The following is a 51,734-nucleotide window of genomic DNA, read 5'->3' on the forward strand; positions in this document are numbered from 1 at the left end:
GCCAAAAAAGTTTGGGACCTTGGCTACACCATCCATTTAATTGCTTGCTACGGATTTTTGTGTAAAAAAAACAAACAAAAAAGTTAAACTGTAGTTTTTAACCAATAATAAATTCAGCTAAACATTAACATATGACTAACCATGGGCAATCAGTTAACATTAGCAACAGCAGGCCATCAATGATACAGATTGTTGCCATGGTAACATGGCACTTCATCCATCGCCGTGACAGACGGGAGCAAACTTTTAACCCATCAAAAGTTGTAACACGTTGAGGTGATTATGTGGTGAGATTCATTTGTTCGTTTTGAGCTCAGAAAGTTTCAAAAATATTGCAACGAAACAAACAAACAAACAAACAAACAAACAAACAAACAAGCAAAAAACAGTTGGGAATGGTTTAACAAAAATCCTCTCGTGCGGCGGAATACCTATCTGGTCGGATCCAGTTTGTCAGCGATGCGCGTTGTGCGGCGCGATAATTGGTGCATGATGCGGGTTAATGACGCGGAAATGCTGGTGGAACAAACCCAGACGCGCTCCTCTCCTCGATCCCGACTCAGAATAAAGCACTGGGCGGGAGCGAGAGGAGCAAGACCTCGGCGAGTATGGAGTCCGTGCAGAACTCGCAGGTATCGGACATGGCGGGGGAGCACAACGCCGGGAGCTGCGCCATGGACCGGGCCGACGTGCCCAGCCCGTGCCCCGCGGTGGCCAAGCAGCGTTCCTTGCGTGTGGTTTACGTCCTGAACGACGGGATGAAGTCGGCGATGGCCATCAGTCCCGAGTCCGGGGCGCTGCAGTGTCTCCAGCGGGCGTGCGACGCGGAGAGCGCCCTCCTGACCACCGTGGCGTTCGGGAGACTGGACTTCGGAGAGACGTCAGTGCTGGACAGTTTCTACGATGCAGGTTTGTGAGTGTGGAAACGTGACAGATATTAGTAGGCTTTTGGGAAAGAGCTCGTTTACATTATGTTTAAAGGAAAACTAAACTAAAAAGTTGTTCTATGGATCAGGATGTAAAAGAAATTCAAGAATGTATTCACACACTTTGCCATATGACTTTTGTAGTCTGTTAGATATGGCTGGGGACCTTTGCTAAACTTAAAGCTGCATTATGCAACTTTTTTATGTGGGAGAAAAGTTGATGTTTGTGCATGTTTGACCCAGCGGCTGCATAAATGATCAGCACAGTGCCATAACTTTCTATCACAGTGGTCTCGAGGATGCTCCAGGATCCATTGTTTGGAAGGTTTTCACTGCTGACGGACACTCTCACCAGAAAATCTACAAAACAATTGATCCTGGAGTGTTGTAGAGACCACCGTGATGGAAAGTAAAGGCGCCCTGCTGACCACTCATACAGTCGCGGGGTCACTGCAGGGTCAAAAACGCACTAATATCAACTTTTTTTTTTCGCTTAAAAAGTTGCATGATGCAGCTTTAAGGGTCAAACGCAGAAGACTTATCTGTGGGGACTTCAGAGGAGCCCTCACAAATCAGAACCTTTCTTCCTTCATGTTGCCAGGTGACTTTTCTCCTTAGGCTACTGATTCTCCTTCCCTTTAACTTTTTATCATCGTAGTGGTACAACATTCTCCCGCAAGCCCTGTTACTTTAAAGCAAAGGCGCCGCAATGATATTTTACACATGTTTGTGTTTTGAGTTTGGTATCCAGTCAGTGCACATTTCCTCAGTCACATCTGCATTCCAATCTAATGACTGATCCTTTACAGTTATGCAATAGAAACAATGCTAAAAAATAAGTTAAAGGTCATGTGCATTACGGTAAAAGTGTATAGAAAACCCTTAAACGTTGGGCATCAAAGTGCAAAGAGGGAAATCTGGTTAATGCAGTATTAGCACGCAGTAATGCCTGTTTCTGTATGTTTCTTTGTACTGACTCAAAGTTTAAGCCCTGAGGATAGTGTTGTGGCCTGGGAAATCATACTATGTCTTTCTTACTACCTTTATACTGAATGCACATGCAAGTACAAGTATCCTACGCGGAATCCTCATGAAAGCGTCCCGTTGCAGTGACTTGTTTTCTAGGAACACGAAGCCCCCTCATTATCAGCATGACCCCACATGCTCCTGAGCCATTATGTCTGTGCTGTGATTAACCCATCTCTCCTCATGGTGTAAACCCAACACCGTCTGTGACTCAGCTTTAATGGCAATCACGAAACAAGAGAGCGCATTAAAAGCGTTTAATTGCTTTCTAACTTCAGTTGCCAAAAATAATGTCAACACCTTTAATCAATGATAATCACCTACTCCCCACTATAAGGATTTAGCATTTAGCAAAGTGCAGCAAGGGCATGTCTACAAAAGTCCAAAACCTGCTGATATTCGTGGAAGGGTCCTTGGGCGCTGCATTTAGCTCATTCTCTGCTCTGGACAGGTCAATCTATCAACTAGCCATCAGAGGCTCCAATCCTGGCACCTGAACACCTCTAAATGTCTCTGTTTCTTTCTTCCCAGACATAGCTGTTGTGGACATGAGTGACGTGTTTCGACAGCCCTCTCTGTTCTACCACCTGGGCGTGAGAGAGAGCTTCGACATGGCCAACAACGTCATCCTATACCACGACACTGACCCCGACACGGCGCAGTCGCTAAAGGTACGCACACTTCTCCCTCCTGGCATTTGGAGATCATGGGGTTCCAAACATTCCATTCCTCAGCGCTTCCTTTGAGCCAAAGTATCTGACAAGGTTATTTAGACCGGCGGTTCCTCAACATTTTTTCCTTGAAGACCCCCCCCCCCCGCTCATGCCGGAGAAAGCACGGGTTTGGTCCAACACCTACGCATATAAGGAAATTTCCCATAGATATTCTAGAGCTTTTATTATTATTTGGCATAGAGCTTTTACAGTATGGTTCATGAACAGACCAGATTTTCTTTTTAAGATTGTATCTAAATAAACAGTCAATCAATCAATGAATCAAAAAAAAAATCAAAGCTTTCCCTCTCATATCCTTCCATTTAACGCACTAAATGGTTCCTTTTTGCTCTTTCAAACACCAAACCTGGTGCTGTTTCTGCCACACAGAAGATTAACCACCCTGATAACTGACCAAAGTCTAGATTGCACTTCCGATTAAATTTGGCTACATTGCACAGCCTTATCTGATCATTGTTAACCAGAGATTGGATCCACAATTCCAGTATATTGGACTTGTGTGGTTCAGTTCCAATTGGGGATGCACCGATCCGATACTGGCATCAGATATCAGAGCCGGTACTGGAAAAAATCAGGTATCAGCTACAAACATCCGATACTGAACCAATACCTGTTTTGGCTCTCACTGCTTTGATAAACACAACTTTCATCAACTAAATCTAAGTGAATATGGACAGGAATCAGTTTGAAGCGAAGAACCTGGAGAATTCAATCACAGAGTTAGTTTTAACCTCTAAACCTTTAAAAGTAGGATGCTAAAGCTAACAAGGAGAATCAAGGCTGGGTCAAAAAGCTACACAGAAATATCTAAAGAAGGCTAAAGCGCTCTGGGCACCTTCTGGTTGTTGTTGGGCGCTATACAAATAAAATTTGATTGATTGATTGATTGCTAATGAAATAAAGTGTTTGTATTTTTAAAATGCTGTAGAATAGCAAAAGAATATCTGATGTAACATGTTTTTAATGCTCATTTTAAAGTCAAAGTGAGTTGTTTATATTAAAGCAGCTTAAAAACCTGTCATGTAGACGAGGATATAAAAAAAAGTCCAGTCTTCGATGTTAAATGCGTTTCCATTAGTTTATGAATATATATAATTGATAGTTGATCATGTGACATCATGACAAGTAAAGAGAATACTTTATTGATCTTAAAATGGAGAAAAGAGGAACATTCACTATTTCACTCATATCGGCAGATACTCAAACTCCCAGTATCAGTATTAGTATCGGAAGGGAACAAGCTGGATCGGTGCATCTCTAATTCCAATGACAATATCACTCACAAAAGTCAAGCTTGCCTTATGAAGTAAGTAGTTCACAAACTTTGTAATTGTCTAAAACAACATCCCTCAGTTCTCCTCAAACGCCACCACTGATTTTCCCCTGCCCTCTCTTCTTTATGGGCCCTTTACAACGCTATGATGACAAAGTCCAATATCCCTTTCAACCACACTATCGTAAAGTCATCATGATACCAACAGTAGCTTTGTTTGCCCACTTTCTCAATTAACAGGTCTGTACATCTTGCAGACAAAATAGTAAAATAGCTGCATCTGTGTCTATTGTCTTGTTTTGCAGGACATGGTGGCGCAGAAAAACACAGTAAGTTTCCATACGTAGACCACGTGTGATTTATTGCTTTGCACTATTTGCAGCCGTGATCACTCGGCCAGTTGTCCTCTGCACGCAGCGCACAGACACGCACGCGCTCTTTCGCTTTTCAAGCAACAAAACAGACACGTGCTATCCGCTATGCTCTGCTATTATTAGCCTTACCGTATCACCAGCCTTCTCTTTTACTCTGATCTTTCAACGCTGTGTTTGTTTGTGTGTGGGGGGTAGGCCTCTTGTTCTGCCGCTCTAGGTTTCCCCCGGGTTCAGTTGCCTCCAGAATATAGAGGCTCTGGATTGAGAAACAAAGTAGGTACCGCCGCAATGGCACCCCTGTAGCATGTGTAGACTAATTAAAATGATACAGTGAACAGTAGAGGAGTGGCTAATACATTTACTAATGGAAAATAATGTGTGCATAACAAGTCCCGGGAGGATTCACTGCTTACGAAGACAAACATGGATGTAATGAGTCTTGGAATAAGGGATTGGAGCATTTCCTCAGTATAGGAGGCAGGCTATAGTGGCTTCACACAGCTTTGATTCAGAAATAGGTCTTTGTTTTTTAATAACCTGTGTCTGGAGTAGCATTAAAGAAGACACACAAAATGACCTTTTTCATTTTAGCTTTTATTAATGATTCTGTTACGTTGTTCTCTTGCAAAATTATTCCTGGAGAAAGTACTTTTTCACTTCATTCACATAGTTTTGAGTGATGTTTATAGCCATCTCTTCTATTGATCACTCTGATCGGTATGTCCTGGATTTCACTGGACTCTTCATTCATAAAGCTAACAATCCATCCCCAGACCCAGTCTGAGGAGTTCTGCACTCAGATTAAATATAAATCATTGATTTGAAGTATAATCAGATCAGAGGAGCACTGAAGGCAGCCAGCCGGGTTTCCTCCAGGTGTTATGGTTTCCCCGACCTCCAAAAACATGCTGATCAGGTTGGCCCACAATGGTGCCATGGCTCAGGACTAATACTGGAACACAAATAAACCACTTTCTTACTTACTTAATCCAACCACACAGTAGTGTTTGCAAAAATGTGGTAGAATATAGTACAATAATAGTATTCAGTAAAGCTATGCATGATTAGAGGCACCAAATCACTATATTTTCTTTACATGTAACATTATTTCTGTGTTCACAATTATTATGTTGTTAAAGGTTAAGATACACTTTATTGACCCACGTATGGAAGTTTTTCCTCTGCTTTTTCCGGTCTGACCCATCCTTCGATGGCAGAGCCGCCGCAGGGCGCTCAGGGACTCCAGATGTAGAGCCAGGCTAACGTGGTGCATGTTTTTAGTTGTAGCGGAAACCAGACCATCTGGAGATAACCTATGTAGACACAGAGAGAACATGCTAGCTCTACACAGATATATAGAGATCAAACCCCGACCTTCTTGCAGTGAGGCATGAGGGCTAACTACTATGCCACGTTTAGTCAGTGCTAAACTCACTAGGTTAAACTGACCCATTTCTTGAGATACATGACTTGTTTGGCTGCTGTGTGTTAGAACGTGTGCACTGATGTCATGTTATCCTTATGTTTTACACACTTAATAAAAGCAAATAAGTTCTGATGCTTATGATCTGTGCTCTCTCGTGTGTTCTGTCATAAATGTTCACCTGATTTCACACAAATTCGTCTAGATTTCTCTCTGACTCCTGCATCTGCTCCTAGGCCTCCAGTGGAAACTACTACTTCATCCCGTACATAGTGACTCCGAACCATGAGTACATGTGCTGCGAGAGCGACGCCCAGCGCAGGGCCAGTGAGTACATGCAGCCCAACTGGGACAACCTGCTGGGACCCCTCTGTGTGCCCCTCATGGACCGCTTCACCAGCCTGCTCAAGGACATCCACGTGACTTCATGGTGGGAATCGGACTCAGAGACACATTTACTTCACACTTATTTTGATTAGAAAGTACAGCACTGAGTCAATTGTTGGAATATGTACTGAAATCTAGATGGTAAATGACACTGCACTGTAACATGCTGTAGTGTTGGTGCTCCATAAAGGAACAGAAATAAGCTGCCATTTCATTTGACACAAACTTAACTTTGCAAGACTTTAGACCTGTTTCTTAATAACAAAAATATTGCAAAGGACATAGACGTTTTTAACCAGTGCCCACTCATTTGCCATGTGTTATTTTTGCTCGTCACAGTGCTTCATTCAAAGATACTCTGCTGAACGACATCCGAAAGGCGAGAGAGAAGTATCAGGGCGAGGAACTGGCCAAAGAGCTGTCCCGAATCAAACTGCGCATCGACAACACGGAGGTCCTCACACAAGACATCGTCATGAACCTGCTCTTCTCCTACAGAGACATACAGGTGCTTGCACACATTACCAGTTTATTCATGAAGGAAACTTTTTCATGAATATAAATCTATCTGTGCAGGACTATGATGCCATGGTGAAGCTTGTCCAGACTTTGGAGATGCTGCCCACTTGTGATCTGGCAACACAGCCGATGATCCAGTTCCACTATGCCTTTGCGCTGAACAGGTGAGGACTTTTGACATCGATTTAAAAGGATGGTGAATAAGAGAGATGTAGATGTGAAACCTGCACAAAAGACTACAACTTCACTCATCTAGTTTGTTTTGTTACTGGTCCAAAGGTAGCCATCAAATCTACAGCCAGTGTGATATGTTACCTCTGAACTCCCACCTGAACCAAGCACATTTTCTCCAGTTAGGCTTTACCCAATTCTAAAAGCTTAAAAAAAATAAGCATCAAAATAGCAACAAAAACGAGGATGAAAAAGCAAGAAAAAGTAATGAAAATGTGATGAAAACTCAACGAAAAAAGTGACAATAACTTGATGAAAACTTGAAAAAAAGCATCAAAAACAGGACAAAAATGCAACAAAAAAGTGACTATAAAGTGACAAAAAAATGTGACAATAAAGCAACAAAAAGTGACAAAAACATGGCAAAAACACAGCAAAATTCAAAGATTAAAGGAAAGGAAAAAGCAACAAAAAAGAGACAAATACACATAAAAAATGTGACAAACGTGACGACAAAGTTCCGAGTCTTAGCTTAGCTTTCAAGTCTTAGCTTTCAAATTACACTTGGTTCAGGTGGGAAAAAATGATGATATAAAAAATATATGGGGGATATTGACAACATTTTTCCTACAATTTCCGCTGAAGGAGGAACACCCCGGGGGACAGGGAGCAGGCTCTCGAAGTGATGCTGCAGGTGCTAGAGTCGTGTGAACACCCGGCTCCGGACATGTTCTGTCTGTGCGGACGAATCTACAAGGACATCTTCCTGGACTCAGACTGCAAAGACACCAAGAACAGGGACAACGCCATACAATGGTGGGCAGTGCCTTTAGACATTAATCATGCTCTTCTTCAGTGCAGCCTGTCTATATTTGCTTCGTTCATGTGTGTTTTCTGTCTGCATACAGGTATAGGAAAGGTTTTGAGCTGCAGCCCACTCTGTACTCCGGCATCAACCTGACTGTGCTGCTTATTGTTGCTGGACATCAATTTGAAAACTCTATGGAGCTCAGGAAAATTGGTGAGTTCTGCTTTTTTATTACAAGTGACTCACTATTATACATTTTCCTTTTATCGCTTCATAATCATCTAATCTGTCTTTCATAGGCGTGAGGCTAAACAGTCTGCTTGGGCGTAAAGGCTCCTTGGAGAAAATGAACAATTACTGGGATGTGGGTCAGTTCTTCACCGTTAGCATGTTAGCTCACGATGTCCCCAAAGCCACACAGGCTGCGGAGAAGCTCTTCAAACTCAAGCCTCCCATTTGGTAAACCTTTCAGACTTTGCTTCAATCGATCTGAAATAGTTCATCGAGATATGTTCATAACCTAATGTGATTTCTCCTGATATGCTTCTTCTCCAGGTATCTCAAGTCAGTTGTGCAGAACTTGCAGCTGATCCAAAGATTCAAGAAACAGACAATTGAACATTCCCCGCTGAGAGAGAGGCTCAACTTCTGGATGGATATTATTGTAGAGGCCACACAGGGGACCACCATCCGCCTCCGATTCCCTGTACTAATACACTTTGATAAATACATTTACTTAGAAATCTACTATAATAAGAGGCATATCATGCAAAATCAATGTTTTGGGGCTTTTAACCACATTATAATGTAGGCAAGGCAAGTTTATTGATAACGGACACAAGGCAACTCGATGCGCCTGTAATAATCCAGGTCATTTTGTACTCTTTAATCTCTTAACCGAGCGCTTTTCTCCATGTCGGCTTTACCCAAATCTAAAAGATTCTCGACTGGAGCTTATAGCCTACAGACCAGAGTAATGCCTCATTTGAAAGCTAAGACCTACAAAACTTTATTGCATCATTGTGGCTTTTCCATCACATTTTTGTCGCTCTTGCTGTTCTTGCGTTTTCCATCCTCATTTTGGTTGCTATTTTGCCGCTTTTTTTAGAGGCTTTTCAATTTGGGCAAAGCTGAACTGGAGAAAATGCACTTGGTTACACTGGGGGCTAAGAGTTTTTTATTTTTATTTTTGTTTTGCATAAAAGTCCAAAAGCATTTTTAAAGCCTGTCAAACCACCACTGGACACATTATGAGCTGATCTGCTCTCAAACTGCATTCATCATGGCACCATCAATTTGCTACCATGCTGTTAGCTAGAAATGGTGTCTTGAATCTGGTTCTTATCTCATGCAATTGACCCTACTGCCAGCCGAGGGCGCTCCAAACAACATATGAGAACCCAGATGAGTCAGTCCTCATTACTCATCAAGTGTTTCTCCCACACATTCATTTCAATTATAAGACATGAAAGAGCAATGCCCATGTGCCCAAAATAACATTCATGAGCCACAATTATGCATGATATGTCCTCTTTGGTATAATATATGCGTAATATGAATCTAACCAATATTGTTTTTCTCAGGTGTTGATTCTGGAGCCCACTAAGGTCTACCAGCCGTCCTACGTGTCCATCAATAACGAAGATGAGGAGAAGAACGTGTCCATTTGGCACGTTTCTCCGGCTGAAACGGTCAGCAGTGCAGTGACAAATGAAGCTCACATTAGCCTTGTCTGTTAATTTGACACGCTAAACATTGCATTATTTCAGAAGGGGATACATGAGTGGAACTTCACTGCGCAGTCCATCAAGGGAATCAGGTGAGAATCGGATAGCTTTTTAGTAGGTTATAGTTGCTTTCTTACTTCTTTCTTGTAATATAATGGTTTGAAGTTGATTTTAACCTCCCAATACTTTCTCCCTCGCAGTATCAGTAAGTTCGACGAGCGCTGCTGCTTCCTGTACGTCCACGATAACTCGGACGACTTCCAGATTTACTTCTCGACGGAGGAGCAGTGCGGTCGGTGAGGACTCACTCCTCTAGATGTGTCTGTGTAGGTGTCTGTGATGGTGTTCTACGGAAATGGATGAGGTCTGTCTATGATAAAAAAAACAATATGTCTGCTGCTAGATTCTGCACGATGGTCAAAGAGATGATTTCTGACGGCACTGGGAATTCTGTTGAGCTGGAGGGGGAACTGGACGGAGACACCCTTGAGGTAAGCTGCTCTTCAAGCTACTGAATGTAATCTAAGTCTAAGGCTGAGAGGGCACTGTGAGGTATTCTGAATCGCACATGACACATTTTTTACTTTTAAATGTAAGTTAGGCACCAGACTGCAGGGATTCAAAGAATTTTGTTAAGTCTGTTTAGTTTTTGTTAACCCCAGTTGAGCTTTACCCAAATCGAAAAGCTTCTCGACTTGAGATCTTACAGCCTATAGGCCAGTGTGACGCCATAATGCTTTTTTTTTCACATTTTTCAATGCTTTTCCGTCGTTTTTATGTGGATTTTTTGTCACTTTTTCATCGCTTCTTTGTCACTTTTTTGTGCCTTATTTGTCACATTTTCGTCACATTTTTCAACGCTTTTTCATAAATTTTATATGGCTTTTTAATCACTTTTTTGCTGTGAATTCATCATATTTTTGTCACTTTTATGTGGCTTTTCTGTCACATTTTTGTCACTTTTTCATTGTTTTTTGTGGTTTCTTTGTCACTTTTTTGTGGCTTTTTCCTCACATTTTTGTCACATTTTTCAACACTTTCTCTTTGTTTTTTGTGGTTTCTTTGTCACGTTTTCATGACATTTTTGACGTGTTTTCATCCTCGTTTTTTTTGCTCTTTTGACGCTTTTTCAAGAAGCTTTTAGATTTGGGTAAAGCCAAACGGGAGAAAACCTGCTCTGTTGATGTGGGGGTTAAGAGCTTAAATTTTCTTATTCTATTCTACATTGTGGTGCAAATTAAAAAAAAACTGACATAATAAAATATGTTCTCTCTAGTGGTTGCACACGAGAGAGTTATAATCTTCTTTAAGTAGCACCCCATGCATAAAAGCTCAGGGGCCTCATGAAAAATCTGACTTGCATTGAGAAAAGTTTCAATTAGCCAATCCCAAAGGTGTCAATTAGTTAGGTACATAATATCCTCTCCAGAGAACTCAGATCTCATGGGTTCTTATCATGGATAAAACCAGCCTGTTTTTTAGATCTCCGCAAGCATATTCTGAAACGAGCTCTTTGAAATATTCATGCTTTTTGGATAAACGCCTACTTACACTGAATCATGATTTCAAGAAAATGAATAGCAAAAGCAGCAATCCCCCAAAAATGATTGATGCTTGTGTGTGTTTCGCAGTACGAGTACGACACTAATGAGAACGGGGACCGGGTGGTTTTGGGGAGAGGCACGTACGGAGTGGTTTACGCCGGGAGAGACCTCAGCAACCAGGTCCGAATCGCAATTAAGGAAATCCCAGAGAGAGACAGCAGGTAAGTCCTCAGTGAAAGCAGGAGGAAATACAAAATACTATTCGAAAAGATATATAATACATGCTTGCAAATGAACGTTCTCCGTCTGACCCAGGTACTCTCAGCCTCTTCACGAGGAGATCGCTCTTCACAAGTATCTGAAGCACAGGAACATTGTCCAGTATTTGGGCTCTGTGTCTGAAGACGGCTACATTAAGATCTTCATGGAGCAAGTCCCTGGAGGTGTGTGACAAAGAAAATGAACCTTTTTAACCCGGTTTATAAAGACTACATCATTAGTAAATACTTCACGTGATGATGCTTTGTTTTTGCGGAGACCAAAGCTTGTGACCACTCGGTTGCCAGCGTCGTCGGTAACGGCCTGGTCGTGTCCCCGTTTCATAACAGGTTTTGGACGGTCCTTGTCTCCTCTCTGCAGGAAGCCTGTCCGCTTTACTGACGTCCAAATGGGGTCCACTGAAGGAGGCCACCATTATATTTTACACAAGGCAGATCCTGGAGGGGCTGCGGTATCTACATGACAACCAAATTGTACACAGAGATATCAAGGTGACATAAAAGAGTTCACTATACGCCCATTTTCGTGAGTCTCATTCGCCTGTTTTATTTTTACTTTTTTTTCCTAGGGTGACAATGTCTTGGTGAACACGTACAGCGGCGTCTTGAAGATTTCAGACTTTGGCACCTCTAAACGTCTGGCTGGAGTCAATCCCTGCACTGAAACCTTCACTGGTAACGTCCATTTAAACTTGATTAACCTCTGAACCCTCACTTTAGGCAAGCGTATTTTCTCCAGTTGAGCTCTACCCAAATCTAAAAGCTTCTAGACTGGAGATTACTATAATCCAGGGTAAAGCCTCACATGGGCAGCACGGTGGCACAGCGGTTAGTGCTCGTGCTTCACGGCTAGAAGGTCCCGGGTTTGTTTTCCACCTGGACGGGGCCTTTCTGTGTAGAGTTTGCATGTTCTTCCTGTGTCTGCGTAGGTTTCCTCTGGGTACTCCAGTGTCCCCTACCACACAAAACATGTACAATAGGTTCCCCTCTGTGGCCAGGACATATTGGAAAAGAGATTCTTAAAGTCAGTGGCACTTTCCTGGTTAAATAAAGGTCAAATAAAAAATATATATGAAAGCTACGACCTTAGTGGTTTTGTAGGCCTTTTTTGTTGCTTTTTTGTCTGTCTTTTGTCGCTTTTTTGTTGTTGCTTTTCCAGCATATTTATGATGCTCTTTTGTTGCTTCTCGATGGCTTTTTAGTTGCTTTTTAGTCATGTTTTAGTCATTTTTGGTTGCGTTTTTATCCTCGTTTTTGTTGCTATTTTGTCTGTCTTTTGTCGCTTTTTTGTTGTTGCTTTTCCAGCATATTTATGATGCTCTTTTGTTGCTTCTCGATGGCTTTTTAGTTGCTTTTTAGTCATGTTTTTGTCATTTTTGGTTGCGTTTTTATCCTCGTTTTTGTTGCTATTTTGACGGGAGTTTTTTTTTTCCAAAAGCTTTTAGATTTGGGTAAAGCCAAACTGGAGAAAACACTCTTGGTTAAGGAGGGGAGGTTAAGAAGTTAACCCCCCCTCCTTAACCGAGTTTAATCTCAATGCTTCATGACTGGAGAGCAACAGTGTAATGTGTCATTTGAAAGCTAAGGCCTACAAAACCTGTAACTTTTTTGTCGTGTTGTTGTCACATTTTCTTCTCTTTTTATGTCGCTTTTTTGACATGTTTTTTTCTTTTGTCAGGGTTTTTTGTGGCCATTTTGTCACTTTTTTGTCGCTCTTTAGTAGCTTTTTTTCCCTTTGTCATTACTTTTTTTTCCGTTTATTTTTTATTTTGTTTTTGTCCTTTTTTTGTCACTCTTTTACTGCATTTTTGTCACATTTTTGTTGCTTTTTCATCCTTGTTTTCGACACTTTTTGCAAGAAGCTTTTAGATTTGGGTAAAGCCGAACTGGAGAAAATGTGCTCGGTTAAGGCGAGGGGGTAAGAGGTTAAGAATGTCCAACAACACTGGCAACAAACAAACTTAAATACTTTTGTTTTATGATAAGAGGCTGGAATGTCATACAATGCAATACATGATAACTAACAATATAGCATTAATTTTAAAGAAATATGCAATTTTAAACAGCTTTACTGCCACTACGCCCATACCAAAACCAAATACTGGATTTTGGCATTCTAAAATCTTTCTATCAAAACCATTAAACTGCACTGTGATCACATTTCTGAAGTACTTATGTGATTATCTGGAGCAAGAGAAAAATGACACCACTCCATGCCCTGGTGCACAGTCGAAAGCATTTCCTCTGCCATTCATCAAATCAAATTATATGAACCGTGGCGCACTCCAGCTGTGTTTAAAAGTGGCCCTTACACAAACAGGCGGGTTGTTCAGTCCGCGCTGTGCAAATGGAGTGACAGAAATGCAGACCTCTCCGAGCGCGAGTGTAAATATCCAGTGGCCCTCAAAATGTCAAGAGGGACTATCATTGTCTATGGAAACGGCGAGCGCTCGGGGCACAGGCAGTCGCGAGCCATCTGGACCCTGTATTTACCGCCGGGCTGTGTAATTAGATTAGCTAATCAAGCACACGCAGGAGAGTGTTTACTTTTCATTAGCAGGTGTCCTCTCATGCTCCTCTGCCCAGCTCTCCGATGTGTCACACTCGGTAAAAATGAATGATAAATGCCAGATGTTATCAGGACAAGAGGAGGAGAGGCAAGTCACATTTTGTATGTTATTTAACGGCCTTTAGAACAACAAGGATTTACCCACTGAGATATGTTCTTACCTGAGCTTAGACGAGTTGATACGTACCTGTCTGGTCTGTGTGCGTGCCTGTGGAAGAGCGTGGTAGCTTCCAACTTCACCCCTGTTTGGAGCCATAGGAATATGCTGGGAGAGGCCAAATGCTAACAACATCTTTGGTCATTGTGCGTGACTGAGGGCACGCGCAAAGACCAGACAGGTACGCATCAACTCGTCTAAGCTCAGGTAAGAACATATCTCAGTATTTAAAAACGGTGGCCTGTTCCTTTAACTAAAACTCCAAAGGCACATTTTCTCCAGTTTGGCTTTACCCAAATCTATATGTTTCTTGAATAAAGCGTCAAAATAGCAATAGCAAAAAACGAAATGTATATGAAGATGAAAACGCAAGCAAAACGTGACGAAAAAGCGACAAAAAAGCATGCAAGAACATGTCAAAAAGCGGCAACAAAGTTACAAAAAAGTGATGAAAAAGCAACAAAAACGTGTCAAAAAAGCGGCAAATAAAGTGCCAACAAAGTTACAAAAACACAGACATAAAGTAATGAAAAAGAAACAAAAAAGTCACAAAAAGAGCAACAAAAACATGACCAAAAGAAGATAGTGCTTTGAAACACAACAAGGAAAAATCTTCAAATGAGGCGTTACACTGGCCTGTATGCTGTAAGAAGCGTTTTGATTTGGGTAAAGCCGAACTGGAGGAAATGTGGGGTTAAGAATCAAAGCCTGAAGAAATATGGGAGAGTGTGGTCATACAGAATAGTTTTCCTCGGATATTATACAAATGACTTAAATGTAGGTCCTGTTTGATACAATGACATTACACAAACAAAATTTGTGAATGATTACAGTGCATAATCTATTAGGACTACAACCCCCTTCATAAGCTCAAAACTAAACATTTTATATTAAATGTTTTTTTCATTTACTGAACTCGCCAAATATGCCAAACTACAGAACAGGGACTATTTTATGTGGGACTTAAGCCAGTCTCAGAGTGAGCCATTTTCTCACGGAAGCCAGGATCATGTGAATGTTGCAAGAAAGTTAAGAATGTAAACTGAACTAAAGCTTACCTACAATTGTGGATCAATGTAGTATAAGTGTTCCATGTATTTGATTACTGCCCGTCTGTGTTTCAGGCACCCTGCAGTACATGGCCCCTGAGATCATCGATAAGGGCCCTCGGGGTTATGGGGCTCCGGCAGACATCTGGAGCTTGGGCTGTACGGTCATAGAGATGGCCACAGGCAAACCGCCTTTTCATGAACTGGGGGAACCACAGGCTGCTATGTTCAAGGTAAAGCTGGCGTGATGGAACAAAAGCCACCCTCTGTCTGTAATTATGTCATTTAACTCATGAATATTTCCTCTTTGCAGGTTGGTATGTTCAAAATCCACCCAGAGATCCCTGAGTCTTTGTCCCTTGAGGCGAAGTGCTTCATCCTGCGCTGCTTTGAGCCCGACCCAAACAAGAGGGCCCTGGCCGTGGACCTGCTCCGAGACACGTTTCTGCGAATGACCACTAAAGGGAAGAAGAGCAAGATCGCCTACAAACCTTTAGGTGACCAGATGACAGGGGCTGACATGAACATGAGTAAATCAAACTGCAGAACATTTAGAAAGTTAAACAAAGGATCATATGAGAACTACCTCCCTCTTAAATGGGACAAATGTTGTCTTTACTTTATCATTGAAACCTGTTATGTTTCAATATTATTTTTTTGTAGATGCTGAATTAGACCAGCAGAGGTCAGCAAGTTTGTTTTTTTGAGAGGCCTTTTTTTTCTTTCCCCAAAGTCAAAATATTGATGGTTGACCTCTGCACAAGCTCCACTTAGTCAGAATACTAGACTTTTACTTGATAATTCTCCTGAATGAGGACCCCAAACCTGATATCATGTACAAGATATGAGGTTGTGTCTATACATTCTAATCATATTTTGGGGCTAGAACAACCTAGAGGCCCAAATGTTGTCCTACTTTCACACTGTGAGACATGATGTGTGGTTTGCTGGAGCTCTGTCTGCTGTCTCTCATAGACTGTGTTGTATTTTGCACAGACTACATCCACAGTGTGTCGTTGCCGGTGCAGCTGCAGGGTGAGGCGGCCGGCAGCAGCAGCTCTGAACACGGGTCTGTGAGTCCCGACTGTGACTCCAAACATGACGGGTTTTTTCACAAGAAGAAAGACTCTGGCTCCGAAAACCTGCTCAAGCCCACCAGCTCCAACTACCTGAGGTCAGTAGTTCACATGTTGCAAATATTGATCCTTTAAAGCAGTTCTAAGTAACTTGTTTACCTTAATAAATCCTTTCTGTAGTCCATCTGGGGGTAATACAAGTGTTAATGGGATGCTTGGGGGGTCTCTCATCTCCCCCTGGTGTCTCTGGCCAGAAAACCCTCGCAGCTTTCCCTACCTCCGGGTCGGAGGCGCAACACTACACACTAATAGAATCACGAAGAAGAAGCTAACAGGCTAACTGTGGGCTAGCGCCACTTAAACAGTATTTACACTCAAGTTTGAGTGAAAAAAATTATCTCCATTGTGTTATTGGATGTACAATATCCCTCTCTCCCTTTGTCTTCTCTGTCAGCTTAGTATTTACTCTCACGGACAACTAATGGGTAAAATAACGCAACATAGGGGCATGAGCTACTTAGTTCTGCTTTAAATTGATAAATGATGTCACCAGCTCCAGATAAGGGAGTCTTATTTTTATAGCACTTTAGTGTCACCCAAAGTGCTTCACTCAAAGAAAGAGCATTTTCATTCACTCTATAGCCATAGCTTTAATAATAGCTTAGCTCAGCCCTATTATTTAGATACAGGTACTTGTAACCAGTGTATATTGACGACTCAACTACAACTGTATTCTAAATTAACTTTATCTCAGGTTTATACAGATTTTTGTTAAATGTATTACTCCTTGCATTATCTTTTAACAGATATTACTATATTGCTGCTTTTCAAGTTCTTGCAATTATCCCCTTTTGACGGAGCATAATAGCAAATAATCTTCTCGCAGCTCAGCTATAAAAATGTGAAATCATGAGTGTTATAAAGCGGCTCATATGGTGCTGTCCCACATCATTGCTCTTTACGATGCTAATATGAAGAATCCTGATGTATTTATGATCCAGGCTGGTAGCTAAGCGCGCATCTGCCAAATGTTGATGGGTACACAGACAACACTCGTCCCGCTGACTCACTGCACCCCCCTCTGTCCCCTTGGCACACACTGGAGCCAGGAGAGTCGTGTATCTGTAAATAGACCTGCCCACTTGTCGCAGAGTTGTAAATCACTGTTGGCTTGTTTGATATTACTTGCAGAGGTCATTCGGTTGGACTGAAAGTTGAAATATTAATCTGAATTTAAGTCTACAATTACTTTAGAATGTTATTTCCTCTGCCAAGAACAAAATGTATGAAACCCAATGTTCTAGTTTTAGACCTTTTAGATCATGTTCTAAAATAATTCTTTTATGAAGTGCCAGTTTTCTCTCGCATGTCAAAGCTTCTGGACTCACTTTTAAAATCATGTCCACTGAAAGTTGATTTAAAGAGCTTCTACTTGCAGTGTCCCGGACGAGGGCTCGTCATCCGAAGACCGCAACATCCCCCCGTCCCCCGAGGACAGAGACGGCGGCCTGTTCCTGCTCAAAAAGGACAGTGAGAGACGCGCCATTCTCTTCAAGGTCCTCAATGACGACCAGGACAAGGTGATCTCCAACCTCAAGGAGAACCACATCCAGGTTTGTTTGGGAGAACTGGGACTTTGGGAGACAGTGGCCACGAGAGAAGAAATGAAATAGATCCTGGTAAAATAAGCCCTACTTAATAGCAATTGTTTTATGTGTACAATCATTACATTTACTAGCAGGAAACATGTTTTTGGTTTTGGCTTTCTTTGCCAATTTTCATTCATAGTGAGTAATATATCAAACCGTGCTCGTCCTGTCACTGAACTGCCCCCTCGAGTGTGCCTGAGTGTAACATGAGCACGGGACAAATTCTGCAGAAGTGTCCCCTGGACGGGTTTGTCCTCTTCACAGCCAAGTCCGCCCTGAGCCAGTTCCTGTCTTGAGTACAGCTGTAATTCTATACGTCCAGCTATTAGTCCTGTGTGTCCTGTAAAACTATCATGTGCAGACAAGCTCCTCAGACTGACGTTTATGCTGCAAACATTACTCATCAAATGGAAACAACCTGTGTCTATGCCAATGAATCAAATATTTATGAAGTAGATCTTTGGCAGCATCTAGTGGCCACTCTGCTCACTGCAACCTATTTCCTTTTGCTCAAACAAAGCGTTTTAAAGTCTGAAAATGTTACACGTCTCTTTACAGGGCAGCGAGGAGCTGCAGTTGTCAGTGGAACACATCAAACAAATCATCTGCATTCTGCGCGACTTCATCCATTCCCCCGAGAGGAGAGTCATGGCGGCCACCATCTCCAAACTCAAACTGGACCTGGACTTTGACTCCACATCCATCAACCAGATCCAGCTCGTGCTCTTCGGCTTCCAGGACTCAGTATGCACCATAAAAAAAACAGATCTTCTATGAACTTACTAGTCGTTTTGAGCATGTGATGTGATAACAAGCTAGGGATCCTTGAGTTTATTACAAGGCAGGACAGACCAGAATTTTATAGAAAACTGCTGATAAACTCTCATATTGCAGATGTTTGGGTTGGCCTGCTGAGAATGTAACTATCGCTGTCATTTCTCTGTATTTTTAGGTAAATAAAGTTCTGAGAAATCACCACATCAAGCCCCACTGGATGTTTGCAATGGACAACATCATCCGCAGAGCTGTGCAGGCTGCTATTACCATTCTCATACCAGGTGAGAGACATGGTTTTAGCCCCATCTTGTGGGTATCTGTCGAACAACTAGTGAGGACTTAAACTGGTTGAAAATAGTTGAATCTTCAGCTTCCGTAGATTTATTTGACCTTTACAGTCTCATTATTAGCCAGTTGGTCAATTAAACATCTAAAGGAACAATCGCAGTTTGTAGCTCTAGATTGAATTGTGTCATATTCAATTAACCTTGTTGTCTGCACTGCTAATTTGTTGTGATTATGACCGAAAATCTATGAACTGCCAAACTAATACGAGTTTCACATGCACTTCAGAACCTCTACCCCTTTAAACAAGGTAGGCAGTCGTTGTATACAACAATGCTGCCTTCATGTGCTCTGGTAAAGATGATCCTTTCCAGTCGTGAAGTGGAAAGTACAAGTGCATTGTGTTCAAGGGCTTTTGTGTCGTAGGAAAGTAAAACGTTTAAAAAAAAAAGCACCCCAATACACTATAAACAAATACATTCACGTGAGAAAGTCGTCTACAAACTGATGAACTACTGTTACTTTGTATCTGATTTGATCCAAAAATATATATATATATATATATATATACAGTATATATAAAAAGAAACTATATTAAAATTGAGTTGCTAAATAGTTAAATGCACAGTGGCGGCTTCATAGCAATCAGCTAAAAGACATAGAATTGTATTATCGCTGCTCTCTGATGTGCTGAAAGGTCAAAGGTTATTTTATCTCAAGCATCAAAGTTATCTTTGTTTGCCAGTGGGAAAACACGAGCTGAGGCAGCGTTAATGTGCAATTTTCTACTCAGCAAGTGGTATTTCCAATAATTACGAGACCACATGAAGGCAGCATTAGATCTCAAAGAAAAAAGAAAATGGAGAGTTTCTTGTTTGGAAAGGATTTTGAACTGCATATATAATGGCGACCTCTCTGGTTTTCCAATTCCGTCTTCTCAAATTGAAACCATTCTTTTCAATTACTTGTGTTATGAATAATACGATGTAAATAATTATGCCATCCTTTGACCGACACATGTGACTCGTGTGTACAGAGCTGCAGACCCACTTCGGCCCGGCGTCGGAGTGTGAAGGAGCGGAGAAGGAGGACGAGGAGTCTGAGGACGAAGGGGAGTACGCGCAGGTTTTGGCCGCGGCTCACGAAGACTCCGTGACCACGACTGACCCCAGCTCCTCCGCGGTCAGCACCCTGCACTCGGGACAGTCCCAGGAGCACCAGCGCACCCACCACCAGCTCAGCGCTCAGCTCGGACGCCTCAAACAGGAGACCAACAGGTACACGCACCATGGTCAAGCCTAATACTACGAATAACCTCTTTGGCTTTACCTGAATCTGAAAGTTTCTTGAAAAAAAGCATCAACATATCGACAAAGACGAGAAGACAACATGGATGAAAACGCAATAAAAAAGTCTCAAAAGTAAAAAAATAAATAAATAAAAATCAACAAAAAGTGACAAAGTCTTAACAAGAAAAGTGGCAAACATGTGACAAAAACCCAATGAAAAAAGCCACAAAGAGCAACAGACAAAAACAAAAAGGTGACAAAAAATGATGAAAGTGCAGCATAAACGTGAGAGAAACTCAACATAGTGGCAATAATGAGATCAAAAAGGAAGTGGAAAAAAGTAACGGCAACAAAAAAGATCCGTTTAGATGAGTTTTGTACGTCTTAGCTTTCCAATGAGGAGTTACAATAGAGGCTGTAAGCTCCAGTCGAGGAGTTTTTAGATTTGGGTAAAGCCAAGCTGGAGAAAATGTGCATGGTTCAGATGGGGGTTAAGAGGCACTTTGAAATGTCCAGGTAAAAAATGTCTTTACTCTAAGAATGTGGAAGGGAATATTTTTTGCACTTTTCACAGACATGTCACTCAATTTGTTTATTCACTACATACTCTGTGGTAGCAAACGCTGTACATTACTAGAGCTTCCCTTGAGGTAGACAAACGAGGAGATGGAAAGAAAGACAGTTGTGGAGCAGAGGGAGCTGCAAGAGGAAGGAGGAGGTGGGGGAGCTGACCAGTGCAGGACACCACGCTCTGAAACAGGGACAAACCCAGGAGCCGCTGAGGATCAGAGAAGACAGAGGCCAGCCAGGTTTCTTCCGAGTGCTACAGTTTCCCCGACCCCCAAGTGAAAACTGCGTCAAGCTGCGCTGAATACGACGTCTCCAGCTAAAGCTCTGGCCCAACACTCCGGCCCAAAAAGCTCCGCCCCAACGCCAACGCTCTGGCCCGACGCTCCGGCTCAGAAAGCTCCAGCCCAAAAAGCTCCGGCCCAAAAAGCTCCAACCCAACGCCAACGAAAAGCTCTGACCCACAGTGGCAGCGCGGCTCAGGACTGACTAACACTATTTTGTTATGCACTTTTACAATGACAATAAAGCACTTACTTACTTACTTACCAGCACCAATCTATGCCATCGGACCCTATAGCACACACACTCACAGGCCGGAAACCCTTCCTCTGATATCAGACAGAATTGGGCATTCCAAGTGGGGTATGGCCAGTGTCTACAAAAGAACACAAAACGACCCACTTCAGTCTATCAACTACTTAAGTAAACATTGCTTTGTATATTCCCATATAGTTGGCACAAGTACAAATATTTAGATTAATAGATTAAGTGACAATTAATCAAGTAATATTTAACTCTGGCATTTCCACAAGTAAAACATTAAAGCACAAGGCTTGTAATGAAGAAAACTCTGAATTTCCCTGGCAAGCACGCTTACTGCGTTCCTCGGCTGGTTTGACGTCACAAGGCGGTACTTTTTTGTTTTTGCTGAATGGCACTTTGAGGGAGTGTCTTCTAAAGTTTAGTCAATGTTAAACCAGGTGGACAGTGATGAAACTGCCCACACATTTAGGGCACGGAGCCATAATTCACTCATGACACACCTGTTGTGCTTGTGCTCTTGTAGTGTCAGTTCAAGAGTGATGCAAGTGCAATGACCTGAGTGGAGTGGCTGCTTTAAATATATCCGAGATAACATACATATTTCAAAAGCAAATATGGAAGCAGTGACTCACAACAACAAGACTATACAGTGTCTTTATAACACTTCACTGTTCACTGTTGCATGTTGTTTAATCTTTGTCTTTGAGTTTTCTTTAGTGTACGGGTCACTAAAGAATATGATAACATAAATCTATTAATCAACCCTTTGTTTATCAAGGTTCAGTACCAAATACCAGCATTGATTCTTCGTTGGGATGGTCAGGACTTCGAATTATCCTCAACTGTAAAAACAAGCTGTTACGACATGCTAGCAAAATCATGGCACCAGGATGAACACATTTTGAGAGCAGGACAGTTTAAGTGATTGATTACGAGGGTGAAAATAATCTGTCTATTGCCAATCGGATTGTGGTGGTGCTTCTCTTCTTCTGCTGTCTCTCTAACTAAACCTAATCTAATGAAAATGCACTGTTCTTGTGTGGCAGACTTTTGGAAGAGCTTCTTCAGAAAGAGAGAGAGTACCAGCAGGTCCTGAAGTCGACGCTGCAGCAGAGAGCCCACGACCTGGAGCTGGTCCGTGTGCGGCAAAGATCTCCAGGTACCGATGAAAAACCCGACAAAGCAACCGCTCTACGTATGTTGACTTTTATTGATTCTCTACCTACCTACCTTTAGATAGCTGTGAAAGCAGAACTAAGTAACTTTTTTACCTTAATAAATCCTTTCCGTAGTCCCTCTGGGGGTGATACAAGTGTTAATGGGATGACTGGGGGGGTCTTTCATCTCCCCTTGGTGTCTCTGGCCAGAAAACCACACTTTCACCTTTCTCTGCCTCCGACCCGGCAGCCCCAATACACACTAATGGAAACAACTCCCTCACTGCTCTCAGTTGTCGATAAAATCACTTTTGGCTCGCATTAGGTTTATGACATGGTACAGGCAAGTCCTGACTGTATTCTGTCTACAGCTTTCGGTTTGCAAAACTTTGTTACTTAGTTTATCACAATCAGAAGAAGCTAACAGGCTAACGGGCAAAGCTAACTGTGGGCTACCACTGCTTTTGCCGTATTTACAGCCAAGTTTCAGTGGAAAAGAATATCTAGATTGTGTAATTGGGTCGTGGCACAATGTACCATATCCATCTCTCCCTTTATCTTTTCTGTCAGTGTAGTATTTACTCTCAAGGACAATTAATGAGTAAAAAAAAACGCAATATGCTACGACACCTGCAGTGGCGCTTGTGGCCTCTGGGGGCAAAAGTTACTTAGTTCAACTTTAACCTCTAACCCCCGCTTTAAACGAGCACATTTTCTTTTTTTAGATCTTACCCAAATCTAAAAGCGTCTTGACTGGAGCTTACAGCCTATAGGCCAGTGTCGTGCCTCATTTGAAAGCTTAGACCAACAAAACCTACGTAACTTTCTTGTCGAATTGTCGCTGCTTTTTTGCCGCATTTCTTAAGCGTTTATGTTATGTTTTCGTTTTTTTTTTTTTATATGCGTTTTGGTCACTTTTTCATCGCATTTTTGTGACTTTCTCGGGTTGTTTAGCTTTTTTTTTTTTGTTTGGTTTCTCTTTAGTCGTGTTTTTGTCGCTTTTTTGTTGTGTAATTGTTGCTTTTCTAGCACGTTTTTGTCATTCTTTTGCCACGTTTTTTGTCACAATCTGGATGTGATTTTGCTGTCTTCTCATCTTTTTTAATCACAGTTTTTCATTTTTTTGTTGCTTTTTTTTCACTCTTTCTTCTAATTTTTGTCACTATTTTGATTTTTCATCACTCTTTAGTCATGTGTTTTTGTCGCTATTTTTATTGTGTTATTGTTGCTTTCCCGGCATGCTTTTGTCACTCTTTTGCCCCTTTTTTGCTTTTAGATTTAGAAATGTGCTCGGTTGATGTGGGGGTTAAGAGGGTAAACAGTAGAACGTGATGAGTGAAAGGCAAAATATCCCCCAAAAAAACATGTCCACGCACATGTGTTCTTTGTTACCAGCCTAGTGACATTTACTCCTCTTTATTTTTACAGACGTCACCCCGCCCTCGATCTTCCAAATCCCCGCTGACTTTGAGCCCGACAAGGAGCTCGCGGATTGGCTGAAGGAGCAAGGGGCGGATCCCGACACCATAGACAAGGTTGATTGACAGGAATTTGTGTTTCGTCAATTTGTCCTCGCTCACTCGTGCTCATGTTCACACTGAGATCACACACTCTCGGTGGTATTTGTGTAAGTGGTTCAAGGGAAAAGGAAAGTCATTCAAATGCAGTCACTTTCGTAATTTGACAATGATTTATAAACGTGTTAGATAGTCAATGGAGTGCTTGGAAATGGCGTTTCCCAGCGGGCCGGTCATGACCCACGGTTCATGGCCAAAGTTGAGAGTGAGAATGTGCTGTGGATCAATCGGGTTAATTTAGTGCTTTGCCTTAATTAAACAAAATGAACACCATTCCACAGCTTTTATTTACACAATGAGGTATAGATGAGAAGTACGCTAAAAGAAAATCTACAAATGTTGACCTGGACCTTTTTACTGACGTTGACATTTCTGGTGTGAATTTCCACATGACACTAACTGCACAGTCAGGATTGAAAAGTGACACCGCTGACATACACTGGACTCATTTGAGGAAATGTAAAGTGACAAATAGTTTCCGTACCTGATGACAGCTCAGTGATTTGTGTGTTTTTCATGTTCTAGTTCGTGCTCGAGGAGTTCACTCTGGCGGATATACTCAATGACATCACCAGGGACGACCTCCGCTGCCTACATTTACGGTACACAAGAAAAAAATGATAAAATATTCAAAAGATGCTTGCCACACAATATTGTCTTTTTCATATAAATTATAACATCACCATACACTGCCTCCTCAATGGATTTCTTCTTCCCTGATTGCACGAGTATATTCCAAGATGACAATGCCAGGATTGATTGGGCTCACATTGTGAAAGAGTGGTTTAGGGAGCATGTGGCTTTGCGCAGTGGTCACACTCTTCCATCATCAATACAAGATCTTTGTGAAATATGAATGCAACAGTGGATCTTTTGACATTGCAGAAGCTTATTGAAACCACGCCAAGACACATGTGTGCTTCTTTTTCTGTGGTGACTTTTGGGGGGGGGGGGGGGGGGGGACACTGTGCCTCTAATTATAAAGCATTTTTATCAATGTCATGACCTTACAGGTGAGTTTTCTAGCATTTTTGTGAAAGTGGCCCTGTCAGTTGTGAAATGTGCCCATGAACTCTTCCCTGTGAAGAGTACTAATACGTTGGGAAGATTAGGGATGACTTTGTACCCTCACCAACATTTCAGTTTAGTGACTTCCTCTTTCATTGTTTGAAATAAAAAAATCTGGTATAGTGCCTTTAAGTAAAAGCTTTATTTGTCATTGTGCAACTGTACAACAGAACTGCGTTCAGGTGTTGGGTTTGATGACCTCGAGTTTAAATACTGGGCCAGATGTGGCCCAAGCCTGTTCTCTCAGTATCTGTGGACGTTCCCTCTGTGTCCTTACTGCTAGAAATATGTACAATGGGGTTTTCTCCTGGGCCAGGACCCCCCTGAAAAAGAGTTGCTAAAATGCTCCAGCCACATTTATGCTTACTACAGTAGTTCTATCAAGCATGGGACTTCCCTGCTGTCGTCAAAGACGCAATGCAACGTCAATGCAAATCCAGTATTTAAATGTTGCCTAATCATTTAAGCATGTTTCTCACCTGGCTGATCATCCTGGATTGGTCTCTGCATAAATCATACATTAAAGTTCAATCACCATTCTTGCTTTATTACATTGTAAATAGTTACAGTATGAATGTGAATGTGTTTTTATTTTAATTCCCTTCCCTTGGTGCTATGCATTTGCTTCTTTTTTTGTGACACTGTAGTTTTGCTGCTCTAATAAGTTACTCATTACATTTGGTCTTCATTTTTTATCATTTACTCAACAACGCACAACTTCATAAGCATGTAATTATACTTTAAGAGATCTATAAACTCTTTTATGTCCAGCAAACCAACCTGCCAGACAACTTGTAGTAATGACTGTAATTCAGTGCGATCAGCAGGTTTTGGCGCTCTGTACTCTCCACTCTGTTGTGTCAGTGAACGCCCACGCAGTCGTTGGCACATTTGAAAGGCCAAAACAAACAGTAAAGATTTGCTGTAATTTTTCAGGGGCGGAGTGCTCTGTCGCATTTGGAGGGCGATCCAGCGGCACAGAGAGCGGCAGAGGCTGAAAAGTCCCGAGCGGTCCAAGCAAGATGCATGATGGGAAAGAGATGAACCCTGGAGGAATATGCACACGTCGCACACACACTGCCAGCTGAGCATTAATTAGTCCCAGTTTCATTGTTGTTATTTTACCTTCTAAACGTTTTTATTTCTACATAATGCCTCATTTCCTTTTTCTAATCTCTGCCATGCACCAAAGAGATTTGACCAAAATTGTTTTAGCCCAGATTTACTTCATGTTTTCTTACTGTGTGTCGAAGAAAAAGCTTTTTAGGTGATTGCTGCACATGGACTCACTTGATTATACGGGAGCAGACGAAACATCACCTAATGGGTTGTATTTTAAAAGTTAAGAATTGCAGGTCAATCAAAGGTCACTCTCAAGAGATTACAGTATTTTCTTTAAACACTGGCTAGATGTTTTATAAAAAGCCATATTGAAATTCTTCTTTGCTTAATATTATGGTCAGGTATAACATTAGGCTGAGAGCCACTGCTACCATCTTCCATTACTACATACAGAATTACAACTACACATTATGTATCACACTACTTTATATTTGAGTGATTTCACATTTTGCCTTATTCTTTTTGGCTGAAATCTCCCCAAAACTTGATCTCTCTGCCCTTTTGCCTTATTTTTTGTGTTGATTAGTATTTATAGCTTTGCCAAATTTGTGTTCGTCAAAAATCTGAATCTTCTGTTACTGTTGCGTTTTTTCTATTCCTAATCATGATGTAAAAAAGTCTGTTGTGTTTTAATAAATGCTTTATAATGCAATAAATGCTAAAGTTACAAATTGACACTTGTTTTCTATTATCCACCTGGGCAAGATACCTTTTCAAGTATTTTAGTCTTTGTGGTACTGCTTCAGTTTGTAAAGGAAAAAATAATGCTTTGGTAATGATTTCAATGTTTTTGAGTGACAAGGTGAAACTTATGCCTGAAGCTATTTTTAGCTTGATTTCGAGTGAGGCAATAGTCGGTGACATCACTGTGCTAGTCACACCAGTGTAACGCGTGAGAGAGGAAGGAGGAAATAGAATGTTACGACTGTGTGTAGTGCTCTATAAAGACAGAATGATATTTTTGCTTTCTCCACATGCACTGCACTCAAATGTTTTCCATCATTAAAGGAACAGGCCACTGTTTTTACATACTGAGATTATATTCTTACCTTAGCCTAGACAAATTGATGCATGCCTGTCTGGACTTTGTGCGTACACTCAGTCATGCAAATGTTAGCATTTAGCCTCTCCCAGCATAGCTATAGCTCCAAACTGGGGTGAAGTTAGAAGCTACCAAGCTGTTCCATCCATTTTCTTCCACTTGTCCATTGCCGGGTCGTGGGGGCAGCTGTTTGTGCTTCCCAAATCACATTGCACCAGCCCCCTATGGCCCCTCCTGCAGGTTGTGGGTCCACGGAAGGATGGCCTTATGGTTCTAACCGGGCCTTTTGGTCTCTCATAAGGGGCTTCTGAACCGCTCTGTCTGACCCGTCACCTAGGACCTGTTTGCCATGGGAGACCCTTCCAGGGGCACAAAGCCCCCGACAACAGAGCTCCCAGGATCATTCAGGTTCTCAAACCCCTCCACCACGTTAAGTTCCAGGAGGTGTCTTTCTGAGCCATTGAAACAATTACAAGACAAAACCAAGAAACAAAATTGTCCTTTAAAGTATATTTATTGAAATATAATGACAAATCTAGTTGCTATTTCCTGGGCCTGTGAAGAAAGACAGGGGAACAGGTGAAATTGGCCTGAAGATCTGTCACAGCACACTTATGTGAGATGAAAAGGTGAAAAATGTGTAGATTTTTCCCTTTTTTAGTAGACCATTGCACTTCGCATTAATATTGGGCTATGAGAGACATTTCTTGCTTTTGCATGCATAGGGAAGAGACTTTCATTAATTTGGCCCATCCTCCTTATAAGCCACTTATTATGAATAGTAGCACAGGCATGTCTGAATATTTATGAATAGGCGTGTTTGCCAATTGTCTGCTACGAGAAGGGATCAAATAAAATTGCACAGCACAAATATATTTCTGAAAGACGTCAGCAAACATTACGGTCTTCTAAGTAGTGAACAATGTATGACGGCAATCCATTCACAAGCAAAACAATTGATGCAAGTTAAAGTAAATGAGGTAATGTGTTTAAAATATGCAAACAAAGCTCAGCCTAAATGACGCTCACTCTTTCACAAGCTCATTCACACACCAGTGGGTGAAGTGTCCTGCCCAAGGACATGTGCCTGAGTGGGTTGGCACACGGCTCCAGTCCGCACGTGTTCATCACAGACGCATTTAAGGAAAGGTGAGAACAGAGAGCAAATTTCACTACAGGTGACAACTCAGTATTCACTTATCAAATAGCTGTAGCCATGGTGTGACTCGACAATAAAACAAGAGAATTTGAGACGGATCCGACACAGGACTCTTTGTTGAACAGCTCATGTTTCAACAGATTTGGCAGCACTGACAGACAGGATACAAGAAAATGCAGTATCTTTGGCGTCACGGGGCGTGTCCATGAAATCGGACTGACCGCCCCCGGTGCCACCCCATCTAGCTGAATATTGGGGGCCAATTCTATCTTTATGTTGGAAGTATAGACAACAAGTTGTGTAGTGCTCTGTGCTTTACACAACAAAACAATATATTTAATTCCCTTTCACTATTTTGCAAAAGCCATGATAAATTAAAAGGTGCGGTCAGCACCTATGAAAGAAGTTTGAGACAGACACTGAAAATGATACCGGGGATTAAATGGGTTGATCTTGAAGTTTTCAGACAATGATGTAACTTTGGCCTCATAAACATGATGGTGTAACAAACCCTGAGGAAGCAGATCATATCTGATACCTTGCCAGAATGGATACACTGAATGAAGCTAGCAGGATATTTATCCAATAAATAAAGTGCAAGTGTGTCACGAGATATATAATCTCTGAAATAAATCTGATAGATCCGAGGCCCTCAGATTAATTAAAAGTCCTTTCATTAGCAAGGACCACACCACAACAAAGTGCAATTAAAGAATGTATTAACAAGTTGCAGTGCAGAGTGAACTGTGAGGGGACTCCGTCTCGGATGAACCCAGCTCTTCAGGACCCCACCAAACCCCTTTGAAGCAGAAGAGTCAGTGCTGAACAATAAAACAAATGTGGAGGGAGGGTGAGGTCGACAGGTATATATGGCTCATGGGTAATCAAAGGCATGGTTAGGTGAAGGCAGGTGTGTTTGGTTTGCAGAGGGTGATTAGTTGAGGCGTGGTCCTGCTCCTGAACCTAGTCAATAAATATTGACTCCATTTATTCACTGGGGCGCCTCGGATCTCCTCCTTTTTCTCAAATTTTATGGATAAACTCCACTCGATCCTTACATTTCATTTCCAACCAAAGCATTATCCTCCCCTACTGTTTTATTGATTTATTTGGTGCATGTTAATGACCACATGGGACTCATGCAGGCCATGATGGACGAATTTCCATCCGTTGTCCCCCACTCTCAAACACACTCTACCTCAACCTGGTATTGTACATGTTTTTAGTGCTAATGGAACCCAGAGAACAAAAAGGGGACACCTTCACAGGCATCTGGAGAACATGCAACCTCCATAAAAGACCCTGTCCAGCCTGGGGATCAAACCCGGCTGTACCACAGGGTTATGAATGATACCGCCCCTCAGAGTGGAGTTGCATCTGTACAGGACGGTCAGACTGCAGCAGTGCTCTGTGATAACCCTTACACACACTCCTGCATTAACAGATGAATATGTATCAAGTTGTTAAAGGGATATTTCAGGATTTTTGACATAGAGCCTCATTTCCTAGCTATCCAGTGTTGTTGATTTCTGGACATATTTTTTTTATTCATGCAGTCTTTATATTTGAAGAGTTTAGTGGTGTTACCCTAGTGCTAGGCAAGTGCATGTCTATGGTAACTAGTAGCCTGCATTAAAAACCTCTTCAAAATCATGCCTTATCTGATTTGAAGGAAGCTCCTTTGTGAATTCCACGTGTAGTAATGCCGGCCACAGGTAAACAAACTACTGTAGATCCGGTAACCGAGCAGATCACTCCACCGCAGCGTAGCTTACAACCAGGAAGCTGATGCTGCTCAAATATGAGTTATTTAAAATACAAAATGGTTATAATTAAAAAAATATTCAGTCGGCACAGACATTTATATGGGTAGCTGTTTTTAATGCAGGCTACTAGCTACCATAGACTAGCTTAGCATAAGCCTAGCACCACTAAACTCTTCAAATATGAGGACTGCATGAATAATAAAAACACTCTGGATAACTAGGAAATGAGGCCCCGTGTCAAAAATCCTGAAACGTCCATTTAAGCTACTTAACTTTTCTATTTCAGAACGTTTTTGTTTTGTTTTCTGGAATACACTTTGAAGTAAACTTTCTTGAACTCCGTATTGATTTGATGAGCATTGTTTGGGTTAAAAGCTCAAAAAGTCTTTTCAGTGTGATATTGATACCAGGAACTATAAACATGACGGTAAGATGACCACAACCTCATTTTTTGCTGTATAAAGTTTCTTTCATTATTGAAAAGAAACAGTGATCTCGACGAGGCCTATCTCCTGGTTTACTCACAAGGGAATGTTACTCAACACTAATTCGCTCCATAATAGAGCTGTACATACAACCATCCTGTCAGTTTCTTAGTTTGATTTTGGGTATTTCAAGGAAAAAAGTTTCAAAGCACCACATATTTGATCATTGCTTTATTAGTAACCAGGCATAGTTTCTGTATCACACAAACAAGTTAAGAGTGAGAGCAGAGTCCGCTTCTGCAGCCTTGGTGTAAAATAACCTTTCAGTGTGAGATAACAACAGTGACGTATGTGGGAAAATGTGGGAAAACTCGATCAAGGGGGATTTTGAAATACCTTTGCACAATGCAAAGATAATGGTTTTGCTTCTTCCTTCCTCCCATATTTATCAATACAGAGCTGGATGCATAAAAGCTCTGTTTGTTATTTTCTTATCGTTAAAAACCGAAAAACCAGAGGGGACAGAGCGTTCGCCGTTGTCGGCCCTAAGCTGTGGAACGCTCTGCCCCTTCACGTCCGTACGGCCCCCACCCTGGAGTGTTTTAAATCTCGTCTTAAGACTCACTTTTATTCTCTGGCTTTTAGCACCGCGTAAGTTGTGTGGTCCTCTGTGTCTTTTTATTTATTTTTATATATATATATTTTTTTTTAATTGAGTTTTATTCTTATTTATAGTTTTTAATGTGTTTTTATTTATATTTATTCTTTTAACCTGTTTTATTTATATCTATTGTTTTACACTCATAGCGGTAGAGCTCATTTGCATTGTTTTGGTTTTATTGATTTTGTTGCATGTGCAGCACTTTGGAAACGTTTTGTTGTTTAAATGTGCTATATAAATAAAGTGGATTGGATTGGATTGGATCGTTGGAAAAAGCACTTTGAGAAAGTGATCAGCTCAATACTTTTATTTTAGTAACAGATGACTTTGCTGTATTTAATAATAGGAGCAACATTGTTCAAAGTGTGAAAGGCCCCATTTAAACTGCAGTCACACAACGTCGCATAAACTGCTTTCTAATCAGTTTGCTTTTCACTTTTTTATGTGTCACAATGAGGAAGTGATATATCTCCACAGTTCACATGCCTGGACAGAACTCACATAGCTCTATTTTTAGACCTTTCTAATCTTAGCACTGCAATGTCTATTCTTAGCTGCAATCTAAATATAGATACAGGTAAGGTGGTGCTGCGCAAATGTGCTGCCAACGACATAAACGGTTAATTTTCCTTTGCCAAGCCGGTTTTGTAATGATGTTCCGTTGAAACAAGCAGCAGTATTACAGTTTGTAGAGAATGAAGTAGTCTCAGATCTGTATTTTTTCAGCATAACAGCACAGGTACATCACTTTACTTAAAGGACCAAGATATTAATGAACTGCCTGTTGTAAAAAGAAAAACAATATTGTAGTTGTATCATTCAGTACTTTTTACTTCTACTTGAGTAATAATGTACTGAAGTATCTTTACTCTTTAGTAAAGTGTGCCACCGTAAGTAACAAGCTTCATGTCGACCATAGATACAGTATGTAGTTTGTGTTTCGTGCCCCTTTTTCTTCAGAAATATATACTTTGATACATTTTCTTTGGATTTTCACATTAATACATATTTTGTTTCTCATAAATTATGTCACAACTGAAACATCAATCAAACACTCACAGTACTCGAGCAACATAAGCTTTTTTACTTGTACTTGAGTATTTATTTTGGCTACTCTACCCCCTCTGATGTTAAAACACTGCTTTTAGTGTTACTACTAAACAATTATACTTCACAGAATACACTACCATTGATACATTTTATTGCTTTGTAACAATGTGTAATAACTAGATACACAATGGAATAATATGTATTTGTAGTTTGTAAGTACATAATGTAGTAAGACATAACTCTAACTCTGACCCTAAGGGTCTCGTGTCCTGTTACATTATGTACTTACAAAGTACTCATACAAGTTATTCCATTGTCTATATGTTTGTACATGTAGTTTTTGTCTGATATTGTGAGATTTATTTATTTATTTTTGTCTTTTTGATTTTTGTAAAATGAAGCATTCAGTAACTTTAATAATGGTCAACCTGTAAAAAGATTTGCTTCTCAATAAAAAATAAAGTTATATTGATAAAGGTATAAAAAGTTATTCCATTGTACATACTACATAGGTACAAGTCATTACACATCATTACAGAGCACATTACATTGTACTAAATTTACCAAGGTACAATGTATCAAGGTACTGTAAAATAAAGTGATACCCAGTTATGTACTCCTTAACAAATGGTTTAACAGTAAACCATTAGTTTGCCATTTTCTTTTGGAGTTCCATGTGTCAATCATGCAGCAAGCAGTGAAGCAGCGACATTTTGCATATTGTCAGTTTATTGTTATTACTCTAATTTTATCTGGATTCACTTTTTGTTAAACTAAACCACAATCCTCTCCAAGCAAAGCTGGCACAAAAAGGACACTAGTGAACTACCAGCCCTTACAGTGCGATCGTCTGTGCAGTGTTGACTTTCATAAGTAGCCACTATCTACTGTTTTGCCATATTCATTTCATTATTTTATACACAACCAACTTCATGCCAAGGAACAAGCCACGCACAAACCAAAATATGTCATTTCAGGAAGACGTTGTGATCTAGGTGGAGGCACAGAGGTCCGACATTCCACCCACGCGGCAAAACTTTCATAAATTCAAATTGGAGCGATGCCCACACATTCATTTGCATGTTCCCTTCATAAACCGTGGAATACTTGCAGATTTTGTCTCTATTTGACAGAAATAGCATCAGTTTTCCAAGATGTTATTTGAGTGAAATTGATCTTTCCGTGAACTTTTGACACAAGCCCACATTGTGTAACAACATGCCGTTCAGATTCACCACACCTCGAGAGGATTATGATTACATGCGGGAGTGTTTAAACTGCAAATTATGAAGCTTGTATAGGCTATACAAATATTGTTACTGAAAGCCTAAACTAACAGTTACAATACGCTGAAAACACTTCAGATCTATATGGAGAACATTTCGATACTTGATAAATGCCAGTGATCATTTCTTGTTTTATTTAAGCTAGAACATTTTTTGTACTGTGGCTGAACATTAAAGGCCTTGTGCCTGAGATAGTTTTCTATCAGTGGAATAACAATCTTGAAATACAAAGTTAGGATATCACTTGCTCCCTCTTTCAGGAACAGACATTTATTGAAGCTAAACAAATTATTCAGACCTATCAAGTACACTAGTCTTGTCAAAACTTCTCAAAACAAGAAGTAATGTTCTTTTTACTGTCTAATGCATGGAGAAATAACATTCAACCCAAGAACACTATTGCCGGGTGTTTTCCACTCGAGCAAATACATTTATGTGATTTTCATTATGCTGCGTTTATCTGAGTGTCCTGGGTCTCTGGGCTTCAGCTTTGTCTTTGACATCTTTGATGGCCTGGGTGTTTCTGCATCCAAAACACACTTTTTCCTACAGGCACATGTTAGTAGTCAATAGTGATAGAAGGTCGGGTAGGGTTAGTGTATTTAATCGGGCAGTCTTGCCCCCTTCAAGGTTGACGTTCAGGGCTGCCACATTTATTTTGCCGACTTCAACTACAGCTTTGCTCCTGTCTCAGAGTTTAGTGTCTCTGGCCTAGCAGCAAGTGAGTAACACATAGTTATTTTAGTCAGCTGGTCATTTATACCCATTCAAAATACACATATTTTCATTCTCTCTCCTGTGGCTGTTTGTGCCAAGGACACTGAGCTTTCACCAGGGATATCCCACATATCCCAGGAAAGGGTGGACCAAAAACCAAGTTTCCATCTTCATTATTTTATTTTTTAGGAATTTTTGTTCCCAAATTCCTAATTTTGTAGTAATCTTGAAGCATTTTTATCTGGTCCTCTCATGATGCTTTTCCTTCATTTTGTTAGACATGACACAGTTTAATATAAAAGAGCACGACTCAAATGTGTCAGGTATTGTCATGTTTTGATATATTTTGATGACAAGTACTTTTTATTGGTTGTATTATCTCGGGTAAAATCACCTGGCGCTAGTGATGGTGTTATGAATTTGAGCGATAGTGGTCTAGGGTTAAGAACCTGCATCTTTTGCCGTAGGCCTATAGTAAGTTCTACTTAGTTATGCAAGCTCTGTGAGCATGAAATTAGACACTCTATTGTCCCTGAAGATAATTCTGTCTAGAACTCATGGCCTGTGCTGCGTCGAGTTTTGTAGTTACCTTTATTTCGTTTGAAACTCAAGGACCTCTCTAGTGCACATAGAACATATAAATGGACTCACTTCAAATACTGTAATCAAAGCTAAATCTCAATCCATCCGGAAATCTGACAGTCCGCCATTGAACCCTTGTATAAACTTGTTGAAACTATGATTCATGTTTGCCGTAGCCATTTAAAGAGCCCATCAACAGAGATTTATTTGAGGACTGAGGTCAGATTGCTTCCTCCGAACTATTGTAAAACTAAAACAACTTCTGGCTATCGCTTCTGAAATATTAAAGAAGATCAAAACAGTTTGTATAATAACATGATGCATTTCAGAGTTTTCAATTGCTCTTGCAACAAAAGAACTTCGGACTATCCCAACGCCATCCCTTTATGATGCAATTATTGGCAAAACATTAAAAGATTCAGGAATGTGTATGTCAGCAGCTCTGCCTCGGCACTTCATTGATTGAAACTACATACAGTACTTCACGTTCTTAATAGGTTACTTAAGATGGCTAAAGTTTACAAAGTGCAGAGGAGGCCGAAACTTTGTAGCGACCGCTGGCTCTGTCTAATGTGTCCATGTGGAGTTTCCCAGGGCTCTGTTCTAGGGCCTGTTTTATTTTTGTTCTGATGCCTCTTGACTCTGATCATTGCTCCTGATAAAAGGATCCCACTGATCAAGAACGTCATTGGTTTCTCTGGGCTCGTCTGTTCAAACCAGCCTCAGAAACCTTGGGGTTGTCCTTGATCAGTCTAGATGTCTTTGGAGGGTCAAAAACTGTTTGTATCACCTGAGAAATATCTCTAAAGTGAGGAAAATGTGGTCAGAATCAGATTCAAATGATCCTCCACACTTCCATCTCATCTCGTGCTGATTTTGATTCTGTGAGATTGTACAAAATGCTGCTGCTAGACTTTTGACAGGCGCACCCAGAACAGCCATCACTCCTATCCTTTCAGGTCTCCAATGGCTTCCTATCAAATTTTGTATTGACTTAAAATATTAATCCTGACTTTCTGGGCGTGATATGGTCCCTCAGTATATCGCTGATTTGTTGTGGCCCTAATCCTCACACACACAGCCTTTGGTATTCAGGCCGGGTCTCCTTAAGATCCCAAAGACTCACTATAAAACTCTAGGAGATCTGAGTTTCATGAAACATTTTTCAGAAACTCACATTTATACTGTGTACTTTTTGGGCTACGTGTGGAAATTAAGCTTAATGTACAGTATGTAGCCCAGTGCTAGTTTGTGTTATTCAACACACTCAATGTTTTGTAAGACCAAACAGGGCTGCAACGATACGTAACACAATGTAAGGCGGTGTGTAGGGGGTTAGGGGGGTATAGAGTTTGGGAAATACCACAGTTACCTTGGAGATCCGCCATCTTTGCAGCTGTTAGTGTACATTTCACATTTCCATCGACTAACATTAGCTAAAAACAGTATGAAAAATTGAGAAAAAAGCCGTGGAACAACTCCATTAGCTGCTGAGATACAGCTGGTAAATACATCTGACACACTGTGGTGTCCAAGTGTTTAAATGTGAACAATAACACCAGTTATTTAACTTTTAAAACCTCCATTAATTTACTATTGCTGCTTTTCCCATAATGCATAGAGATAAGTGACAGTCCCTTGTCCTCATGGGAACATTTCATTTACTCTTTCTGTTCCCTTCCTAGATATAAAATTATGCATTTTTCTCATCCTACAAACAGCCCATGTTATTATTGTAACAACAAGTTTCGCAAACATGAGTTTTTGGTAAACTTCTGTAGAAAGCTTTGTATTGGAGCAATAAAAAAACTTGCTATTGCGTCCATTAATCTGAAAGTTGGTGGGGGTTGGAGTGAACAATGGTGCAAATTTGCAGCCTCAGTCTACCCCAGGGCAGATGTGGCCACCACCGAGTGTGAAACAAACCCCAAACTTGCAGTTCAAATTACAGAAATATACCCACTACAACTTGCAGAAATAACTGTGATTCCCAAACATTTCTGTCTTGGAGCAGCAAATACGACAGTATCACTCCGCACTTTGCACTGGCTCTCAATCTAACAACACATTCACTATAAAATCTGCCACCTCAGTCACTAATGCATTCATGGATCTGCACCTCAGCACCTCAAAGAACTCCTGACCCTCCACACATCATCACGGCGCCTCTGAAGCACTACAGCTATCGCCTTCACTGCCCCAGGACTAGAGCTTTTCCGTCATCTGTTTGACCATCCTCAGGGCTCCACACTCTTGCCATCTCAGGTCATATGTGTAACTGCAACTTCTATATTTAGCTCGTGCATGACGGCACTTCGGACCCGAATTAACACCTTTTTGAGTGACAGTTCATGATTTTAGTGGCAGTTGTGGTGAACAGGTCTGAGCTCATTCTACACATTAGGACATGGCTGGAACATGTAGGGGGAGGAAAATACATTATTTTAACATTTTTAAACTCTGTATAGTCCCTTTAAGAAACATTTGAAAACGTATATATTTATGAAATGTTATTAATCTTTTACCCATCGTTTATTTATTTATTTGTTTGTTAGACTTTATATGGCACTGTTCTGGCCAACTGTACCACTTTGACATTTTGTGTTGAAATGTAAAGTACGCTACAGATAAAACAGATCATGATTAGATATAATATTTGTCAAAAAGGCCAGCAACATCACTGGGTCTGAGAGTTTCCACCTGTAAGTTTAGCTCACACCTTGAATATTCTTGGCTGTCGTCCAAAGCCTCAAAGCGTGCAGCTGAACTCGGGAATTTCCCCCTTCATAGTATAAAAGCGGAGCGGAGTCCAGGCTAGAATCAGAATCTCCGGACATCTTCACCAGAGCCTTACAACACACCAGTCTACGGACTTAGAGCAATAACATTATCTGAAAAACCATGGCAAGCGGCAAGTTTTGTCTCATCACCCTTTGCTCCCTCGTGCTCCTGTCACAGCTGATTGTCCCAGCGCACTCATGTAAGTATAGGAAGCAATTTTTTCTATTATTCATATCCAATGCATGAGCTTTTCTCAGCAATAGTGACATACATGGGGGAGCAGAAAATGTTGTGCTACTAGTTAAAAGTTGTTTTAATTTGTATCTTGCAATAACACAGTAATAGGTAGCTCTTATGACTCAGTAGTAGTACTTGTAGAGGGAGTTGCTCATAGGAAATTATTATAATGTTGTGTGTGTTTTTAGGGAGCTGCTGTCTGAAGTACACCAAGAGGCACCTGCCATGTAAGCGGCTGCTGGGCTACACATCCCAGGACATCAGACACGACTGTGACATCAACGCCATCATGTGAGTATTCAGTAGTAGTAGTAGTAAGAGGAGAAACACTGGTCAAACTTGAAATGTTATCTCTAAAATACTTAGCATAGCTCTCCATCTGATAATAGTTTGTCCTATGGCTCCCCTTTCATCTCTTTATTGTCTGCTTCTATAATGTGTTGCTGTAGATGACAAACAGCTGCAGGAAAGCCGATGTTTAATATTTTCTTCACTCTTACTAACTTTGACTCTGTTTATCATCCCACAGTTTCCGCCAAACCAATGGAAAGCCGGTGTGCGCCGACCCCCTGCTGAACCATACCCAGAAGTGCATGAAGCTTATCGAGTAAGAGTCTGATTATGTTTATCATTCAGTTAAAGAGGAGGGTATTTTTCAGGTGGATAATTCTATATTTTCTTTTGTGTTTTCAGCCTGCGACGAGAGAAAGAAGCAAGAATCATGAATTCATTAGATTCCGGCGTTTGATTCACTTCTGCAGAGAAGACTGTACATTTCCCGGTTGCTGCGGGCGCTACTGCTTTAAAATCTATTTATGCATATAATATATATTCTGTATTGTTCTATTTTCTGAACAGACAATAGTAGTATTTGTAATACTGCACAAAAAGTTTAATTTTCGCATTTTTTGACGGACACTAAAACTGTTGATACGGTGACGTTTTTGTTCACTACAGTAACTCTATTAAAGTAATGACTTTTTAATATAAAATCAGTGTCAGTGTTTTTCTGTAATAAACTGGACGTATGATATTATTTTAGGCATCTCAGCTTTGGCCATTTTCATTTTAACATGTTAAATAATGTCTTTATGCATGAAAAAGATAGAACTGAGTGAGACAATGGGCTGGTCAGGATTTAGACTTGACCAGGAGACACAGGACATTCCAACGCAATGAAAACAAGCTTTCAATTTCGGCTAATGGCTTACTTACTGACCCATAATGAACATACTTTGAACACAGAACAGTTCAGAACAGCTTTGGTGATGGATTATGAGCTTTAAAATTGTGGAGGACAGTTTCGTATTACTTCAATGATGCAACAAATGCAAGGCAAAGCAGACTGTTCTAGAGTGGTAGAAAATAGTGAATTCTGCAGAAATATTATTTTTTTAATTTTATCATAACAAATTTATGCCAACATTTTCTATGACCCAAATAGGAAACAGTATTATGTCAAAGTTCACACACTCTCGAGCAAAAAGGGAAGTAACCTGCTAAAGTTTCATCACAACCAGAATTTCTTGTTGTTTGTAGTTTTGTGTGGGAGATGTCACTCCTAATTTTCCACTTCTCTCATGCTATGAACCATGCAGGGAGTAGTGCACAGTTAGTTAATGATTAAGTCAAGTTCTTATGCATGGTCCAATATCACAACATGAGCTGCCTCACAGGGCTGCACCAAACATTAAAGCGGTGAAACAATAACTAATGTAATGTAAAAGAGTTCAGGCAAATACAAATACAAAATACGGTACATACAAATCTCTGATCTTTTCTCTTTATGGACTTTAAAATATTCCAAGCCAGTGAACAGAACCACAAGAAAATGCAAAGTCTTGCTCACAAACACATCAGTCCACACTGCCAATGGACGATCGGGAGGTATTTTAGGAAAACATAAGAGCCTCAAGTATCTTTATTAAATCAATCAGTGTTAATTCGCCATACCTGCCATGACAATTGTAGTAAAGGTTTAATTTCATAGCTTTGACCCGAAAGGCAAATATATTATCAATCAATCAATCAAACTTTATTTATAAAGCGCTTTTCATACCGAAAGGTATCACAAAGTGCTTTACAGATGACAACATTTAAAACAATGCGCCTGGCACAACCTCCCATATATATACATTTTATATATTAGGATTAAATAAATAGATTAGTCAGTTAAAGGCTAAGCTAAAAAGGTGAGTCTTGAGCATGCTCTTAAAAACATGAACGTTCTCTGCAGCCCTGAGCTCCTCCTCAGGTCGTACCAGAGGCGAGGGCCATGAGTCTTTTTGTTGACTTTAGGAATAACAAGGAGACCTCTGCCGGAGGAGCGAAGGGGCCGTGAAGGTTCATAAGGTAAAAGCAGTTCTGAAAGATAAGAAGGACCAAGACCATTAAGACATTTAAAAACATTCAAAGAACTTTAAAATCTATCCTGAAACACACGCGGAGCCAATGTAGCGATTCTAAAACCGGTCTAATGTGGTCCCGCCTCCTGGTCTTCGTCAGGACATGAGCTGCTGAATTTTGTATAAGTTGTAAACCTGAGATCCTCTTTTTGGGAAGACCAGAAAGCAGGACATTACAGTAGTCGATACGACTGGTGATAAAAGCATGCATTAGCGTCTCCGTGTTGGCCCGAGAGAGAATGGGGCGGACTCTGGCTATGTTCTTTAGATGGTAAAAACCTATCTTTGTGATATTCCTAATGTGTGGAATAAACGCCAGCTCAGAGTCACAGACCACACCCAGGTTCTTCACCTGTGAGGAAGGATTCATAGACAGTGACTGTAGTTTGGGTAAAAGTCTCTCTCTCACGGCCGATGATTAACATTTCAGTTTTGTCCTGGTTAAGCTGGAGAAAGTTTTCTGCCATCCAGAATTTGATATCTAAAATGCAGTTAAAACGTGCATCTATTGGCGTGGTGTCATTAAGGTCAAAGTTCACACACTTTTCCAGTGCTAAGGAAAGTAACCTCCTCCAGTTTCTTAACCAGAATTTCTTGTTGGTTGTCTGTAGTTTTGTGTGAGAGACGTCGCTCCTAATTTTCCACGTCTCAAATATAAGCCATGCAGGGATTAGTGTAATTATGATAACACACGTGAGTTTCTTCTGAATGTGAAGAGGTCACAGTAGAGTAATCCTCCACATTAGTAATACTTAAACTTTTCAAAGCAAGTGTCAGGAAAAGAATGTCCAAAACAGACCCTATTGGATTAGTTTGAGTAATATGTCCGAATCAGAACAGTTTTTATTGCCATTGTTTGTATCAGGTTCCCAAAATAGGATTATTTCTCGGTGAGACGTGCAACATTAAACATATAAAAACATATAACACAGAGTTTAGATAAAAATAAGCTATAAAACTTAAAACTATAAGGCTTTAGGGCCACGCATAAAGAGTTGGGGAGGTTTTAACTGTTAAAACTGCCATTTCTATTTGATTGCAAGCACAGTCCTATTGCTCCCATATATGGCGTCTGTGATGTTATCCACTATGGGCCTCCCTGTTAAATAAATGTAGGTGTATCATGACAAATGTGACTGTGGCGCCACCTGGAGGACAGACAAAAACTCTGCAGCCCAGATAACTCGTGACACATGTTAGTGACTTCATTGACAGAAAAGGAACTATATCCTAAATCTATTTTTCGTTTCCCTATTTTTGCCCATTGGGTTTTGATCGAAACTATTAAATGTGAAATGAAAGTCCAAATTGCAACGTTTGACTTAAAGCTTACTTCCTCGTGGTGGAGATCCATGGGAATAAAAGCTTCAATGCATTGAAAGTGTTATACAAGGTGTCTAATAGCGGTGAAAACTGTCTGTTTTAAGGAAATATGGATTTTGTTTCAAAGTTTACTGTAATACTGAATGAGAAACTTGCACAAAACCTATTATATGTGATGATCTTTCAGAGGAGTCGGCGTAGTAGTTACTAGACAGCAAAAACTCTATGATAACATATATTGCAGCTTTGAAATGAGATGGGCTTCTCAGTGTGCTACAACAGGGCATTGATTACACACTCCCCTGGTGGTAAGTTAGTTAGAGCTGCCCAGGGGCTGACAAACAGAGACGTGGCTGCTATTTTGGGCCAATCACTCACATGCCACTCAACATGCTGTACTTTTGGAAGGAAGGCATAACAAAAGTTGATCTTCTGTCTACACCTGGCTGAAGTAGAAAGTACCAATTGTGCGCCCACATCAGCAAGTGTACTGCGGTGAGTGGTGAATATTTTGACCAAATAATGAATGAAACATGCACAGTCGCCCGAGAAAGGTTCTGGGATTGAACTACAAACCTGCGCCTCTACTAAACCCTTTTGTTTAGAAGGAAATTGGTTGAATGCTACACAGCAAATGTTCCACCGTTAAATTAATACTGTGGTTATTATCAAAGCAAAGCTGTACGCAATGACTGTGATATGTGCGGTGTAAACGTGAGTGAGTGAAAGTTTCCTGAAGTGGAAAGTGTTTTTATGATGTGGTTTTTCTGATGTGAGTGAAGTAATGCTTCTCTGTTTGATTATTATTGTATGCAATTTATGAGCTTTTGTAAGTATAACATCAACATGTCCAGGGACTGTGGGTGGAAATGTGCATTTTTGCGGTTACCTGACACATGACAGCTTTGTTTTCAGACCAATGTCTTTTGTGCATTATCCCCGATCAAATAAAATAAAAATTCTAATTCAAAATTCTCAGTGTTAATGTCTCCAGTTCAGAGTTAACTGTAGGTGAGACTCCATGAATGACAGTAACATGACTCTGAATACAATGTGTTGGTTTTCAGAAGAAAGACTGATGAAGTAGGAAGTCATGGAGATTCTGTATCAGACAGGAATTCATTCTTCTGCTTAATTAAATAAATACATTCTGCCACGTGTGTATACATACAATCCTGATCAAATGTTTAAGAATACTTTCTATCTTTAAATCAGTCGTGCTTCTTCACACACATTTTAATGCATTTTTCTTTTACATCTTCACTTGATTATCATGATTCATAGACTCACAAAACGTAGCTGCACATGCATGAATCAAAGCATGCACTGAATTGCCAATATGAGAGTTAAAGTGATACTACCTAAAACTTGCAAAGAAAAAAAAACATGTATCGTCTTCATCCAAAAGTGCACACACACAAAGCCTCGTCTAAATTATTATTTTTTCTCATGAGTGAAGTGCCTGTAGTTGTGCCTGTAATTGTGGTCATGTGGGATGTGGTGACTAATGCGACTAAAACTCAATCAAAAACATCATGCGACTGTGTGAAATAGAGAAATTAGTTGTTTATCAGAATAGCAGGTAGGGGGGTAAAAACTGCATTTTGTTACTATTGCTTTTTTTTTAATTTATCAATCAATACAAAAACTTAACAAACCCCTAATCATTTTGGAATAACTGCAGGTGCAGCAACAATTGAGCATAGTGTGTTGTGCATTTCACTCAATATTTCAAATATATAATCGCTTCCTCTTCCCTCTATTAGAATAAATGGGCAATAATGGGCTATAATCTGCCACAAACTAATGATTGTGGATGCAACATTGCGCACATTTTTTTTTTATTACAGTGTTTTGAATTAACAAAGAGGCCAACATTGTTCACACGTTATGGAAGACACGGGCCTTTACGAATTCTTTTGTGCACTTTGGTGATTTTTGTCCCAATTCTGAAAATAAATGGGCTGAAGTGAAGGGATTATAATGAAATAGATCAGTGGTTCTCAACCTTTTGGAGCCGCAAACAGTTTAAGGGGTTCGTGACCCCCCGCCCAGGTCACACCATGAGAAATCAAAACATTAGCCCACATAATTCTTAAAAAACAAAGAAAAAAACAAATGGCTAAAATAAAATTCATCAAATTACGAACATATAATGGCACTCTGGTAAAATAGCAAATACATGCGACAATAAAATATTATAATATACGCTTTGTGTGAGAAACAAAACTAAAACAGGATGAGAAATTTAGGATTAGAAACCGGTTTGGGTTTACAAGCCATACCTGGATATGTGCAATTATCATAACGCACGTGGAGAACAATCCTCCACATTAGTATTTAAACTTTTTAAAAACAAGTGTCAGGATCGGGATTAAAATGGGTTAAAAAGGAGTCCTAAACAGACCCTATTGAATTACTTTCACCCAGTGTTTGAGTAATATGTTGGAGCAATCTTAACTAGAGGGGTTTATAAGGCAAGGCAAGTTTATTTGTAGAGCACAATTCATACACAAGGCAATTCAAAGTGCTTCACAGTTGCATAAATACAAGAAAGCAAATAGAATCAATACAAAACATCAACATTATATTAATCAATTACAGTAAAAGGCAAGAGTGCAGATAAAATACTTTCAGTTGTCATATGCATCGGTAAAAATAACTGTTTTCAGCCTGGATTTGAACATTGTCAGGGTTGAGGCCTGTCTCACATCCTCGTGAAGACTGTTCCAGATTTTAGCTGCATGAAACTGAAACGCAGCCTCACCGTGTTTATTATTGACTCTGGGAACCACCAGGAGGCCCCTCCCTGAAGTTCTCAGGGCCCGAGATGGTTCATACGGCTCTAACATGTCAGAGATGTACTTTGTTGCTTTGGAGCACTGGACTAATATGGTCGTATTTTCTGGTTCTTGTCAGGACTCGAGCAGCAGCGTTGTGGATGTACTGTAGCTGTCTGATAGCTCGTTTAGAGAGGCCAGTGAGTAGGCCGTTACAGTCGTCTAACCTGCTGGAGACAAATGCATGGATAAGTCTCTCTAAGTCTGGTTTTGACACTATTCCTCTGATCTTAGCAATGTTTTTCAGATGGTAAAAAGCTGCTGATGTTATTGCTTTGATGTGGCTGTTTAAGTTCAGGTCTGAGTCCATGATCACTCCCAGATTTCGAACCTGATTTTTTGGTTTTAGAGAGAGAGACTCAAGGTGACTGATAACACTTTGTCTTTGTGCCTGTGGGCCAAAAACAATGATCTCAGTTTTGTCTGAGTTTAGTTGGAGAAAGTTGTTTTGCATCCACAAACTGATTTGTTCGATGCAGTGACAGAGAGTATCTACAGGCCCATGTTCACCAGCCGTCAGTGACACGTAGATTTGCGTGTCATCTGCGTAGTTGTGTTACGACACATTGTTGCTGTTTATTAGCTGACCCAATGGAAGCATGTACATAAATATAAATCATTATAAATCATTATGAAAACACATTGTTTCCCTGAGAGGATGATATTCTACCTTATGCAGTCGATTTGCTAATATCAACCATTAAAATGGCAAATACAGTTTGATTGCAAGCACAGTCCTATTGTTCGTCGGTGACCGTGAGGAGCAGCCTCTCCTCCGCCGCGGATTTCGTGGTGGTTAAAGCTTGTCTGAGTTTCTCCCAAAACACGTGCACCTCTGGTCCCGTCCCGGGCCAGCTCAGGTAAGTCTGCCTCTTCAGCACCCTCCTCATGCGGTAGTACGGAGACAGGTGACACGTCGGGATGTCCTCTAAAAACACCAGGATCAGCACATCTTTGCTCTCGTCGAACAGGCGGAAACTGTAGACAGAGGAGAGAGAGTGGCACTTTCTATAGGAGTAATGGGATAGCTGGGATTATGAGTCAGCACTATCGTGAGAAAAAGTACATTCATAAGCAGAGGCGCCTTTACATAATAAAGGTAGTAGTAGTTCTGTTCTTAGTCAGGACTAAACACAGTTTCAGTTTCACCATAAAATCTGCAACAGTCTTCCAGAAGATGTGAGACAGGCCTCAGCTCTGACAAAGATCCAGATGGCACCAGTTCTTCTTTGCATATGAAACACACTATTTAGTTCGAAGTCTATCTTTCATGTGTTTTAGTCATGCTATGTGTTTGTGCAATGTGTCTTTTGTTTCTTATATTTGAAGAAGAAACGGATACTATTTGCACTCTTTGCCTTTAGTGTTTTTAATTAATGATCACATCATGTTTTATGGATGGATTTATTTGCCTTCTTGTAATGGTATGTAACTGAAGCACATTTAATTTCCTGGCTTGAACAAATAAACTTGCCTTGTAGTTGTAGTAAGTGTACATACTTTTCTATGCCTCCCAGTAGCAAAGCATTAGGGTTCCTATACATTTAGTAGTAGTAGTAGTAGAAGTAATAGTAATAGTAACAGTAAGCTGTCATAGTAACTGTCATTGAGAACTATGATAGACATATAGAAATATCGTTTGGTGTAAACTCCATTACCTGGCCACTTGCATCTCCCTCGAGCACCACTCACTTTGCAGATACCTCCTGCTGATCACACAGAGGGTCTTCCTGCTCCCATATATGGCGTCCGTGATGTTATCCACTATGGGCCTCCCTGTTAAAACAGTAGGTTTAATGCCACACTATAGTGACTATTCAGCCTTTGGTCAGTTCACAGACACCACAGACGGCTGTGATGGCAGAGAGGAACTGTATCACATATCTTGGCATTTTTGTTTCCCTTTTTTTTGCCCATTTGGTTTTGTTTATCACTATTAAATGTGAAATGAAACTTAGTCGACTTGCATTGAAAGTGCTGTAGAAGGTGCCTACGAACAGTCAAAACAATGGGCCTGTTTTATGGAAAATGGATTTTGTATCACAGGTTACTGTAATACTGAATTAATGTTACTGAGTCAATATACTTGTGCTGAAAATAAAACAAAGCCTTAAACTTAAACAAAACCTATCATATGACACGGAAATCTAGACATAAATAACTATGATTAAAACTAGATAGGCTTCTCAAACAGGGCATTGATTATAGACTCTCTGGTGGTAAGTTAGTTACAGCTGCCCAGGGGTTTACAAACAGACATGGCTTTTATTTTACGCCAAAATCACCAATCACTCACGTCACATGCCACTCAACATTATTATGATTAAAACATCTTTATTTTCTGTCTGTACCTGGCTGCAGAAAGTACCAATTCACATCCGCAAGTGGACTGTAGACGGTGTGTTGTGAATACTGTGGCCAAACAATGAATGAATAATGCAAGTCACACAAGAAAAGAACAGTGTTTGCTCGTGCAAGTGCTGGGATCGAACTACAAACATGACCCACTGTCGCCCTGTACCCTTTTGTTTGGCAGATATTTGGGAGAATGCTATAAAGGATGTAGGGCTGGGCGATACATCGATATTTAAGATCGATATATTTTTAAATGAGATATGGAATTAGACTGCATTTTATGTATCGATATCGTTTAAATTTGAACTGTAATACTTGCTTCAGGGCAGTGGCAAAATCGTGACCTCCCACAGAGCATCTCTGAGGCCGGATGCCGTTGACAGGCTGGTGTTTCTTTCACAAAATCTTTAAATGAAGGAGGACACACTTGTAATGTCTACCCCAAGACAGAACCACTATTTATCAAAGTAAAAATAGAACATGTGTATTGAGTTGACAGTCTTTTTCTTGTGCAACTGGTTGAGACTGTTCAGATAAGCTATTAAGTTAACAAAAAGAAACGGGTCATCTCAAACTGATGTTTAAAAAAAGTTTATCTTGAACTGAGCACTTTATTTTGTTATCTCTTTATATATAAATGCTGTCCTCCAAAAAAAGATTGACCTAGTTTATTTATATAGGCTATTTTTATTTAAATGTGCACCTTACTTTTTTAGCTTTGTTATACAGTGTTTATGTTTGCATTTTGTAGTGAATTTTCAATAAAACTACTCGTATTTGGCTTTGATATTTTTCATTTCCCAGCTCTCACTTTGCGGAAAAAATATCGGGATATATATCGTATATCGATATTCAACCTTAATATATCGGGATATGACTTTTGGTCCATATCACCCAGCCCTAATAGTATGCTATGCTTGTAGTGAACTATATCAACAGTTCAACCTAAAAATACTTTGAAAACAAATGTAAAAGGTAAAAGACTGTTTTCTGTTGTGACAAAATCTGCAAAGTGGCTTTTACCTGGTTCAAAGTCTCGATGGTGCAGACACAGCTTCCATCCCTGCTGCTGCTCCAAACAGGGCACCAGCTCTCTAAAGACCCAGGCTTCATCGTGGACATTATACGACACAAACGCGTCATACTGACTGGGCACTTGCCTGCTTTGGTTCTTTCTATCATAAAGCCAAGCCAAGAAGATGTAATACGTGTAGGCCAGATGAAATCTCATGAAATGATAGGTGAGGGATGCCACCAGGAATAACAAATTTACACATGTAGTAGATGTGAAGCAAATGAAGCCTATGTCTATCGTGCAAGACTGGACATCGAGGTCGAGAAACTTTTTGTTTTTCTGATGCGGAGGATAGTAGCATTTGAAGTAAGATGCATTAAAAACTTGAGTTTGGTTGCTCTTTCTGATCCACTCTATGAAGGCAGCGTTGTCGCAGTCACAGGTGAAACTGTTAAATTCAAGGTCTATATACGTCAGACTGGGCATGGAGTTGATGATTTCTTCACTGATGACCGAAAAGGCGTTTTTTCTGGCTTGTAGGAAGTCTAGTTTGGTAAGATTTGCCTCAGTGAGGAAGTCAAGGGAGCGGAGATTAATGTTAGATATCCTTAGTTCTGTAACATTGGGGATTGGAGAGAATAGGTTTGGTGAAATTTCCATAAGATCATTGGCGTTTAGGTCGAGCGAGTCCAGGTTTGGCGTATGGATCAAGAGTTCTTCTGAAATGCCTGTAAGTTGCATGTTTCTGAAAATAAGAGTTGACAGATTTGTCAAACCTTGAAGAAAGTTGGATGGGAGCATAGATTTGCCTCTTTTGTGTTGAGATTGCAAATTTAAATATGTCAATTTGGACAGATTCATAAATGGTGGATGCTTCATTGGCGTCAAGGAAGGATATGCTATGCGATTATTTGCGATGGTCAAGCTTTGTAAATTGACCAAATCTTGAAATGTTTCAAATATTTTGTCCACTGTATCCTTGTCAATCTGGTTACCTTCAAGTTGCAGCTCCAAAAGATTTCCCAAACCAGAAAAACATCCTTTCTCTAATTTACTTATCTGATTTTGAGACAGAGACAAGTTCTGCAAAGACGGTAACCCACGGAATATCCCGTTTTCAAGAGTTTTCAGCACATTTTGATTCAAACTTAATATTTTTAGATTTGGCAAACGTGTGGTAAAAGCGTCATTGATCTTTGAAAGGGAATTCCCCTTGAGCTCCAAAAGCTGCAACTTTGGCAAATGTTGAAACATACAAGCGCGAAGTGTTGTGATTTTGTTCCATGGCAGATGAAGATGTTGAAGTTTTGTCAGATTTGCAAAATCGTTACATCCTAGCCGTTCAATTAAATTGTTGCTTAGATCTAGTTTGTTGAGTGAGAGTAGGTTCCTTATTGCGCTTGGGACAGTTTTTAGTTTATTGCGGGTAAGATCTAAAGTACGCAAGCGCAAAACTGGTCTAAAAGATTCATCTGCAATTTGTTTGATTTCACATTTAATTAGGTAAATCTCAGTTACGTTTGTGCACATTTCAAATAAACTTGAACCAATATTGGATAAATTATTTTGTCCTAATTTCAATGTAGAAACTGTTGGAATAGAGCAAGATTTGTTGATCAGCGTTGTAAAGTTGTAATGCATTGCATGCATTTTCAAAGTAACTAATGAAGTGTTGAAAGTTGATAACAAATCCCACATTTTTGCACTAGGTCCCATTGTGACTCTGCTAACATCAAGTTTATCAACTTTGGCGAGCATGGCCTTGTCTGGGACGTCCCAAGTCATAGTCACCGTCGTTGTGGGAGGATTGCCTACATTTAAGTTAGTCAAATTTGGAAAAACATTTGTTGTTATCTGAAAAAGCTTAATCGGATTTCCAGAGACATCCAGTAGTCTAATTCCAGTGGGTTTATTTGTCAAAGCAGTGGAGTTGAACGTTTTGATGTGATTGTGGTGAAGGTCTAATTGTGTCAGATGAGGCATGTGTTTTATAATCAAACCTATTTGTTCACTGGTGCGCAGTTGGTTGCTAGAGAAAACTAAAGTCTCCAGATTTGTCAGCGATCTAAAAGCATCTGGCACTACTGTTTTGATGCGATTTGTGCTTATTCGTAGCTCTGTGAGATTGCTCAAGCCGTCGAAAACACCATCGTCAAGTTTTTCAAGATCATTGTTGTTCAAATTTAACGTGTTGAGAGAAATAAGGCGTGAAAACGTGCCCTTGCTAAGCTTTGTAATTTTGTTCCATTTCAAATCAAGCTTTGTCACGTATGGAAAATCAGTGAAGTTTGCCTCTTGTAATTTGAGTATCTTGTTATTGCTCAGGTCAATACCATTCACTGTCCGGGGAATGTCAGTCGGGACTTTATCGAGCTGTGACTGAGAGCAAATCGCTACATTCAAACTTATGCGACAGTTCCTCAGTGTGAAGCCTTGCACAACGAAGCAATCGGTTGTGAACAGGAGAAAGATTATAAGATGTTTGAGAAGTGATTTTTGATGGCCCATTTCTGAAGCAAAGCAGCCAAACGCCCACTCTTTTCTGCTGCTGAAAAACACCTAGGGATGTCAAACAAAGAGAAAGAGAATTCAATCAATTTTTATTTTTTTTCAGGAAAAAATCATGGAATATATAACTTAAGTCATGCGTGTATGTTCATTATTTTATTTGGCGACGTATAAACAAGCAGCAACCTCCCTCTCTCTTAGTACAGCTGTATTTTTTGCCTTTTTCTGAAAACTGCATTTGTGGTTTCTGTGCTTTTGTTTGACTTTGCCACGTTTTTGTGGGGTGAGGTGGATTTTTTTTTCCTGCAGAGTCAGTAATGTTCCTGAAGAAAGTGGCTTTTTAAAAGTAAACAAACAGCTAGCTTATGAGCTCAAGATACCTACAGATTTCTTCTTCTGAAACACTGAAGAGGAGCACCAAGAGCCCCCACACCTGCAGCACGGTGGAGGCTAAAACACAGGGGCGTAGGTCTGCGTGGGGACCATGGGGACATGTCTCCACCAATATTTCAGGACGGCCAAGTTGTCCTCACCAACTTCAAACAATGGAGATCTTCACATTGTGGGATCTTTCACATAGACTTAAAGCAGTACTAAGTAGTCCCTGTGGGGGTAATACAAGTGTTTGTGGGATGATTGGAGGGTCTTTCATCTCCCCCTGGTGTCTCTGGCCAGATAACCATGTTTGCAACTTGACTGCCACCGGACCGGAGCTACCAATACACACTAATATAATTACGAAGAAGAAGCTAACAGGCTAACGGACAAAGCTAACTGCGGGCTAACGTCACTTTAAACAGTATTTACAGCCAAGTTTGAGTGAAAAAAAATATTTCCATTGTATAATTGGATGTACAATATCCCTCTCTCCCTTCGCCTTTCCTGTCAGCGTAATATTTACTCTCCAAGACAATTAATAAGTTAAAAAAATCGTATCTTGCTACGACACCTGCAGTTGCGCTTATGGCCTCTAGGTGCAAGAGTTACTTTAGTACTGCTTTAACTCAGATGTGGGAACGTTAGGCTTCGGAGAGGACAATCCTCATCACAACACTTTTTATTTTGTGTTGATTGATCAAATTTTCGCGGAGATATTCATATTTTCGGGCTCGGGCAACGGAGTTTATGGAGCCTTATTACATGATCCGCATTTACGTGTCGGAAGTTTCTTGTTTATTTATGTCAGGTGTTTCACTCACCAACGATCAGAAAATGGTCTATATGCTCGCAGCAGCTCCCATTTTGGCCACTTGGCACTTTGGCACAAAACGGGGATTTGCCAGAGTTGTGCGATGTAGACACCCGTTCTGTCACAACCAGCTTTGACTAGAGCAGTCAATTGTTTTGTTTGGAGGACATTGCTTACTTAATGTTACACGGTTTTCCCCTGTCTTACAACATCCTGAGGTAAAAAGTGATTAAAAGTATATATTACAAGCAAACTATTTTTGACATCAAGGGGAAAACTGTATAGCTGATATAGAAAAATAAATACAGACCATAA

General features: G+C 40.4%; 2 protein-coding genes across 4 annotated transcripts; one reads left to right on the forward strand and one right to left on the reverse strand.

Annotated features, from left to right (window-relative positions):
• The first annotated feature begins 460 nt into the window (after positions 1–460).
• Positions 461–26,170, forward strand: map3k15 (mitogen-activated protein kinase kinase kinase 15). 2 transcript variants are annotated; one of them, XM_079576560.1, is made up of 30 exons: positions 461–909; positions 2,484–2,623; positions 4,265–4,288; positions 4,529–4,606; positions 5,993–6,186; positions 6,483–6,651; positions 6,720–6,826; positions 7,479–7,649; positions 7,742–7,854; positions 7,941–8,100; positions 8,197–8,347; positions 9,225–9,332; positions 9,411–9,460; positions 9,569–9,664; positions 9,772–9,859; positions 11,000–11,133; positions 11,228–11,355; positions 11,552–11,682; positions 11,760–11,865; positions 15,041–15,198; positions 15,279–15,462; positions 15,962–16,139; positions 17,480–17,654; positions 18,249–18,434; positions 18,643–18,748; positions 19,789–20,029; positions 22,201–22,313; positions 23,740–23,846; positions 24,414–24,490; positions 25,893–26,170. In XM_079576560.1, exons 1-30 carry the CDS (start codon positions 609–611, stop codon positions 25,984–25,986), a joined length of 4,068 nt encoding a protein of 1,355 aa, XP_079432686.1. In that variant the 5' UTR covers positions 461–608; the 3' UTR covers positions 25,987–26,170. The 2 variants fall into 2 exon arrangements, with proteins under 2 accessions (XP_079432686.1, XP_079432687.1); XM_079576561.1 differs by lacking the exon at positions 4,529–4,606.
• Positions 26,171–41,210: 15,040 nt separating this feature from the next.
• Positions 41,211–50,266, reverse strand: LOC306977993 (uncharacterized protein). 2 transcript variants are annotated; one of them, XM_079576450.1, is made up of 4 exons: positions 47,731–50,266; positions 46,011–46,128; positions 45,071–45,330; positions 41,211–41,220 (listed from the first exon to the last, which is right to left on the reverse strand). In XM_079576450.1, exons 1-3 carry the CDS (start codon positions 50,228–50,230, stop codon positions 45,090–45,092), a joined length of 2,859 nt encoding a protein of 952 aa, XP_079432576.1. In that variant the 5' UTR covers positions 50,231–50,266; the 3' UTR covers positions 41,211–41,220; positions 45,071–45,089. The 2 variants fall into 2 exon arrangements, with proteins under 2 accessions (XP_079432576.1, XP_079432575.1); XM_079576449.1 differs by lacking the exon at positions 41,211–41,220 and having other exon boundaries at positions 44,987–45,330.
• Between the last annotated feature and the right edge of the window lie 1,468 nt (positions 50,267–51,734).

Source organism: Gobius niger (genome assembly GCF_951799975.1).
Source record: "Gobius niger genome assembly, chromosome: 18".
NCBI classification, from domain to species: domain Eukaryota; kingdom Metazoa; phylum Chordata; class Actinopteri; order Gobiiformes; family Gobiidae; genus Gobius; species Gobius niger.

Bases quoted from the DNA above. Each gene is read 5' to 3' on its own strand.
- map3k15 (XM_079576560.1), top strand. From the start codon at position 609: ATGGAGTCCGTGCAGAACTCGCAGGTATCGGACATGGCGGGGGAGCAC. The intron at 6,652-6,719 runs GTGCTTGCACAC...CTATCTGTGCAG, and splicing joins TCTCCTACAGAGACATACAG to GACTATGATGCCATGGTGAA. The intron at 7,650-7,741 runs GTGGGCAGTGCC...GTCTGCATACAG, and splicing joins AGGGACAACGCCATACAATG to GTATAGGAAAGGTTTTGAGC.
- LOC306977993 (XM_079576450.1), bottom strand. From the start codon at position 50,230: ATGGGCCATCAAAAATCACTTCTCAAACATCTTATAATCTTTCTCCTG. The intron at 46,129-47,730 runs GTAAAAGCCACT...CTGTTTTAACAG, and splicing joins CCATCGAGACTTTGAACCAG to GGAGGCCCATAGTGGATAAC. The intron at 45,331-46,010 runs GTAATGGAGTTT...CTCTGTCTACAG, and splicing joins AGGGAGATGCAAGTGGCCAG to TTTCCGCCTGTTCGACGAGA.